Source organism: Lichenostomus cassidix, chromosome 1Ab (genome assembly GCF_008360975.1).
Source record: "Lichenostomus cassidix isolate B80296 chromosome 1Ab, HeHo_3.0, whole genome shotgun sequence".
NCBI classification, from domain to species: domain Eukaryota; kingdom Metazoa; phylum Chordata; class Aves; order Passeriformes; family Meliphagidae; genus Lichenostomus; species Lichenostomus cassidix.
In genome coordinates, this window is record NC_139481.1 from 4,056,134 (window position 1) to 4,117,081 (window position 60,948).

The 60,948-nt window shown below is 38.1% G+C and overlaps 1 long non-coding RNA gene across 2 annotated transcripts; it reads right to left on the bottom strand.

Moving 5' to 3' along the window:
- Positions 1-48,072: 48,072 nt before the first annotated feature.
- On the bottom strand, positions 48,073-49,373 carry LOC146442790 (uncharacterized). Of its 2 annotated transcripts, none has more exons than XR_014849410.1 (3): positions 49,271-49,373; positions 48,293-48,374; positions 48,073-48,199 (listed from the first exon to the last, which is right to left on the bottom strand). It is a non-coding gene; the product is annotated as an uncharacterized LOC146442790 (long non-coding RNA). The 2 variants fall into 2 exon arrangements; XR_014849409.1 differs by having other exon boundaries at positions 49,158-49,373.
- Between the last annotated feature and the right edge of the window lie 11,575 nt (positions 49,374-60,948).

The following is a 60,948-nucleotide window of genomic DNA, read 5'->3' on the forward strand; positions in this document are numbered from 1 at the left end:
GTGGCTCTCTAAAGCCTCATCCTTTTTATTCCAAACCATAGGATCCATAGTGACATCACCATTTAAATCTGTGGAATTAATTAGCACTGGTGCTCCCAACTTCTGTTACCTGAAGCCTTTTCTCCCTTTAATAAAGCTAATTTCAGCTGCTGTCCCTGTGACCAATATCACAACCTATTAATTTCAGCCATTAACTGCAGCCTGCAGAAACCTCTCTGATTTGTCCACCTCAGCTGTAGTCCAGGAAGGATGGAGCTGGGTGAATGACAGCACTCTGAAGGGTTTTGTAAAAATGGTGCAAGCAATTTGTCAAAGTATCTGTTATTTCTGTGGAATTGCCTGTCCTGCCTCACTCCAGCCCCAAAGTTACTCTGAAGACACTCAGCTTTTTTTATCTTTGGATTTTTCATGGAAAAGCTGTGGCTAGCACAGGTTTTTCCCACGAGAAGTTTTCTTGTAAAAAAAAAAAAACACCCAAACCACACCCCAACACCAACCACACCACACAAACCAAAAAAACAAAACAAAAACACCCCCACAAACACACAACCCACCAAACACACAGAAAAACCTCATTTTTTTGTTCTGTTGCTGTTTGGCCAAGGAAGAGTAGAGATGGAAATTTTACCATGTGAGCTCAATGACAAATGGCAGAAAATACAATATTTTAAAATTTAAAAAAACCTCAGGCTGAGGACAGTCTGTGGAGCATGAATTTGCATTCCAGCAGGGTTTGGAGCTGTGATTCTGAGTGATTAGTGCCATGTCAGGATCACAACAAAAACACTGCCCTTGGTCTCAGAGGGGAAAAGGGAAGCAAAACTGAGATCCAAGGCAGCAGCAGTGGGGAAAGGAGCTTTGCCAGATTTAGAATTGTCCACCTTGGAGCTCCAGAGGGAATGGGAACTCGAGGTGTCCTTCAGAGCAGGGCTTAGTGAGAAATATTCAGAAATATTTCAATATTTCCTGCTTGCACAGGAGAAAGGGAAAGTGCAGAGATCGTGTGGATCTGAGAGCAACCCTCAGGGGACAGATATTTGTGATGGATGATGCTGAAATTAGAGTTATTAACTTGACCAGGGCATGAGTTCTTAATCCCTAAATCAGCTGTTGCAACATCCTGCAGAATATTTAATATGAAATCCAACTTGTGAGGTACAAAACTGTCACTGAACGATGGCAAATCCCAAATCTTTAATGAGGTTTCCTCGTGTTTTATGGGATGCAGAGCTGTAACCTACTTTCTCCTCTGATTAAGGACAGAAAGTGACTAATTTCCAGCGTTGCATCATTTATTAAAAATAATAAAAAAATATGAAAAAACCCTTAGAAGCCTAATGTGGAAAATTAAAGAAGTCTGGATGAATAAACTTATCTCCAATTAGCTTAAGCTGTGCAAATCCTTCAGATGAAACATTGAAATGTTTTGGAGACACTATTTGATGAAGTCTAGGTGCAGCATCAAGTTTTCCAGAACAACCTGATTTTCACATTACAGATGTGTCAGCATAAGTATGGCTGCACTAATCATCCTGGTGTAATTAACTGCCTGGTGAAATGTCTCATTAGCGTGGGGAGATCCTGATGAATAATTTGTCATATTCTAATTATTCCTTTCTCACCCCCCCTTTTATTAAAAAAAAAAAATATACATAATTACAAGCATTTAGGAAATAACTTGCCTGGGGTTGAAAATTCTCCCTCATCATTTTGATCCTTCCAACTTTTCTGAAGTGCTTCGTTTATGCAAAGTGCAGAGAATTCAGGTGGAAATCACTGCTCTGTGATCACAGGGTGAGGTGAACACCAGGGCTCCATTCCAGGTGGATTATTTAGCATTCAGTTGCCCCTGTGCTTTGAATTCCTCTTCTGTTTTTATTCTGATTTGGTCTGAAGAATGTGTGGAGGTGAGGAAAGGGGAAGGCAAAAATTGCTATATTTTTTGTGGTTTTTATCAACACCTCCCACAGTGAGGCATTTGCACTCTCGTGCAAATATAACCTCAAAACAGCCTCACTAGAATAGCACTATTAAATAATTCTAATAATTAAATTAAATAATTAAATCATTAAAATTAAATAACTTCACCTAATTTCCCACCTTTCTGGGCTCTCCTACACTATGTGAAATGCTAGACTCAAGGGCTTTGAGCTGAGGATTTGCTTCTTGCAGTTACACTGAGGATGAAGCTCAAACTGTTTTCTTTCTCTTTCTCCTCCTTTTTGAAACAGAGAAGGAATGGATAACTCTAATGGTTCAAAACAGAACTAATAACCCTCTTATTTACTGCCCAGGAGGCAAAGAGAGGAAAGGAAAGGAAAGGAAAGGAAAGGAAAGGAAAGGAAAGGAAAGGAAAGGAAAGGAAAGGAAAGGAAAGGAAAGGAAAGGAAAGGAAAGGAAAGGAAAGGAAAGGAAAGGAAAGGAAAGGAAAGGAAAGGAAAGGAAAGGAAAGGAAAGGAAAGGAAAGGAAAGGAAAGGAAAGGAAAGAAAAGAAAAGAAAAGAAAAGAAAAGAAAAGAAGAAAAAAGAAAAGAAAAGAAGAAAAAGGGGAGTTGGGGATTTTTCATAATCTTGCCTCAGGAGCAGTGGGAATGATTTCAGAGTATTCATCAGATCCCTCTCTTCTTTCCCTAAACTGACATTGATTTCAGTGACAATTTTCAGTCTCAAAGCTGTTCAACATGCTCTGCCAGTGTGAAATGTTTCCCCTGAATTCTCCCAAGTCCAGTTCTCATTATTCCCACCACAGCCTTACCCTTTAATTAGCCAGAAGAGGAAGCATTTGATTCCTGAATATCCTCTTTGCAAACCTGCTGAGCACAAAATCCTAAGAAATACATGGAGGATTGCTTTCTAGCTATGCTTTTTATAAGGAAGAGTCTAAATTTTGTATTCTGGCATTGGCTGAGGGCTCTGAGGTGATGATAATTCAAATCAGACTTATGAAGCAAAGAGAGTGCTTTCTGTGAACTCTGCCAGTCTCTCAATTGTTTGCTATTTTTTCATCCTTCCATAGTTCTGGGAGGTTTTCTGATCCATCCCACATCTCCATATTCATTCTGAAAAGGCACTGAGTGAAAATTCAGTGGCATGGAAGAGCAGCAGAGTTAAAAGCCTCACTCACCTGTGTTTGTGCACATATTCCATCTCTGGGAGGCAATTCAGCACTGGGAAATGCCTCCCAGCAGATATCCCTCAATCCCTGCTATCCCTGAGCTCTGAATTACATGGGTGTGAAATCAGTTCCCTGCAATCATCCCTGTTTGCATTCAGCCTGGCGTGGCAGCTCTCAGTGACAGGAAAAAGGCAATTTCACTCATATATTCCTGGCTTTTTGGAGAGGCAGCATGGTCAGGCTATTTAAAGAACAGCAGGACCTAGGTGGGCTTTGTTCTGATGCTGAGACACACAGCTTTAGTGGGACTGCAGTCTCTGTATTTAACTTTAACCCACTGTGACTCATTTTCCTGTTATAAATTTGGAATAACTGTGCTGCCCTTCTTCACAAGGAGCTTTGGAGGCTTATTTTTTTAAGTTTGTTGAGGTTTATTGAGCTGGGAAATGTCACAATGAGACACCATTATCCCCCCCAGCCCTCTTCACATCTTCTGGATCTCACAAATCACTGGCTGGAATGCTAAATGCTCTTCTTGGTTGGTTATTTTTTACATTTCTCAGTGTTTTTAATGAAGGTATACAGAATTATTTAAGTGAAATACCCAAAATAAATAATCAGGGGTTAATGCAAGGACTTTTATCCACCTCTCTCTCCTGTACTGTCATTTATTTGAAATCAAAGCACTCTTGTTTCAAATCACAATTAATCAAAGCACAATTAATATTATTATTACTCATTTAATAATATTATTATTACTGTCATTTATTTGAAATCAAAGCACTCTTGTTTCTGGCAGGAACTGGCTGCTTGCACAGCATCTAACCACAGTGAGTTTGTCATGTGAACAGTGAACTTCTAGGGAAGTTTGCATTGAATATTTTTCATCACATGAAATATTTAAAGCTCCCAGCCAAGAAAATTTCCCCCTCCAAGATGGAATTTATATGAATGCTGTTCCCAGAAAGGAGAAATTTAAATGTAGACCTGAGTATTTTCTCAAATGGGAAGCTTAGATGCTCTTTGGATCTTTTTTTTTTACCTTCTCCAAGAAATTTTGAAATTCAGAAGTGCACAGACCTGTCTGTGTCAGGAGATGTAATACAAATTGTGTTATGTGGAAGGAAGGCAGTTATGATGATCTTTACATGCAACTTCTGGCCTTCAATAATCAAATAATTGATTATTTTCCCATCTTTGGGGATGCTTAGGTTGTTGCTGTCATAAATAAATAGGCAATAAGTAATTTCTTGAAGCATCCTTGTGAGTGAAGTGTGAGACTTTGCCAATATACTTGAGAATAAATGACACCTTGGTTATCATTGCTGCAATAATGTTTGCCCTGAGAATTTCAGGATGGCTTTATTTATAGTTTCAACATAAAAGTACATCCTCAGGTGATGGGATAAAATTTAATAGTATAACAGCTGGGAAATATACAGCTGAAACCTACTGGAGACTTTGGATTCTGCCTTGTATCTGACTATTCAGTGCATGAATGAAATTCATTTTTCACTCTTTTTTGTGTTCTGATTTGCAGGCTGGAATTGTCTGTCCCAGCAATCCTGCCTGTGGAGTTTACATCACCTGTAGTTATTCACCAGCTGGTTTCTGTGGGAACAAATATCACCTCAAAACCAAAGCTCAGAATTCCAGGTCCAGCAAATGTCACCTCAACACCAAAGCTCTGAATTCCAGATCTAGCAGATGTCACCTCAAAAAAAAGCTCTGAATTCCAGATCTTTAAAATGTCACCTCAAAACCAAAGCTCTGAATTCCAGATCCAGCAAATGTCACCTCAAAACCAAAGCTCTGAATTCCAAATCCAATAAATATCACCTCAAAACCAAAGCTCTGAATTCCAGATCCAGGAAATTTCACCTCAAAACCAAAGCCCTGAATTCCAGATCCAACAAATGTCACCTCAAAACCAAAGCTTAGAATTCCAGATCCAATAAATATCACCTCAAAACCAAATCTCTAAATTCTAGATCCAACAAATGTCACCTCAAAAAAAGCTCTGAATTCCAGATCCAACAAATATCACCTCAAAACCAAAGCTCTGAATTCCAGATCTTTAAAATGTCACCTCAAAAAAAACTCTGAATTCCAGATCCAACAAATGTCACCTCAAAAAAAGCTCTGAATTCCAGATCCCACAGATCAACACAGAGGGATTTGTCTGGCAGCTGATTGATGTTTAGTTTGCCCCAGCACAGCACTAATGACAGACAACAAAAATTAATTTAAACCACTTTTATATGATTTTTTTCCTTTCCTCCTGTGGACAGGTATTGTTAAAGTGTCCTTCAGCTCTCTGCTGTCATTTGTTGCCCCTTGGGAGCAGATCTGACAAACTCAGAGCTGGTTTTGGCATTCCCTCAGCCCCAGAGAGCTTCATCTGCACAGAAAGGATGATCAAGGAGTCCCTTTGATTCTTCATTGTGCTGCAGGAGTTTCAGAGAAAACACAGGCAGAGCTGGCTTTTGTTTTTCTGAGCTGAAAACCTGTTTGGTTCTGCTGGGTGACACGTGGCAATTGTTAACCTCACAGAAATGGGTTAACAATTTGACACACAAGTTTATAAAATGGCTTTAGGTAGAAAGAGTGAAGCATTAGAAGGAAGGCTGTTCTTTCCTTCTGTTAAAAGCTGAGAGTGAAATGTACTGAATTGGCTTTTCAAGCTAATGGTTCTTTCAAAGTATAGGTAAAAAAATGAGAAAAGGACATTCAAGCAGATAAAAAAAAATCCTAAAAAGCCTAACACTCACCCCAACTCAAAAACTCTAAGAAATGTTTTGCTTGAGATTGGTAGATAGAATTGAGGTGACTTGAAATAATCTAATTTGACAGGTTTGTTTTGCCAATAAACTGAAAAAAAAGCCCAAATCCTAGAGAAGAGCTCTAGTTATCCTGCTTCTTTCTTGGTTTTACTCAGTCCTGTGACAGAGATGTGTTTTAAACATCTTTGACAATGTTTTGTGATAAAATCCTCCAAGCAGCAATATTTCTTTTTATTGCCTCCACACATTGCACTGAACCTCTTTTCCTGCCTTTTCAGTCCTCCATCCTGTAACTGTCAGGCCCTATACTTTTATTTATATATCCTATCCCTTGCTGATATTTTTTTCTTTTTTCTTTATTAATTTTTTTCTTTTCTCTTTTAATTTTTCTTTTGTTTCTTTTTTCCCCCTTTTTTTCCTTTTTTTCCCTTTTTTTTTTCTTTTTCTTTTCTTCCTTTTTTTTAATTTTTTTTTGTGGCAGGGTTTCCCTGGAACCTGAAATGCTCCCTGGCAGATGCCAGCCAGTCGTGATCCCCTTTAGTATTGCTCAGCATGTTGATCTTTTTTTTTTTCTTGCACAGCCTTAGCAATTAAGCTTGATTAATTTTTTCCAGACACCAGAAATGAAATGGTTATAAATAATTATGCAAATGCTGTAACCGCATTTTGCTTAGAGTATAAATTCACCGAAATAAAGACATCCTCATTTGTACAATGGAGTTGGTACTCTGAGGTGTTAATCAGTCATTAGGGCTTTAAATGGAACATTTAAAGGAAGGATGGCAAAGAAGAAATATTTCTATTTCCCGCAGAACAAATGAACACCAATTACAAACTGCACTCATATAATGGCATTTCAGAATTCTCCATTCTGGTTCTCTCTATTTTAACTAAAAAAAAAAGAAGGAAAAAAGGACTTTTTATGACTAATGACATTTACATGACCACTGCTGTCCTCACCAAGGAGGTCTGAAGACTGGAGAAGAATCTCAGGAGTGAAAATAGAAAACACAAACCTCTTGTCCCACCAGCCTTTATAGACAGCAGAAAGATTTAACATTTAACAGTTTAGTTTTCAAACTCTGGGATGGGAAATTCCCAGCAGCTTGTCTGGCTTTGCTCTGTGCATTTCCCTCACACCAAATATTCAAATTCTGTCCCTCTGGATGAATGCAGAAAAACCATGAACAGTTTATTTCCTGCACACCAAAAACTCTGAAACACAAACTTTCAATCTGCCTTCACGTGTGAGCTGTTTCTCATCATATTTCACAACCCCACAGGAAGATTAATAATGAGAAAATCAGAGAATGGCACAGCTCTGGTGTTTGCCTGATTGCTCCTTCAAACCTGCGTTTGCTAATCCTAAACATTTCTGTTCCTAATGGCTTTGTTTGCTCTTCCAGACTGATGTTGCATCAAATGATGAGCTTGTTTGTTTGTTTTCTGCAGGAGTTCTCCTGGAAATTAGCAGCAGTTAATGGGGAGTTAAACCATTCTCAAACTTGACTGTCAAATTCACCCAGTAGGGACAAAAAATTTTAAAAAAAAAGACTTTTAGAGGCAATTGGCTGTTATATAAACACACCCCAGGGATAACCCAGAGTGACAGGTAAGGAGTGGTGACCATGGGGGAGAGAAGTTATTAAAAGAATTTCCTAGCTGGCAAAGTACAAATCAGAGCCTTTTCTCACCCTTTCAGAAGTAATTGCTTCCCTTCAGTGCACTGGGGCATGCTGGCTGATTTGTTACTGGCGTTTTGAAGTAAATAAATCAACTTTTCTGGTCCAGAATCTCCCTGTGGTGCTCCCAGCAGAGCCACTGCTGCTGGAAGGGAGGAAGAAAGGTGAAGTTATACACAACAATTCTGCAGCAATTTGTGTTTTATGTTTTCTCCCTCGGATTGTTGTGAATTTCCAGAACGAGCTGGAAATGAAGGAGCTGCAGAGTTGACTGAATTATTGTCCAAAGACGTGGCTGATCTTCATTCTCAAATTTACACAAATTGCCTGTCTTCTAATTCCTCATTTTCTCCTGCATTTTCAGTCAGACCTAACCTCAGATGTTCTCTAATCAAGAAATCTAGATATGCCATCAGTTCAACATATAAAATATACATTGGCTGTCGTGGGAGATGTGCACTGATAGTGGCATTTAACATCTCAGCCTCGAAGGTGAAGTTATACACAACAATTCTGCAGCAATTTGTGTTTTACATCTTCTCCCTCAATTGCTGTGAACTTCCAGAACCAGCTGGGAATGAAGGAGCTGCAGAGTTGACTGAATTATTGGCCAAAGATGTGGCTGATGATCTTCATTCTCAAATTTACACAAATTGCCTGTCTTCTAATTCCTCATTTTCTCTTACATTTTTAGTCAGACCTAACCTCAGATGTTCTCTAATCAGGAAATCTAGATATGCCATCAGTTCAACATATAAAATATACATTGGCTGTCGTGGGAGATGTGCACTGATAGTGGCATTTAGCATCTCAGCCTCAAAGGTGAAGTTATACAAAACAACTCTGCAGCAATTTGTGTCTTACATCTTCTCCCTCAATTGCTGTGAACTTCCAGAACCAGCTGGGAATGAAGGAGCTGCAGAGTTGACTGAATTATTGGCCAAAGATGTGGTTGATGATCTTCATTATTGGATTTACACAAATTGCCTGTCTTGTAATTCCTCATTTTCTCCTGCATTTTTAGTCAGACCTAACCTCAGATGTTCTCTAATCAGGAAATCTAGATATGCCATCAGTTCAACATATAAAATATACGTTGGCTGTCGTGGGAGATGTGCACTGATAGTGGCATTTAGCATCTCAGCCTCATCTTGCAAATGAATTTGAGAGTTTGCATAATTATGTCAACTGCTCAGCCTGACAATCCAGATCCATTTGAAGGTGTAGCTATTGCTGAATTAAATTCCTACCTCATCTTCAGGAAGAAAACACCCCAAGGGTTTTTATTATTAATTAATGGTTTTTTAGCATGCCTGCCTGCTTCCCCCAAATGTCTTTCTCAGCTGCTGTCAGCAACCTCAGGTTGTGAAAACTTTCCTTTTACTTTCCAGTTATGAGTAAACTGTGACATTTAGATTTTCTGCAGTGCTGCTTCAGCTTGCCCATGCAAATTTACAGCAGTTTAAGATACTCACTATGTTAAATGAACATCTAACATGTCTGTAAGGTTTAATGCTGGAAAACAATGTTCTGAGTCTTGGTTTTAAATTTCTCAACAGGAGTTTGGTAAGAAACTCTTCCCTATATTGAGTTTAAAAGAAAAATTACTGAATAGAGTCACAAAATGTAGAATAGGTTACATCTTAATTTGGCAGTTTGTGCATCACTGAGAAGATTCTTTTTAAGTTAATGAATCACAGATAAAATAAAGTTAACATCTTCTACTCTAGTCTCTTCTGCTGCTCATTGAAAAAGATTAAGTGTAAGAGATGTTTTATTCAAGCCCAGATCATATGAGCCTTATAATTGAACTTTTATTAAAGGAGAAGTTTGCAAACAGTGGCATAAAAACATGATCAACCTCAAGATCATTAACTTAGCAGTCCAGCAATTTTGTTTTGGGAAAAAACCCTGTCATTGATCAAAATGGGGAAAAAACCCTGCTATTGATCAAAATTAAGAGGTTTGTAATTGTGATAGACCCCCAAAATATTACAAAAAAACCACTGTGAACCAAATAAAGAAGGAAACCCAAAGTTAAATAATTCAGCTTAATGTATTTTGGATTTTTATATTAGTGGGAAACAAACAAGTATATTTCAGACTGAAAGAATCAGGCAAGTGGTTGTCATTCTTTTCCTCCCTCTCTCTCTCTCTCCCTCCCTTTCCCTTTCCTTTTCTTTCACAGAGGCACAGAATCACAGAAATGTTGAGTTTAGAGAGAATATCTCAAGTTCATCTTCTCCAGTCCTCCTTCTAATACATCCTGGAAGGTTAACCTTCTTTGCTGCAAGAGAATATTGTTGGCTTGTTTAAATGGAGGCTTTCCCCTTTTTCTTTATTTTTTTTTCTCACTCCAAACCATGAAACAAACAAACAATCAGCTAAGCAAAAAACCAAAATGCCAACTTTCAGAGAGATGTCAATTACTCCTCTAAAAGCACCCTGGCCTGATAATTATTATCTGAGTGGATGGTTTTAGCTGTAAGGATGCTCACCAATTTCAAATACTGAATCAGCACTATCCTAACAGGCAAGTATAGAGATAACTTCATAAGTACAAGTTACAAGTATTATTGACTATTTAATGGTGTCTGGAAAATAATTGAGTTTATTTCAGTCTAGTTTTGAGAGCTTATATCTCATAAATATGTACACTGGAGAAAGTTGCAGCTGTGTTCTCTTCACCCTAGGTGGCTGGAGAACAATTAAATCTAACTTTGATTAATTGTTGGAGAACAATTAAATCTAACTTTGATGGTTTTAGCTGTAAGGATGCTCACAAATTTCAAATATTGAATCAGCACTCTTCTAACAGGCAAGTATAGAGAGAACTTCATAAATACAAGTATTAGTATCTGGAAAATAATTGAGTTTATTTCAGTCTAGTTTTGAGAGATTATATCTCATAAATATGTACACTGGAGAAAGTTGCAGCTGTGTTCTCTTCACCCTTGTTATCTGGAGAACGATTAAATCTAACTTTGATTAATTAAAAGAAAAAAAAAAAAGACAATCAGCCAGAAGTCTTGGAGCATTAAATTTTTTTATTAAGGCCTTTATCCAAATTCTTGTCAAGGGACCTTTTTGCTCTTGTTTCTGTGATTAGTCAGAAGATAAATGATTTCACTTCTGTGTACATCTGGGGTGACATGTTATAATGTACAGAAATGCCAGTGCAGTGAAACAACCCAAACTCTGCCAACTCCTCTGTAATTACTGCAGAGCTGTCACTTCTCTGGTTGTGCTCAGAGCATCAGTGCAGAACAAATGGGAAACAGCCCAGAGATCAATATTCCTCATCAAGTACAACTGTATTGCCAGGGAATTATTAACATGTGTTTCCTTCAGATTTTTCCTTTTTATTAATTTAATTCAGGGCATTTCATTGCCATCCTTAACATATAACACTGCACTTTTGGCTGGATCTTCAGCAAATTCTGGGCAGAGTGATTCCTTTCTTTTGCAACCTGTATTTTTCCTGATTTTTTCAACAATACTATTTTTCCAAAATAACGCTCTCTGCCTCTTCAGGCGTTTTTTTTCTCAAGTGCAAGGGATAGTGAAAAAATAATAACAAAGTGGCAAAGATGCCATATTTGACATATTATGATAACTGAAGCAAAGTGTTTAATCTGAAAAGGGAAAACCTACCCATTTCCAGGTGTTTATGTTGTGAATTGCACAAAACCTTCCCAAAAGACAGGGAAAAGATGAAATATGGTTTCATCATATGGGAAACCAATGATCACTGCACACTTGTCAAGATATATTTTCAGGCTACATTTTGACCATATTTCTGGGTTTTGCTTTGCTTTGCCAGGATTTTGTACTTTACTTTCAATAAAAATTTAGAAAAGTACTAGGGGAAGAGGATAATTTATTTATTATTATTTAATTTCTTTATTATTATTTATTTGCCATATATACCTAAATAAAATAATTCTAATGACTTTTGTCACAGACCAAGCTGGATGCAGCCATGACCTGATCCAGAATAGAAAGTTCTGTGTGCAAATTAAAAAGCACTTAATTATTCTGGGAACAATTTTCAGTGCTGCTGTTCCATCACACAAAAACCACCTTCCTACCTTGGTAGAGCTTGAAGAGTTTCTGATTCTCCTTTCTGCTGGTTATGTAAATATTTGTTGTCGTTATGTTAAAAAGGGATTTTTTTCCCAACACACTTCTTAATAGTTTTCTTAATCCCCACCAGTGCTAGTGCCAAACAAAACATGTATTTCATATATTTAGGGATTTAATGATGGAGTCTGGAGGGATTTCAGGTGTCTCTATTTCTGGGGTAGATTGAATTTGCTTTAAAAATAATTTGCAGTTTTGCAGAAAGGGTTGACAATCATCATTGCTTAAAGTTTCTAATTCTAATCATCCAGAATTTTGTTTACTTTTTCCTGAAGGCAGTTGTGACACTAGTGCATTTTACTTGATATTTAGTGTATTTTACTTTATATTTAGTGCATTTTACTTTATATTTTATATCATGAACAAAATTTTGGTTATGATTTCCCTCCACCTTCCTTCTCAACACCTACAGGCTTCAAACTCTGTTTAAACTTCTCTTTCATCCCACAGTTGGATTTCAGGGGAAATTTCAAGGCAAAAACGTAGAATTTCTAGTCCATTCCACTGGAATATCTCAGACTGATAATAATAGCAAGCTCAAAATATTAGTTATTAAGAATTGCTGAATGTCAGAGAGAAATTAATGCCCAGAATAATATTTGTAATAAAAATAAAAATTTCTGGGCTACAGAGAATAACAAACATAACCAATTAACTCTATAGAAAGTTGTAGTCATGTGATTTTTGTGCTATTTTCTAAAGCTATGAAATAATGATTGTATTCACATTTTTGCAAATTTCACTGCAGTCAGAATTCCTGATCACAGTATTGATAATTGAAGAAATTATTTTAAATAGGAAGGAAGAAATAATAAGACTTTTGATCACCCAGAATCATTTATTTTCTGCTTTTTTGTTTACCTAGCTGTTGAAAGATTTGCTCCAGGCACATCTGCAGCGAGCCTACTTAATACAATTGCTGCTTATGCTCTAAATGAGCAAATAATTTCTTTCCTCAAAGCAAGATGAAGCAAAGAATAAAAGATGCACCTCCAAAAGATAATGAGAATTTAGACAACAGCTAATGGAACTTGTGCAGGGAGTGATGAATCACAGAACTCAGGTCACCGAGGAGAGCTGTGGAAATCATTGGTTTGTTCAGTTTACTGTCAAATCTGAAAAATGAGGGGAAGAGAAGAATTGTATGAAGTTAACCTCAAATGTGTTGTTTATCTGTGGTCTGAAAAGAAAAGGAAAAAAAAGAAAAAATGGTTTTGCACTTAGAAATATGAACACAAAAGCCTTGCTTTTCATCCTGAACCTAAAAGATTCGTTTTGGATTTGAATACCATTGCTGTGTACCTTTTCATTTTTTACAAAGAGAAAGAAATCTTAGAAACAAACCCTTATTTATAACTGAATTTGCACTTCACATGCCAATATCTATGTATTCCTTCTCAGCTGGTACTCAGTATATCTGCTGAGGGATGAGGATTAAATGCCTCCTGTATTTCTCCAGCCCATATATCAGTGTAAAGGTCAATTGCCTTTTATAAACACTGCTGAGTTTATTCTGACAATTCCTGGGTCAGTGGCTCTGTACCTCAGCCCCAACTATATAAAAAGTGGTTTTATTGATCACCTTCAGCTTGGCTATTGCTTCATTGAGCTCCTTTTCATTCCTCTTGATCTATGGGGACAGAAGGTGTTGGATATCTGTTTGGCATCCTCTGTATCTTCTCTAGAAACTTCTGCTGCTTCCTGAAATTCCCACTGCCAGTCATGTTTTCACCAAACAGAACAGACTCAGCCTTTCCAACCTCTCCTTCTGTGGAAATCACTGATTTCATTATGTATTATACATAATAATATTTTGTCAATCCTCTCTCCACCCTTCACCTTCAGCAGTGTCTTTTCTGAGAGGTGATGGAACTGAACGGAAAATGTCAAGTGAAATCTCACAAGCAATTTGCACTGTGATGTTGTGAACTTGCCAGTATTCATTTCCTGTTCACTCCTTATGCATCCTAACAATTTCATTTCCATTGGATTCATCCTAGCAATTTTATTTACTGCTTCTGCTGTGCACTGAGTGGCAAGTTCACTGGGATATCAGATGTGGTACTACATTCATTTGCTGGTTTTTAGGTTTTTCTCCCAAAGAATCCAAGAATGTGTGAGTAGTTCAGGTTAATTCCATGGGCATTATAAAGCATTAGTCAACAATAAATATCATAGCTATTTCCTGGGAATATTTAAAATTATTTCCTAGGAATAATTTATTTGATTCTGTCAGTTCTTTCTATGAATTCCTGTTTTCTATTTGGATAAAGAATTTGTCATTGGTAATAATTCAGCCAATAACTTATGTAAACATGTTTATGTAAACACATTTCTACCTTCAGTTTTTCATCTATTTTATTTTGACTAGTGATTATTCCTTGCTTATTACTTGCACTTCCTGGTTGGCTATTCAAGTCAAAATTGCTGCTATTTCCAGCCACATTAATAACATTTAAATTCAGGAACTTTCTCTAAAGAAAGTCTAGAACTGTATATCCCTAAATAGAAGAGTCAATATGGTTTTTTGGGCTTTTTTTTTTTGTGATTGGAAGCATTTATATAACGAGAGAAGATATGGAAGTTGTTGAGGAGTGTTGTCAGGTGTGTCAGAAGCTGTTTGATGCAATTCCAGAGAAATCTGATATTGGAGAAGGACAAGGTGGCACCAGTAAATTAACAGTGAATTTCAGAATGTCTGTGGGAATATTTTAGATTGACAAAGCTCAGAGCTGACAGCAGATAAAGAACTGCACAACCAGTCAGTGAAAAAATGTGAGGATTGAGCTGAAGAACTGAATTCAGTGGAAGATTTCCTGATGAAAATGGTTTTTGCACTAGGATTTAAAGAGAGGACATAACCTGTGGATTGTTATTCAGTCAGAATAAGGCAGGGAGAAAGCAATATGGAAAATTTAGAAGCGATTGAACCAGTAGGAACAGGAATGCTTTGATGAGTTTAAGTTTTAGTGACCGTTTTAAATACAATTTTGAAATTACTTGCCATGTAGTCAAGCAGCTTGTGAATGAAATAACTTACAGAGAAAAGAGGAATTGTTGTTTAATGGAAAAGTCAGGAAAGAAACTGATGGAAGCAAACATAGGCAAAAGAATTCCTTGGAAACTTACGTCAGTTCTCTGAATGTGAGCTTAAAAATTTGAACTGCAGACAGAAAAAAACCTGGTGGAAAAATCCTGCCATGAATAAATTCTTGACAATTCCTTGCAGAAAAGAAACGTCATTTTCTACAGGTCCATATAATACAGCACTTCCCTATTGCAAATTTAAATTACTTTTCTAAGGTGCTTCTTTCTATAGCTATTATTGGCAAAGTTTTCCAGCAGGATGAGGTTATATTGCAATACTTGTCTGACTTCCACTGGGCAGACAGAGAAACCAAACTTTCTGGCACAGGACACTGAAGTTATGACAAATTTCAGGTTTTCAGAAGAGGGTTGCATCCTACTCAAGTTTAGGTACTCAAAGCCACAGATATTTTCCATTTAGAGAATTTAAAAAAACTCTTTTTAAATTTCAGATGAGTAGTCACAATCAGAAATCCCTCAGACAAGGAAACCAGCTCCAGAGTGAGTAAAAAAACTCTGAATTAGATTGGTTTCCTTTCCATTATCAGCAACAGCAATATCAAAAAACTTGGGGAGATATTCGAATCACCTTAACAAAATATTTTCTTTCATGCTCCAGCACTGACAAACCTCCCAACTCACATTTATGGAGTGCCCATTAGCAGATGATAAGTGAGGATTCAAGGGCTTCAAAAAAGTGATTTTTCTCATTACCAGGAAAGCACAGCAGCAGTGGGAAGAGCAATAGGAACTGCTGCTTGTTTATCTCAGCACTCAGGTTTGCACAGGAGCAACAATTCCACCAGAAACTCTCAATTCAGGTCCTTAACTGACAGATCAAAAACTGGGGGGCAAAGAAGGAGGGAAAGGAAGCATGAAAAATCAGGAAATGAAAATCAAAGTTATGATTTAAAGAGGTAGTAGGGGAAAAATTAGAAAAGAGAAACCAGGAGTGGCTTAAAAGCAGGAGCTGAAAGGATTTTGTGATAAAATGAAGTCTAAGATAATTACGTGAAATATTCCTGTAATTTGATAAAAACACCTAGAATGGGGAAGGAAATGCCAGTTTCACCTTTATTCAGTGCCCCTTTCTCTCTCAATGTCTCCAGAATGTGTTAGAATTGCATTTCCACAGAGTTCTAGAAGTGAGAAGAAAATTGGTAAGTCTCTATTTGATGTAGGTGTGAGGAGGCAGTGAATAAATGCAAGAAATTATTTAAACAGTGAATAAACACAAGAAATTATTTAAACGTTTATTCTAATAGCATTGGATGGTTTAATTTTATTTTTTAAATGAGGAATTGAGGTGACTTTTTAACACTAAACGTATATTCTTGGAATATTTCTTTCTGATAACATAGGGATGGAGATATCAAATTGCATGGCAGGGTGGGCTGGAAAAAAAAGAGAAAAAATGTGAAGTAAATCATGAGGAAATCTGTGAAAACAGCAATGACAATAACCAGACACAAAAGAAATCCACATTTAATGGCAGAAACACTGCAGCTAATGACTTCACAGGCTTTTAAACCATTTTCTCCTTGTTTGCACGTTTGCTCTTGGAGGCTGAGGAATGTTGGAAAGGCAGCATTGCAGATGTGCTTTCAGGGAGATGTGGTTTTGCCAAGCAATATGAACATTATGAAACTTCCTATTATCCACTTCAATGGCCCAGCCTGAAAACACGAGTGAAATTAAAATTACATGGTAACAAAATAACTCCAGCTTGTAAAGATGCTATTCTTTTAAAAGCCATACAATTCTGTGGATCTTAGAGTGTTTTAATCTTTTTTTTTTCCAGAAACTAACCTTGCTTTCTAAATAATAATAATTTACATGCTGTTATTCACAGCTCTTTGCAGTAAGTTCTTGCTTTCACTAACTTTGAAGAACTTTTTATTCTGATTATAACTGAGGTGATGCTCAAGCTCATCATTCCCATATATCTTGAAAAATACTCAGCGAGAAAAATAAGTGATGAAATGTCCGTTTTCATTTTGAGTGGCAGTTCCTACAACTGCTAGCTGTAATTTAGAATTTGCCAAAATTAGAATGAGCAATGCAGGATCAATTTTCTTCTCATCTCCCAAAATGACAGAACCCACACAGAAAATATCCACAGAAAGATTACAGAAATAAACCTTTTTTTTTCCTCTTTTTTTTTCAGATTTTGAGGCAAGCCTATTGCAAATGAAGATGACTTATTTCTCAGGGAAGGATGTCTTTAAAAATAAGTTTTAAGGAATAACTTTGTCATGGTGAAATCAAACATCTGAGCAAATGCAAAGCGGAAACATCATCGTGACAAACTTTTTATTCCAATTTATTTCCAACTGAATTTGGAAATATTGAATTTACAATCTGTTTAAATAAATATGTTAATCCAAAATTAATCAATGATTCCATGCAGGTAATTTCCCCCTATCAGCACCTCAGAAGATGTGTTCCACGTGGATCTGAGGAGAAGGTGAGTCTCTAAAAAAACCAAAATTTTTGGTTTAGGCCCAGCAGGCTGCTGGCAGGCAGGGAGATAAAGCAGCTCTCTTGCAATTATATTGATTTCTGATAATAAAATCAGATTTCTCCTCCCTGGAGTTGAGATACACGAGAGAGATCTGAATTTGGAGCTGCAGCAGAGGAATGATGTGAGATTGAGTGGAGAGCTGCTCATTTCCACTACTTTTAAAAGGAGGAATTCAGTGTGAAAATGGGAATAATGAGGTAAATTGTACCTCTCAGTCCAACACTCCCTCTTCAGACTGCAGCCCTGAAACACAACCAGTCCAAGATCAATAATGTTTATTGATCTAGCAGCAAACTGCTAAGAAATCAAAGATCAAAAAGCCAATAAGCTGTTCAAATAATGGACACGCTGCTGTTCATTTACAATTGCCTCATTCTGCACTTTATTATACACAACTATTAACTGTTATTTATGACTCTTGAAGCTCTTCAATGGCACACTGCTGCTAATAAAATACATTTCCACCACCCTCAGTCTTAATGTTGGAATGCAATTCTGTCCATCTTTGCTCCGTTTTCCAAACCTTCCAGGCACAGAAATTGTTGGGGTTCTGGAGTTTTTCCATTGGGGTTCCTCCTGCCATCCCATTAGGTCCCCAGAACTGCTGGCTGGATGTGTTTGCACCTCTGTCATCAGAAAATTCACTGTATTTTGTTGTCTGTTGGATTTTACACCTCGTTGCCCATTTTCTGCCATATCTACACACACTTCACTGCTCCTCTTCCCTTTTTCTGCAGGGTCTCCTCAGAAATGCAATAGATTTGCAAAGAACGATATGATTCTAGTCAGGTTTTTCCCTACTGATTCTGATTTTGTTGCATATGTAACTGAATTGGGAATATTTGTTACCCTTAACTGTACAATCTACACCTTATGTGGCTAATTGACTTTCCAACTCCCCTTCAACTACCCATTTTGTACCAATTCCAGGAGGTTTAGATTAAATATTTGACTGTAGCCTTAATCCCTCTCCATAATTCCGGTTAAGTTTGAACACTTTCTCATCTTTATGCACACAGTCCACACACCAGAGCAATGCTTCTCTCATTCTGTGTTTTTACACAATTTCCCACTCTCGTGTAGCTGCTTAGAAATCATTGTTCTTGATATATCCACTGAAAAATCTTCTCTGTTTTTCCAGATCATTGTGTTTATGGAATTCAATACTTACAGCAATAAACCAAAAAAATCACATTCTCTCAGCAATTCATATCTCTCATACATGTTTTGTTTAGTTTCAAACTCCACTATGGCTACACTGCATTTCCATAGAGCTCCTCTCCTTTCCTTTAGCTGATTTTTTTTTTTAATTATTTATATGTTTTTACAAATATTGGTTTCAGGATCTCCTCACTCAGCCAGTGACATGAATCAGACCCTAATAGCTGAAATATCTTCCTGACACCTCTGACATCCCCACTGAGACTTCTCCACTGCTGACAGCTGCATGAGAATGTGTGAGCTTCTCTCACTGATGTAAATTCGGTTTTAGCACCTGCCATTAAATTTAAATTAAAAACAATTCTTAGCAGTGGCCGCAGTCCAAAGGAGGAATCTTGGCAGAGTGAAGCCATTTGGAGACAGAAAGGTGGTGATTCTCCAAGGGATAGAAGAAATTTCCCCTAATTTCTGAAGTCATATTTTAGTGTTTTATGCCTCTTTTATCAGGCAAGGCATTGAGCTAGAGAATAGTTTCATCTTACACTAACATCCAGAAGATAACAGAAAGGGAAACACCTCATTAGAAGAAATCTCTCTGCAGCTAATTGAGCACACAGCTGCTCTGGTGTGGCTAACAGGGTGATGTGTTGCCATGTCTGATTGCTTAACTGTGGTGGACAAGAAAGGAGAGCAGAAGCCATGAAATTTCTGGGCAATTTGGCATTGAGCATTGATTTTCCTCAACATTTCCCAGAATATTGGTAATCCCATATAGCTAACCCAGTGTAAAAAATCTGTCTTGGATCTGTTTCATTTCCTTTTTCATTATTCATCAACGTGTCTCAGGCTGGAATATTTCTGTGTTCTTTAATCAAGTTTCTGTTGCTGTAAGGAGCTGATTCCTTGCCCTCTGCACTGATAAACACAGACATGCTTCATGTAAAATCTGAATCAAAGCAGCTCAATTCTTGGTCTCCTGAGAGCTTCTGAATGTTCCTAATTATGAAGAGTCTCCACAGAAAACATCAAGGAAGGTCAAAAGGGGAAAGATTGTTCAATGCTTAGCCAAGAATCTCTTCCTCTTCTTTCTCTTCTCTTCTCTTCTCTTCTCTTCTCTTCTCTTCTCTTCTCTTCTCTTCTCTTCTCTTCTCTTCTCTTCTCTTCTCTTCTCTTCTCTTTCTCTCTTCTCTCTTTCTTCTCTCTTCTCTCTTCTCTCTTCTCTCTTCTCTCTTTCTTCTCTCTTCTCTCTTCTCTCTTCTCTCTTCTCTATTCTCTCTTCTCTCTTCTCTCTTCTCTCTTCTCTCTTCTCTCTTCTCTCTTCTCTCTTCTCTCTTCTCTCTTCTCTCTTCTCTCTTCTCTCTTCTCTCTTCTTCTCTCTTCTCTCTTCTCCTCCTCTTATTTCTCTTTTTCCTTCTCCTCCTCCTTTTTGCAAGGATTACAAAGAAGAAAAGTTAAGGCATTATTTGAGAGTTTTGTTACACTGTGTGACATCAGAAACCTCAATTTCATTCTGTTACAACTTGCTAATATCTGACTTTCAAGGATATTTGAGCAACTTCTGAGCTATGTGCTTTTCTCTTTTCCTGGTGAAACTCTAAATGAAAATTAAACGTTCATGGAATTTTTTTTCTAACAAAACCTCATGTCTCTGTGTTAGTCATTCAGTAGTTTTCGAAGGATATAATGATTCCTGAGAATCCAGGCTTGAACTTGGTCATAATCCTACTAGTGCAGCTGATTAAATGCAGATATTAAAATTTTGGGATCTCAAATCAGTTTGCAGTGCTGAGCAGTGACTCCCCGTGCCATAACACCTATGAAAATACAATATATATGCATATTTTGATTCCCATCTCTTTTGACACCCATTATAGTGTGGACAAGCCAGCTGATGTCTTTTCTCCTCCTCCCTCAAAAGTTTATTTCACGCACACCACACAGCTCCAGCTCAAGCACAGCCCTCAGGCACAAATGGATAAAGTGTACATGACAGAATCCTTATGTAAGGCAAGGGAAACGTGACTGGTTAGAAATATTCCAGTAGAGAAACATTCCCAGTGTTCTGCAGATGTGGACACTTCTCAGGAGTATTCATTTTCTTATTTCTAACAAAAGAGCTGTGGCATATAAACACATTATAACACTATTATCCAGCAATACCATGAGGAAGTTTTAGTACATTAATAAAGACTTAATTATTTCTTCGTGAATACGCAAAATGTGCAATAAAAATAAAATATGCCCAGGATACTGGGAAGAATATTTTTTTTTATCTGCTTGCACTTGCATTATGTTTTCTAAAGCTGTTTTCCTTGGAGGCACTGCTTACCAGCCAGCTCACTGAGGGATAATCAGAGCTAGCCAGGCTGCTTTATGATTTGCCACACAAAACTCCTCTTTCCATTTAGCACCAGTGAAGAGTTTTGTGCTGCTGTGATGTCTGGTGGATGTTTAAGTCACCATGACAGAGGAAACACAAACATCTCTAGCAGAGAGTAGGTAATATAATAATATAAATGTAACATATAAAAATATAAATAAGAATATTATGTAAATAAATATAAATATATATAAATATATAAAAAAATTCAAACCATTTATTTATTATAAATGTTATATATTATTGTATAATTCAAATATATTTAAACATATAAGTATATCTAAATATAAAAAATAATATAATAGAAATAGAAATAGAAATAGAAATAGAAATAGAACCTAGATCAAACTACCGAACTAATCTCTGTGTGACAGCTATTTAGAAAATAATCCAGATTTTTTTCATCCCTGGAAGAATTAATTTTTAAATTGGATGATACAAAATAATGAAGAAAATCCAATACATAACTTGAAGCAAGTCATTACTTTCTATGTCCAGAATCAACTTCTGCTCATATTTAGCTTTGCAAAAGAAAAAGTTTATTTTGTGTATATGTGGTATAAAATCTTTTCCACAATATTTGAGTTTCACTTCCCTTTGGTAGAAATAAATAAAAAAATTATATAATAGAATAAACTTTTTTTTTTACGTGACACCCAGTTTTGAGCTGTTTTTGAAACAGAACAAAAACCTAGTCTAGGGCATTTTATGACATGAGTATATATTGTGACAGTTAAATTCAGTAAACAACTTATGGAAGTGACTTTAAACAAGCAAAACCATGAGAAAGGCTGTTTTTTAAAAGTCATATTCTGATAAAGTCCAGTTGAAAATGAATAGACTCATTGTGCCTTTAGCAGGCTTTGGCTCAGTCTGTCAGGCTGCTCATCAATACTAAACTCTCTAAACAGGACATAAAATGAAATGGAATAAAGCAAAATATTTCAATTTTAAGGGACCTACAACCATCATCCAACTGCCTGAGCACTTCAGAGCATACCAAAAATTACAGAATATTTTTAAAGGCATTGTCCAAAAGCCTGTTAAGCCCTGAGAGCCATGATGTGCTCTGACAGCCCAGGGTGAGCTCTGCCCTCCTGGCTCACTGCTGACTCAAATTCAACTTGCCATCCACCAGCATCCCCAGATTATTCCTGCAGGGTTGTTCTCCAGGCACTCCTCTCCTGATTTATACTGATGCCTGCTGTTGTTCTATCCCAGGTGCAGAATTTGGAATTTGCTAAATTTCGTGTAGCCTGATCAGGTTTCATCTTTGGAAATTGGTGGGAGATGCAGAGCTGAGAAACTTAAGAATTAAAACTGATATCAGGAAAAAAAAATCCTTATTTGATTTTTCACCTGCATCAAGGAAAAGATAAGCACAGCAACAAAATATAAGTTTTCAGCTTCAAAACAGATTTACATCTCCTAGTCAGTGAGAAATTCCGTTAAATATCAGGGATTGATTTTCCTGTTGTTCTCCTGTTGATCAGATCAGATCAGGTCATTCCTAAAGCCACCATAAACAACCCTAAATCTGCTGCCTTGGGCAGACAAACCCAAATAATTCAGTCTGATCAAACAGAATATATTTTAGTATTCTATTTCTATACTATATTCTAATATTCTATTTATTCTATTTATTCTATTTATTCTATTTTTTAATAGAATAAATCCCATGCTAAGTTCTGCAATGGACACTTCAGAAAATATCAAAGGGATCCAAGGGTAGATTGCCTGGTTACAGAGCATTACTCTTACAAAATGTCTTAGAATTCAAATAACAGAAGAAATTATTCTGCTTTAATTACTCATTTCTCTCATTTGATGTTCAAGATATGAAATATAACAGCACAGTTTAAATTAATATGACATTAATCAGAATAAAGCACCCAAATAATTACCAATAGCAATAACTACAATAAAGCTGCCCTGGGAGAATTCTAATCTTCTGCCCTGGAGTTTCTCCTTCAGGTTCATTGACTTCTAGATAAGATTTGAAAAAGAAATATGACCAAAGCATAAGAAGATCCAGTGGTTGGGTTCACATCTCCTGTAAGAAAATCCCAATTTGTGGGAGAAAATAATAGCAATTGCTATCTATATGAGGAGAAGCAGCCAGACTTTAAGTACAAATGGATGTCCTTTTTCATCCACTGCAAAAAGAAAGAAATTGATTCTCAATTAGAGAAGCTTTTGCAATATAATGTGCTGCAACTGCTACAGCCAGGAAATATCAGATGGTAAACCAGAATGTTTTGCTGTTTAATCCTTCTCTTGTCCCTGGGCAGGAGGTGGAAGGAGCCAAAAGCTGCTCTGGCATTTTGCAAGGATGTCCGTCCTGGTGGGGAGCCCAAGGCAGTGCAGTCAGACCAGAAACAGGAATTTAAGGAGTGAATTTCATTCTCCACCTGCCTCTGAGTGGGTAAATATCACTGATATTTCTGATGTGAATTCGGTAGAAATCTCAATTAATTGGGATTCTGTGGCTGAAAACCAAAAAATCAACCAGCCAAAGAAGCCAGACGTATATAGTTTATCATATACAATAGCTTTATAATAAAATCAAAACCCCCTTGAAATAAGGATAATACACCTGTAAATATATATTTAAAAGTTAATTTTCCTGTTTATCATCAGTCCCTCATGCCTACATATGCAATGAGTAGGTAACAACCTACAGATTATTCAGACTTCCCTTGTCCTTATCACATCCCTAAACCAAGAGCTGAATTAGATCAATGCCAACCTTGAAATGCAGAGTATAAGCTATTGAATTAAAAACTAAAATCCTGCAGCTGTTTTGAACAGAAAATACCATCTCACCAAGGGGAATGGTGCCACACCACTCCAGGCCTGCAAAGCAGAAAATAAAATAGGCCAAACCAATGCTCCAGCTGCTTTTTTATAATTATGTTGCCTATTTCTTCCCAGTTATTTAACAAAAAAACGACACACTCAGGCATATTTCTTTTGATGCACTTTTCATTCCTAATTGTACTCTCTGGACCTGGTTATTAATTTGAAGAAAATTACAATTATCTGGCAACGCAGGGATCCTGCAGTTTCTTTAAGACTCAATTTTATTAGGGAACAATAAAATCAGATGGTCCTAAGGGGGAAGAAAAGAAAAAAAACCCAAAAAAACCAACCCCAAACCAAACCCAAGCTGAGATAATTATTGCCAGCAGTGATGTGTCTTTACCATTTCAATGGTTTGGATGAGCTGAGAGAAAAGAGATGGAGCAGAGCAAAAATTCAGGTCACTCATGGGACACCACAGAGCCTCCTGGCAAAGCAAATGTTGGCCTTGCTAAATGAACAATTTCCATGCTGCTGGCACACCTGCTGGGGTGGTGCTTTCCATTCAGGCAGAGGGAAAGGCAACAGCTCTGAAATGTAATTTTTTGGTTTGAGTTGTGGTTTCCCTTCAGTGGTTCATTCATATCTGCTCCTTATCTCTGCATCCCAGTGGCTTGGAGGGGTTGGAGAGCAGTGAGAACAAGGATGCTCAGTCTGGTGCTGCCTCCTCCTTTTGCAAACTGTTATCCCCTGGAGCATGGCCAGACCCAATCCTTGGGAATTTGGATATTCAGCTGTCTCCAAAGGAAATCAAACTGTGCATGGGAGTCAGAATTTACACCTCACTCCAATACATTCCTTTGAAAATGTTCTCCCTGTCTAAATGGACATAAATAAAATTCCATGTGCTTTCTGGAAACTCCCTTTCACTGTCCATCACTGAGGAATCTCCTCTGTTATTATTCAGGCTAGACTGCAGGTGTACCCACAAGCCTGATCCTCTCTCTGGGATTTCTTCACAGAAAAAAATCAAAGGCAGCAGCCATAATTTCCTTTTATTCCTCAGATTTGTAATTCACACTGTTCCAGTAGGAGGAGAAGAAAACAATACTCTTCCAGGTTGCCCTGACACTCTTGCTGAGCAAAGGTAAATTTGTTGATTCCCTCAGTCTGTCTGGCACGAGGGTCAAAGGAAGGACAAAGACAGGAGCAGAAACCATCCCTGGTTTCCTGATCACATGGCAGATAACTCACCCAAGGCTGGATGGTTTTTATGTTTTTTCTGTGGACAAACAGCCCAAGCCACGGGCTGTTCTTTATTTGGTTTGACTTGATATTGCTATAAAAAATAATAAAAGGGTAGCACTGGTATGATTTTAAACTATATTTATTGACACAGCATAGGAACAAATGAGGAGCTGCATCTCTTCTCATGCCCACAGCCATGGTTAGAGATAAATATGAGCAGCAATAACTGTCTATTCTGCCTCAAACCCCCACAAGAATGGAAGAGATGTTCTACTTGCTCTGAAAGTTGACAATTCTGGCTATTTTCACATTTGACAAGAATTAAAAAAAAAAAAAGCCCTAGAGAGAATAGGTTTAGCAAAATAAAGTTCAGCAAGGTGCAAGGTGAAATTTAACTTTGGCTTTTAAAGCAAACAGTGCTGATGCTCTTGGGCTTTCTCCCTGTCACTGTGTGTGCATAGAGCACCAGCTAATTCCTTGCAGCCCCTGAGTTGTCAAATATCTGCTAATTGTTTGATTTTTACAGAGGATCTGTGTACAGAACTCAGGTGGGCATTCATCACCTGTGCAAATCCAGGCAGATGTTCCAAAGGGTCAGAGCATTCCCAAAAAACCTTCTGGTGTTATGCATCACCCCAACCATTGAACTGAAGCTCTCTGAAATCAGGGGGAAAAAAGTGACTAAAAGTGAACATTATGTATTGCAAAATAAAGAATAAACATGGCTTAGGTGCTGAAATACTTCAGCAGAGAGTTTGTGTTAATATTTTGCAGCTCTGGCTTTGGGAACCTGTAGGAAAACTGTCATCCAGTCTGAAGTGAATCAGCCTCTGTATTTCTTTACACTTAACACAAAATTAAATTTAAATAATGTTTGAATGCTGACTGAAACAATTCCAGTGCCAAATTTCCTGAAGCTGAGGGACATTGTTTTAATTTACACCCAGATCATTTTCCATCACTCTGGCAGTGTCAGTGGGTGTGAATTATGTACTTTTAAAGCTGACAGGACAGGGTAGAGCTCTGCAGAGTGGATACAGAAGAGGCATCAGAGGGTCAGAGAAAATAATCTTTCATAGATAAAGTCACTTTGAATATTCAGTAGAAAGTGGTTTCAGATTTGGGTGATTTTGGGTGATTTACAACATTCTAACAGCTCAGCTCATCTGCAGTGATGTGAGCTGTTTTCCCCTTCCCAGTGAAGGGTATTAAAAGTTTATTTACACATTTTCCAAATGACCCAGAAAAAAACCTCCAATAACACATCCAATCTGGGGCAGAGAAGGGAAACATCTATGAAGGAATAAACTCTACCTTGTTATCCAGCCCTACCTTGTTATCCAACCCTACCTTGTTATCCAGCTCTTTGAAGTCATGAAGAGGTTTCAAACGCTGGAGAGCAAAGATGGAGCACAGGGCAAGGTGGAGAGAAGGGGATCAAAGGGGGAAATTAAAACACTTCATCATGTAATTCTGTCATTTATTATATTAATAATATCAGCACATTGCAGCTCCCAGCTGCAACCTGAAGCTGGCAAAGAGCAACAGTGGATATCTTGTGTCATCCTAGAGCAGAGAGCAGAGGCAGGAATTCAGGCAAGGAAAACAGGTGAGTTTTATTGCAGAAAAATTCAGATATTAATCAGAGAGACCAAATGGACCTTGCTTAGTGCAGGCTTGTCTGAGAGGATCTGATCTGTGAGGAAAGGTAGCTCAAACAAGACTGACAAAGTTTCAAACCATGATGAAAAATCCTGATTTGGCAAACCTGCATCTCTACTTCCAGCCTGTGTTCTTTTGTTGATCAGCTTGATTTCAGCCTAGCATGAAGAATTATTTCATAACCTCTGCCAAGCTGCTGCTGAGAGACTTGGACTCCTTGGTCTTCAGCTGGTGAATTTTTGGAGCTGTTGAGAATGAGCTGGCAAAGAAAGTCAGGCTGGACCAGGCAAGGAGCGGAAGTGGAGAGGAACTCGGTGTCTCAACTGCCTGAGAAGTGTTTTAATTTTCATCCACATCGTTAATCTAGAGAGCCACTAGATCATTTTTCACTGAGCTTTTCCCCTTTTACACACATTTTCCTTGTTCTTCCATGGGAGATTGAACTTGCCCAGCTGTTGTGCACCATCCAGATGTTCCAAGGTCTTGAAGAGAACATCTCCTCACCTGCAAGGTGTAAACCACAGCAGAAACACCATCATTTGTGCTACTGATCAAGGGGTTTGCTTTTGTTCTTCACTTTGGGTAGTAGTGACAAATGTAAAAGCAATACAAAAGATTTTCTTTCTTTTCCTCTTGGCAAGAAATCACATGATGAAGACTTTTTTTTTTTTTACTCATAATAAACATTGCTGGAGTTAAGTAGCACTAAATTTATACACAGAGCAGATTCAAAGATGAAATCTAATTCTGGTTTTAAGATCCATGGGATCATGAGGACAGGTAGTTTTGCTAAACTAGAAATTTATTCTCTTTAGTTTCCTATTAATATGGAAATTAGCAGGGATTTTTCTAATTCATTCAAAATGCAAGCAAACAACATATTTTAATTATTAAGGATGTTACATAATTTTCAGTTTTCAATGTCAGTAACATTTAACTGAGGTTATAAATTCTCAATTTTTTAACTCTGTGGCTTGGGGGATACTCTAGCAAAAGAAGACAATCCAGATTTAATTTAAAAACAAAGAAAGCATTATTTGAAGATTCAAATAAACTTCAAGAAGAAAATTTTATTCTATTCTTTAGAAGTTCTTCAGGATGTTTTGGAGTCTTAGCCTGGTTTACACTGACAGTGAGAAACATGCAAAATTAATGACATGAAAATAAGAAGCAACCATTTCAGGCAATAAGTTTAGAAAGCCTTAAAAATTGAAAACAGCAATAACATTTATCTGTGTTCTGCATGACACTCACCTTAGGGAAGTTATTAATACATTTAGTGTAGGTGGTGTGTTGAAAATTACTTCCAGAGTTACAGGGTAATATATTATATCCTTTGCCATAACTCCTCTTAAAATAAAGGGGAAATATTTTTAATGCATTTTGTTTCTATAGCACTTTGAAACACACACTGGCTTTCTCCCTTTTTTAAAATATTACTCCTAACAAGTCCCATTAATCAATGACTGCATTATCATCTCCCAACAAAGAAATAAAATATATCAGAAGCTGAGCGTGCGCTGCACAGCACAACTGCCTGCAATAGTTTTATTTTTTTACTAAGTGGATCTTAGATGTGAAATGAAGTGGAGAACAGAAACAAACCCTTATTTTGTTCCATCCAAAAAATCAGTGGTGATTGGTGTTTGTGAGGTTTTTCATGGTCACCTCTGCAGAAGTTGTTTCTTTGCTGTTGTTGTTGTTGTTTTCTATAGGTTTGCATTAGAATCCAATCTTTCTCTCCTCCTTCTCCATGACTCCTGGAACTAAATCTGCAGGAGTCAGATTCAAAACAACCTTTTTTGTCTGGAGAATTGCTGGTTTCTAGTGAAATCTTCTCCATCTCTGTCCCTGCACACTGTCCTGCTGGATCTCTTAAGCAATAAATTGGGTTTTGTTGGTTGCAAAAGGCTTCATTTCATCAAGCCTGAAGAAAATAAATGCTGCAGGCTCCAAGTGCATTCCTTCTGGACAAGTCAAAGGTTTGAAGGCTGGGGCTCTAAAGCTTGGTGACAGCTGATTTACATGGAACAATATTTGAATTTGCCTCGTCCTTCTTTCTTTTCTTTTCTCAACCTCAGGCTTCTTTTCTTAAAAAAAATAAAAATAAAAAATAAATAAATAAAAAGGCATAAGAATACTTTTTATTTTTCTCCCAAGGGAAAAAAAAAAGGCATAAGAATACATTTCTTTTTTTCTCCCATGGTCTATGAAAACTGGAACATTTTAATGACACATTTCAAAAGACCAACCATTCCATAACCAGTTTTTAGCATCAGCTGAAAGTGAAGCTTACTCAGGGAGACAATTGGAAGTCCCCAGATATATCTTATTAATTACCAGGAGAACATCATTGTCAGCATAGCTGAATAATTTATCTACCCTATTAACTATTTTGATCCTGAAATTTTTCTGGCTGTTCATCCTCCATGAGTGATTGCAGAAATATTGATGCTTTAGCAGCGACATCGATCACTTTTACAGCATTTGGCAGAGATTTTTAGCACCAACTCATAAAGCTGGTGGGGCAGAGTGATGAATAAGGATTTGCAAATTTGAAGAGCTGCACAGATATGAACTAATCACTGCAACATCACTGAGCCAATCAGTTCTCCTGCTGATGGCAATATTAACATAGAGTGACTTGCCGTATCTTGAAAATCAGAGCTCACAACTTCCCACTTTTTTCCTCTTGATTTTCACTGTTTAATGATGACAACCCAGATCTGCCGAGCACATGCTGTAATTGATGGATGTCCACTGTCTCTGAATCTCCTGACACCCAGAAATCAGAGTAAAAAAGCCATTAAGATAATATTCTCGATCATGATGCTGCCTCGCTCATCACTGCTCATATTTTTATATTTTTCCTCCATATTTTTACATTTTACCTCCATTTTATGAGTTTTTCTCTTTCATGTGCCACTAATTATCAGCCATGAAGGATATCCTCCTTTTGCTGATCCATCCCAGTTAGGACTGGATGTAGCAAAACTGAATTTTTCATGAATCTCACTGCCCTCTGAGGCAAACACAGCTGCCCTGGAAGGAGTTGGTATGTCTAGCAGAGCTGGGAGAAAATTTTAAATTTGGAAGGAACTGACCTGCCTAACAGGTCTGGGAAAAAATACTGAAGAGGAGCTGCAGGTTTTCTCAGAAAGGGACAAATCAAGGCACACAGTGTGTGCAGTGCTTTGCCTTTGAAATGCTCCCAGCCAAGGAAAAGATGGATACACAAATTAAAGGCTGAGCCATTGCCTGCTGGGGCTGTAGGGATAAATTTGCATTGATCTGGGATGTGACAGCTCTGCATTCCACAATCTTTCTTTGAAGGACACTCAATGACTGGAGGTGTTAGTCTGATGTTAAAAGCTGGTGAGTGCAATATCTAATTAAACCAAACAAATAATCATTGCTCAGGTGAGACCATAGGTGTGAAACCACAAAGTGACCCCATGGAAAGATCCCATTTACATCTCCTGATGGCAAATCCCATGAAAACTTTCAACTTGGATGGGGAAACAGTTTGTATGATGTCACTGTTGAGCCGCTAGCAGAGAAAGAAGATCCAGGTTCAAAGTGTGGCATCAAGAGGAAGGTTTTATTATTTAATTCCAACTTATATAGACTTTTCAAAGGTCACCCAGATTGGTCAGTTCAAAGCCTCCCCCCGGGCCTGACTGGCCAGGCCTGAACTGTCCATATCTTGAGAAACTGTTTCAACAACATCCAAACTTTATCTTTGTTTATAAAACACAGGAAGAAGAGAGAAAGAATTCTCACGGGAAAGGTCTGTGCTAACCACAGTATGGAGCCAGGAATCATTACTTGTGATGTTGCTTTGGTTTGGTTTGGTTTCCTAAAATATGCTGGGGGCTAGTTGAAGCCAGGGGATGTGGCTAGAACAGGTCTTTCTTGTGAGAACATTCCGTTGTGTTTTATAAACAAACATAAAGTTTGGATGTTTTTCAAACAGTGTCTCGAGATTTGGGCAGTTCAGGCCTGGCCAATCAGGCCTAGGGGGAGGTTTCTGACTGACCAATCTGGGTGACCTCTGAAAAGTCTATATAAAATGAAATCAAAATAATAAATTTCCTTTTTCTTGCCACACTGAGAACTCGGGTCTTTTCCCTGCTAGTGGCTCAACAGTGACAAGGGGATCATTTTAACACAAGGGAACACTGCTGAAAATTGGGAGTGAAATGAAATTAAATGAATTTAAATGAAGTGAGAGGTTTTCTCAACGTTCTGCTGTGTTATACCTCATTTTTACTCTGGAGCTGAAGCTCTTTTTTGAGAGCCCAGGTGAGGTAAAGATGGGAGAAGAAGAACTTCAGCTCGACAGTGAGTCATGGAAACTCTGCAGACACAATATTTGTGCACAAAACACACAGCCCTGTGGTGCACAACACACCTTTGGATAGTGTGAGCTTTTAAAATCATCAAAAATTGGTTAGGGAAGTCACCTAATCCATCCCTTGCCTCACATTCAAGCTGGTTGATTATTGATAAGTGGAATTGTTCTGCATGAATATCTCAGATCACAGGATCTTTGTGCCACTCCTGCATTTTATTTGTGCTTCTCCTATTTTTTCAGCCGTGGTGGTTTCACTTTGGGAACTATAAAACCAAAGTTAAGAGCTCTAGACTCTTCAAATAAAGATAGGAAGCATTTATCTCCAATGATTTAACATTTCATTTATTGTAGCTATAAAATAAGATAAAAATTCCAATCTGCCCATCCTGCATGTTGGATCCTTGTTTTATCAGTGGGTGGAAATGAAGGTTTTATAGCTCTCATACCTCCCAGTGCTCTCAGCCACAACAAAATGAGGCTCTGCTGTTATTCCTAATAATTTCCTTTTGCATTTCAGGCAATGCTGTTCTTTGCAGTGGATGTAAAATGAACCTGATGGGTGAAGCACAGAAAATGGGATGTGTTCAGTGTTCCTCTAGTGGTGCTCATCACCAAGATATTACCTTGGCAGCTGTCAGCTTGCTGAGAGGGAGTGTCAGGGAGCCAAAAAAAGAAAAAAAAAATTTAAAAAAATCCAAAGCCAGCCAAAAAAAACCAATCCAAAACAAGTGAAAAAAAAAAATCCAAACCCCCCTAAACAAAAAAAGAAAAACCCCACCAAAACCAAAAAGGGAGGGGGAAAAAAAAAAAGAGATGCCTAGAAAAGAGACAAAAATGACTAAAAAATCAAGCATCACTAGCTAGTGATGTCCTTTGCTGTGAGATGGTGTGGCAGTTGCTGCTCTCATGGTCCATCAAATGCTGCTACTCTAATACTCTGTCAGCTCTAATCAGGGGCAGCCAGCCAGATTACCCAAATATTTTGTACAGTATTGTCATGACCAATCAGGCACTGCTGGCTCTGTCACCCTGTGATGTATGTTTGAAATAAAACATTATAAACTCTGTGCCTAAGGAATGTCTGAAAGATTCATTTTTATTATTGTTTGTAATAATTTGGGTTTGCTAATCAAAAGTTCTGCTTTGCTTCATTAACCTGAGCAGCTTTAGTGAGATAAAAAAGCAAATGAGGACGAAAGGGATGATGAAGTGGCTTTTTAAAGAGTTTGGGGTTTTGTTTAGTTTTGTTTTTTTTCCCCTGAGTCAAAACTCATTTGCATGGTTAGGGTGATGCAACTCATTTCCACAGATCTCTTCCCTTCCACCTTTTAGAAACTCACCACATAGCAAGTATAAATCAAATGTAATTTTGTTTAAAATGTGGTCCAGAGTTTGAAAACTTCACATAAGGCTATGAAAAAAATATCCTGATTTATGCTGAAGATAAACTTGAAGTAGTGGCTATTTCATTTAAAAAAAAAAGAAAGAAATATAAGAATAAAACCTGATTTTCTGGCCAGGATGATCATATGAAAATGAAATGAAAAAGCATCTTAGGATTTCTAAGAGGGCAGACTGAAGGACATTGGATGCAATTCTTGTATCACCACAACCCCACTCAGCTTTGGAACTTCCTGTCTCAGAAAAAATTATCCAAAAGTTCAACCTCTGGACATCCCAGCTATCCAAAGAACTGGAAATGTTAATAACTACAATAACAAACTGACAAAAAGCAGAACTTAAAATAATGACTCAATAAAAAAGGGCACAAAACAGGGGCAGGGAAAAGCATAAGAAACACAAAACTGAATTTTACTGCATTCTTTGCAGACTTATCTAGCTCTCCTGAAGAATACTTTCCAATATATTACAAGCTGTAATATATTTTTTTTTCTTTTTTACTCTTGTTTCCACTTTAGCTGATTGTCTCCTAAGGTTTCTCCATCTCTTCATTCTAACCTTGAGCCACACTATGAACATTTTGCCTAAAAACCACTAAAGGAGATTCAGCCCATTGGGAGGAAAAAAAAGATTAATTTATAACAGTTAATGATATTAGTTTCTTCCAACTTTTCCTTCCACCTATAGATTGCAAAGTAATCAAACTCATAATTGGTTTTATTTTTCACAAGCTTTGGGGGAAAAAAAATTCTAGTGAAAACTTCATTTAGGAATAGCTGAGTTTAAGTATCTGAGCAGAAAAATAAATCCTACCCCCTCCAGATCAGTTATTTAGCCCCAGAAATGTCATGGCATTATTCCCCTTCCTGAGCTTCAACCTTTTCTCTCTTAAAAACACTCCAGCACAGTAGCTGTCCTCCTCTAAGCACTCCACCAAGATTTTAAGCATATTAAGCTGATAACAGACTGATGAATATTTATACTCAGATTTTTTTTTTCTTTCCTTTTTTCTCTTTTTTCTCCAACAAGTCTGTGGAAGGTTCAGGAGCAATGTCCAGGATAAAAGTTAGTCTGGAAAAAAATATTAAATCAATATTTAATATTTGATAAAATACCATTTTCTGTTGATGAAATATCATTTTCTGAAGCTTTTCCTGAAGTCACTAGAAGATCTCCCAAGTTGATCTGTGTGAATATTTAGGCTCCAGGACTTTGTTCTCAGGCTGACCCCTGAGCCACCATCCTGGCACTGGCTGTGGTCTGACTTAGAGTGGTTTTATCTTATTTTATCAGTATTTATTTTTATTTATCAGTAAACTCCTGTGCCCTGGAGGACCAAAGCACTCCTTGAGTAGATAATGAAATTTCTTTCTGTAAAAGGTGTCTGATGAACTGATTATCAACGGAGAGCAAGGCAGAGAAGCAGATTTTCCCCTAAATATAGTGTAAGATTTTAGCTGAGTGCCTCAGATATTGTTTTGCCACCTTGCTGAACCAACCAGAGAGAAAATCATTGCAAATCATTGCAGTATTGCTTCCATTTTCCTTGGAGAATTGTTTAAAATTATTATTATTAATAATTGTTATAAATTATTATTATTATTATTATTATTATTATAGGTATTATTATTTTTATTATTATTATTATTATTACCTTTATTATTATCCCTTCATTCTCACCAACCATGAAGGCATTTCAGACATTTCTCCATTCTTTGCCTTTCCAAATGGTCTCTGTTCCTCCTGCTGTGCTGTCAGGCAGCAGCTGTTGGTATCACAGTTTGGAAAGAACTCCTTTCTGCAGAGCTCTGCCTCTGCCCCAGCAGTGACCTGAGCCACCCTGAATTCAGCACAAGTGCTAGTTTTTGTCCCCACATGTCCCTCAGCTCCGTCCCACTTCAGAGAACTCTCGTTCAGCTGCATCATGGAAGTGGAACATGGAATAAATTCCAATTGAATTCCAATAAATTCCAATTAAATTTCCAATAAATATGGGAAATTTTTGCAGAAATAAATCTTCTCATCTTGCATGCAATATCCCACCTCCTGCTTGAAAAGTGTGCATTCCATTTGACTCTGACTGCACAGGAAATATCTCTTGGTGTTTTATCTGAGGGACCCTTTAACCTCTTCTTTTTAAATCCATATTACAGATATTTCTGTTTATCAGCTTGCTGTCTCTGTGCAGGGCAAAGATCCCTTAACTGCTTTTTGGGGGAGATCAGATTTTATCTCTCTAATCTTACACGGAATTTTTTATTTTATATTTATCATATACCTCTAGCATCTCTCTTTAAATAAACACAAAAAAAACTTTGTCAGCCTGAAGGCTACAGAGCTAAAATTCCCAATCTGCCCCCAAGGATCTTATGAATTTTGGATTGCAGAATTCCCTCTCACAGGACAGAAGACAGGGACAGTTAGATGTCCTCAAAATCACATTTGCTCTGGTTTTTTTGACAATCTGGCAAACAGAAAACATCATTCACAAAGAACAAAAATATTAAATTAACATTTAGCACTGCACAGCTTTTCCATTCAGTAAATACTGATATGCTAGAAAACCATAGGCTTACTTCTATCTGATAAATTTTTAGAATTCCTCTGTAGCCTAAGAGCTTAACCCTCAATGGCCTCATTTTCTTTGCAGCTGAGATCCCTCTGGAAATATTTTTGGGTTTGGAAGAATATGAAAAATATCTCTTCTTTTTTTGCCTGTGAATGAACTCTGACAAAGCAAGATGAAAAATTGGTTTTTTTCCCTTAAATTCAGGCAGAGCATGTAAGATTTTAAAGCTAAAATTATTCTCAAAGGTGAATCCTCGTCTCACATCATTTCAAAAGATACTGATCTGTCTTGAAACCTGATATTAGCACCATGAGGTGTGAGCACAGAGATTTTCTCTCCTTCCTGAGTCCTTTCCTCTTAAACATGTCCTAATTGCATTGGAGAGGCTCAGAAAATGTCATTATGAAGGCTTATTAGGGATTGTGTTTCATGAGATTGAACCCTGAGCTCCTCATGGCTTCAATGCTGCTTCAAGCACAGGGAAAATGTCCTAAAATTTTCCATATTGTCCATGGAAGTGCTTGAAAAAGAGTTATTAAACCTTAAGAATTATTATGAAGACTTTTTAAGGATTTTGTTTCATGAGATTGAACCCTGAGCTCCTCATGGCTTCAATGCTGCTGCAACAGCCAGAGTGTTGGCACAGGGAAAATGTTCTAAAATCCTCTAGATTTTTCCATGGAAGTGATTGAAAAAGGTTATTAAACCTTAATAATTATTATGTGTGGCTAGCACAGGTCTGTCTCGTGAGAACATTTTGCTGTGTTTTGTAAACAAAGATAAAGTTTGGATGGTTTTGCAAACAAGGTCTCGAGACTTGGGCAGTTCAGGCCTGGCCAATTAGGCCTTAGGGGAGGTTTTTGACTGACCAATCTGGGTGACCTGTGAGAAGTCTGTATATATGGAAATCAAAATAATAAAGGGCTTCCTTTCTTGCCTGAGAACCTGGGTTTCTATCTCTCTGCTAGCTGCTCAACAGCGGCATCTATGAAGACTTTTTAAGGGTTTTGTTTCATGAGATTGAACCCTGAGCTCCTCATGGCTTCAATGTTGCTGCAACAGCCAGAGTGTTGGCACAGGGAAAATGTTCTAAAATTTTCCATCTTGTCCATGCAAGTGCTTGAAAAAGAGTTATTAAACCTTAAGAATTATTATGAAGAATTTTTAAGGATTTTATTCCATGAGATTGAACCCTGAGCTCCTCATGGCTTCAATGCTGCTGCAACAACCAGAGTGTTGGCACAGGGAAAATGTCCTAAAATTTTCCATATTGTCCATGGAAGTGATTGAAAAAAGTTATTAAACCTTAAGAATTATTATGAAGAATTTTTAAGGATTTCATTCCATGAGGTTGAACCCTGAGCTCCTCATGGCTTCAACGCTGCTGCAACAACCAGAGTGTTGGCACAGGGAAAATGTCCTAAAATTTTCTAGATTTTTCCATGGAAGTGCTTGAAAAAGAGTTATTAAACTTTTTTAAAAATTTATTTTTAAAATTCCAGGTCAGGAGAATGGAGGGAAACCAGTGAGAAATTTCCATCCCTGCCTGCTGCTGAGTGGTTGGGTTTTCTTAAGTCAGACTCACATCTGCTGTTGGAAGATTTCAGCTCCTGGTGCTCCTGCCTGTCAGCTCCTGCAGTTAACTTGTCATCTCTGAGAGCCCCAAAGTGGGGATTCCTGCAGTAATTACACCAAGGGAATTATCTGAGGGCTGAATCACTGCAGATGGTGCTGGGCTGGTGCAGCACAGGCTCTTCTCTCCAGCAGCTCATTTCGCTGAGAGGAGTCAGGAGAGCAGAGATCTCATTACTCACACTAACTCTATTCTGGGATATGCTTTAGTCACAGAAATTATATATATTTTTTGGTTTTGTTTCTGGTTTTGGGGGTTTTTTTTTGGTTGGTTTTTTTGTGTGTTTGTTCGTTTGTTTTCCAGAGGGGTTAATACAAACAACAAAGTCATCACATATGGTTTAGTCACAGAGATTATATATTTGTTTTGTTTTGTTTTGTTTCTGGTTTTGGTGGGGTTTTTTTGTTGGGTTTTTTTTTTTTTGTGTTTGTTTGTTTTCCAGAAGGGTTAACATGAACAACAAAGTCATCACAGAAATAAATGTGGTTTAAATCAGGTCCACAATGTCTGAAGAAAAGCCTTGGAATGACCTCCAAGTTTTAGGAAAAGGATTCACGTCCTTAAAGCATCACTCCCAACAAGGAAAGCTCCCAGCTGATAATGTCAGATTTGCTAAAGCTCAAAGCAGCAGTGGAGAGATTATTTTCTCCTTGCTGAATAGTTATCCATGTCCTGCAGTATTCCAGCATTTCTCCATCCCTTTGCAGTGATCCAGATTCACCTCATTCTCTCCCACTTTGCATTTCCAGACACAGGAAAACAAGAAACAAAACAAAAATGGGAGAGAAGGACTCAGATAACTTGGTGACCATGATTTCCCATCTTCTGATGTCCCAACCTACTAATGTAAGAAGGATGATATATCCTTTTTGTGCTGCTAGAAGGATGTCAATTTAAATTGTGTTTGCCTCATTCAGAAAGGAAGGTTCTTATGGATTTTTCACCGTTTCAGATTGCTTGACAGGGTAATTGGAACAGAATAATATTAATTAATCTGCAAAGAGACCTGTGTGATTTTTCAGGTTCCTCACCCAAGGCTACAAGAACCTTCCCTTGAGCTAGAGATTACTTATTAAAGTTATATGATTTCAGTTCCGTTTGATGGGACAAAGACAGTCTGTCCAGCTTTTAATGTATTTTATTATGAGTGCAAAAATATAGACATAATTCACCATATGACTGAGATAACATCAGCATTTGTTGAGGCAATTTAGAGGTGAATCATATAATAACCACATTTATAACACAAATAGAATAAAGTAATAAACCAACAGTGGTAAGGAGTGAATTAGCTTTTCTTGCACAGAAACCTCAGGATGAGCTGTTTGGAAGGATAATGGAAGCCTGAATGAGGCAACAAAGCATGGAATGTGAAGGAGAAAATAAAGGGATTAGAGACAGAAAAAGTTCTGTAGAAAACCACCAAAGAGGGGAAGAGAAAATAGAAAGAACAGAGAAATTGTAGCAGTAAACAGAAAGGAAAAGAATCCAAGGGAATAGAGGTCCTGGAATTAAGACCCTACAGAAGATCTTTTTCTCTTAATTAAAACAAAAAATGAAAGCAAAAAAAGGATAAAATGCTGCTGGGAAAGCCAAACTCTACCATTGCCTCACCAAAAGAAAGGAAAAAAGCTACAAAACAGAAATGAAGAGAAAACATCAGAGAATGATAAAAGAGCTGTAAGAAGGCAGTAAAGAGCTGTCTGCACTTTTTAAATTTTTTTTTTTTGAAAGCCATTTGTATCATGATTTAGGCACTGCCAGCTGAGGTTGTTCACCTCCAAAACCATTAAACTCAAAGAAGCCTGAACACTTCATGCAAGTTCTTGTAGTCAGCAGAAGTTCCAACCACACGTTCTTCATCTTTTCATCTGCTAAGTGACAGCTGAGCTTTGGTGACATGTGACACCAGGAGCAGAAATTGCAAAATTGCCTAAGGGAGGGAGATATTCCCACTGCTGTGCTTTCTCACCCACCAGTCCAGAGGGGATCCAGCAAACCCAGCTCTGTTCAGAAGCTAAATTCAGCTGTGGAGCTGTGGAAGAGCAATTCTGGTGCAATTCTGTCTCTCTGGCTCATTAATGCTCTGCAAGGGACACTCAATTAATGTCACCAAATGAATTTTACAAGTGCTGGTGCTTCATTAAGGGTTCCCACTCGGAGTAGTCATTCCTCATTTATGTCCATTCGCTGCTCCCTTCACAGGCAGATGGGCAGCAAGATGTTTTGGCATGAAAAGGCAAAAAGGAATTCAGAAAAAAGCCACTTTTTCTGCTGGTTTGTGTATCAGGTGAGCTGCACCTCAGTTTGTTGTGCAGTTCCCTTGATGAAAACACATTGAAAGGGTGAAGGGAGCAGCTGACTTGTGGCAGAAGGCAGAAAAAATTTTTTTTTTTTTTTTTTTTTTTTTTTCTGCATTGAGAAAATTTTGAAAAAAAATTGCAAGGAAACCTTTAGGTTCAGTGCCATAAATCAGACCCGGAATTCAGATCCACAGCATCCTACTGAGTGCCCCATTAGCTCAGGTAGAAAACCAATCTGTCTACAAACCAAGGAATGCTAAATTATTTGTTAAAATATAACTGCTTCCCCAAAAGTGACTGAAAGGGGCTCTGTGCAGTATTTTTTTGTCAGTCACTGGGAGGTGGGAGAATTGCAGCTCTTGAAAATGAATCCCCAAAATTTGAGAGCAGTCTAAATAGGCTGTTGGCAGTTCTATCTCACATCTCTCACTCTTTGATTTTGTACTACAAACATTATCATCAAACAGAGCAATCCTTTCCTGAGGACACTTCCATGGAAATTGTCACATTTCCAACACAGGATTTTAATTGAATTGAATCAAATCAGCATTTTCTGACAACAAGCAGTCTGGCAGGAAATGCTGACCCATTTTTACTGAGACTATTTATCTCAGGTTTGATATTAAATCCTTTTCTGTCAAGAGGAAGCTGCTAGGAAATAAACTTCCAGAGGCAATCAGGTGAATCAAGAATACTGCTAGTATTAAAGAAACCTATAAATCTATTTTCCAAAAGCCTCTCCTTGTTTCCATTATACTGCACTAAAACCATTTGCTACATAAGACTAAGTAAAAAAATAATTACGAATTTACTTTGAAACTTTACTAGATTTGTCTGCAAGATTTCTAATGACAGCTGTTGCTTGCAAGTGCACTCATTTTTATATATTTATATATATATATTTTTTTTAATATGTATATTTCTTGGGACTCTGCTGGTTCATCCCCTCACACCTGAGGAGCCACAGAGCTCTGATGTTTATGAAATTCAGAAATCTTTCAAGGGAGCTGCTGTGAAATCAATGTCTTTTCAGACCTGAGTTTGGTCCTGACAGGATAAATAGCTCAGGATAAATAAACAGGATAAACAAATAATTTAAAATTATTATTATTGTTATGAATTATATCATTATAAATAAATAAATAAAATAACAGGATAAATAGGCTCTTCATTCCAGCATGGTATTTCTGTGCTATGTAGAAGTCACATTCCAGAATTTACTGCACAAGAGAAATGACAGTTTTTCATAAAACCTTTGAAAACACATCGTGGTTCTCTCAGCGTTGGTGATTCTGTGCCAATAATCAGTGAATATGTTGTTTGAGGTGTCTTTGCTCTCAATCACACTGCAGCTATGACTTCAAATGAACACTGGAAAAGGGAAAATTTCTGCCCATCATTCATCCCCCTCTGTGCAGATACTTGTGCAGCCCTGAGACTTATAGCAGATATTTTACAATTCTGCCTAGTGAATTACTCAATGGAAAAAGTAAAAAATCTCCATATATAACCCCAATTCTCCCACTATTTCACTGTGGACGTTTCAGCAGAACACTAATTTCATGTTTTCACTGTGCTGCCTGCTAAACAGAGCTGACAGTATTTGCCTGTTTTAAAGACTTGCTGAGGTTAATTAGCTGGTGTTTGTGCAGCGTTTGGACAAAATAAAAATGCTTTTTGCCCTTTAAATGTTATTATGAGGGCATGCTGAAAGTTCTGCATAAAAACCATTTTCACTGGAAAATACAGTTTTGTTGAAAGAAACATTAGGGCTGGGAGATTATTCTCTTTCTTCTAGAGGATGTAACAAAACTGAGGAATGTTCTTTCCCCATAAAAGTCAAAAAAGGGGAGAAATTCAGTGGTGTGGACTACAAAATGGGTTTTCTCCCTGCAGCACTAACACAACATCAGGGCAGCCCAGGGTGGAGAATGTGCCCAAAAATTAAAGTTTGCCTTCCTCAGCTCTGTGTGTATGTCTTAAAATACTTGAAGAATTAGCTGGAAAAAATTGTTTTCTATTTATGCCATGAGTGTATTTGAAAGTCTGAGAAGCCCAAGTGAGGAAAACAACGTATCTTCAAACGTGTGGCAATTTGTTACAGGAATTCCCATAAATGTTTGGGTTTATGATGTAGCTACAGCTTATCATTTCCTTGTCCTAGTGTGGAAGTGGAACAGAAATCAAAGCGAGTTATAAATGGATTTTCCACTGATACAAAGTCTGCTAAAATTTTGCCTTTGGGTGGCTAATAATAGCAATGAGCTACTTCTCTCATTTATTTTTCAAAACCTGGGGGCAAAAGTTGGATTCCCTCCTGCTCCTCCTACCCTCACACTTTCTATTTTTATCTGTTTCAATGAGACTGGAGGGAAATTATAGCTTTGAGTGTGACAGGGCAACATTGTAAAGTCTTTTGACCAAAGAAATCTTTGACTTCTGGTTAATGTTTTTAGATTTATTCTGATTTCACAAAGTTCTAATATGGATAATAGATGAATAAGGGGTTAATTTTTAATTTCATGATTTGAGTTCTGTGAAAATTCTTATTGAAATATAAGGAAGGATAAGAAGAATATAAATTAAAATCTTTAAAAAGGTTTCTCTGCCTCCCAAACAGCTCCATCTCAGCTCTTCTGGCATATAAACTTCCAAATGAAAGCAGAATCTGCTTTCAGCAAGGGTTTGCTTCCAGGTTTTCTTCTCTATAACCAAACACTTTCAAGTGGATAAAGGCAACAAATCAATCACAGACATCTTTAAAGCAACTTTTATGGATTTAAAGGAATTCTTTCCCCCCAGCCTCAGAATTCTGCTATTTCCTGAGTCAAACACAGAATCCTTCCTGGTTTTTCTCTCAGGCTATGGCTGCTGAATTCTTTTTCAGATCTGTCCATCTCCCCATCAGCCCCTCCCTGACTGGGTCAGAGCCCACCTGCCCCAGCAGGTAATTTTATCTTACAATCTGTTTAGTTGCGAGAGCAAAACTCTGAGTAATTTCTGCTAATTGCTTTGCCTAAAAGCAGCAAAGAACTCTACCTTTCTCAGTTCTAATTGCAGTGGGGATCACCTGGTTTACTGCCTCTAGCTGAATCTCCTAATTACCCAAATGTTTTAATTATTATGTACTTTTGAAGTGAACAGAATGTTATGACAGCTGTTTCCAATACAATGAGCAGCAGCTGAACTGCATAACCACTGTCTGAGTGGAGAAAATCCTTCAATTTTGGGTCTTTCATCATTCAGCTCCATCCTTCATGTCATGAGGAGCTCAGGGGATTTTTTTTGGGGCAACTTTTTGGGGGGATTTTTTGGGGGGGATTTTTTGGGGATTTTTTTAAAATTTTTTTTTCCTCTGCCAACTGCTGTTCTTCAGTTCCAGGAGGCAATTTCTGAGTTTGCAGACAGGTTTGGTCACCTTCACACAATTGACTATACTTGGGGAGTGCAGGGATGGGAAGGAGGCTGAGATTTGGGATGCTGAAGGGAAAAATGCTGCTGTTGGTACCCAGTGGGGGTTTTGGTTATCTTGTGCTAGAACTCACAGGTAAATAAGGGAAAGGTGTCTCTCTCATGGCTGCAGTTGTGAGAACTGCTTTAAATACTGATTTTTGTGTTCAGAGGAAGAACTGTGGACACATCAGGTGGTTTATAGCTCAAAACAGTTACAAAGGAGTGATCTATGTCCCCTTGTGCCAAAATCTACTCCATGAAGCAACTGCTTTTCCAGCTCCACTCCTGCCATTGCTGGCTATCCATCCCTGGGTGCTTTCAGCCAAGGGTAGCTGACAATTTTCTCATGAGCAGAAAGGCAGGAAAATCTGGGAGATGCTGTTGTAGAACTGTTCTTGGTGTGCAAACCATGTGGATGAGGCAAAGACCTTCTGATTCTCCCCTTAAATATAAAATAGAAAATTGGTTTGATGGGCAAAACTGTGTTTTTGGAAGAAATCCAGTCATTGAATAGGTGGTGAGAAAGGTACAGCAAAGGGATCTTCCACGTGGAAATTGAGCTACTGAAACCAACCCTGACATGTGGTATCTACCTAGGAGATACTCAGGGATTTGTTTCATTTCTCAGAAATTATTATAAAAGGGATTAGTGGAAACTGCCTGGTCACTTACCTTATATCTATGAGTTAAATCTCCATGTGCAGCTCCTTTTCAAGCCCTTCCAGAGTGCCTGGTGTGGAATTTCTCCTTTTGTCTCTCTGTAACCTGAGAGCAGCGGGTGCAGAGCACAGAATCACACATTAACCATCACTGCCACTGTCTGAAAGGTATTTTATTCTTGTACTTGAACTACAAGCCCAGAGTCACAGCAGCTAATCTGGAGGATTGTTCCCCAAGAGATTTTTCCCAGTGTTGTACAAAGATGTCACTGAAAGGTCAGATAGCACATAGTTCTTCTCTAAACCTGTTATTGCATCTTTTTCTGCTTTTACCAAGTACTTGCTCTGACCTAAGGGCTGTAAAGTTGTAATGGTTTGGTTGTCAGTGGAGTAAAAAAACATGTTAAGCATCATCTTTGAAGTGAAAAACATGTTAAACATGGTGTTTGTATTTTTGCTGTGGGAGTGCACTGTCTCCAAGCAGATGAAAGGGAAAGAGGAATATTGAGTCTCTGCTTTCACCCTTTCCCCAGCACCTGGAACAGGAAAATTGCCTGGTCATTTCCATGGCAAAGGGAAGAAGGTTTTCCCAAATTCCTCTGCAAATAGGAGCTCTTGTACCTCTGTCTTTTACATGATTAAAACCAAAATCATGCTTGGAGCTTCATCTTAACCAGCACACTGGGGTAAGCAGTGAAGAAATGCAGCAATTTTTGAAAAAGGAGATAACTCTACTTGTAGATTATAAATTGGATTACTTCATCTTTGCCCCAGGCTGTGTGGAAATCAGGATCTGTGCTTTGGCTGACACATGGCAATTTATTAACCTCTGTAATTCAGCAGGGGAAGGAAAGGGAAGGGAAGGGAAGGGAAGGGAAGGGAAGGGAAGGGAAGGGAAGGGAAGGGAAGGGAAGGGAAGGGAAGGGAAGGGAAGGGAAGGGGAAAAGGGAAGGGGAAAAGGGAAGGGGAAAAGGGAAGGGGAAAAGGGAAGGGGAAAAGGGAAGGGAAGGGGAAAAGGGAAGGGAAGGGGAAAAGGAAAAGGAAATGAACAGCATCCCAGGAGCATGGGGAAGTCAGAGGAACCTGGGCTGAGCTGAAATTCAGTGCTACTGAGAATAACAACTCCAGTGACCTACCTGCAACCTCCTGGATATATTCAAAATCAAAAACCTGTGAGCTGAGATGGACTTGATGCTCGAGTTCACACTTCCACAGTGTTTATCCCACGAGGAGGTGACACTGGATGTGTTGGCACTGACCAGCATCACCTGCAGACTGCAAGACCTGCCTTTCACTGTCTGAGCATCTCCAAATTTGACTGATATTCTCTAAGCCCCACAAAGCACCTCTGAGAGCATTAAGGCTATGGATTTTCCCTTCAGGAGCTGGATAAGGTGAGAAACATAAATGTCCTGAGCCAGGCAGAAAATAACTTGGCAGAGCCTGGGGTAGAAATCAGGGCTGGGAAGTCTTGCTGCTCCCCTTGCTTGATCTCACTCCTTTTTTACAGGCTGAAAAAATTCCTTTCAAAGCCATCAGTGGAATTTCTTCAATTGCACTGCATTCATCAGCCAGAAATTTAAACAAGAAAGCTCTTGCACAGAGCTTTACTAGGCTATTAGGGAATGGGTCGGAGAGTAAATTTTGTTGAGGAATATGTTTGGAGACTTTTTTATTATTACTATTTCTGCAGCAGATTCTTGACATTCCCAGTCTGTTTTCCTCTGCAGCTTGTGACCCACATGAAGCACTGCAGACCCCAAAAGAAGACATAGAAAAGTGTCTCTGAAAAAGCCCATTTTTCAGCTGCCTGACAAATAACTATCTAAGCAAATCAGTGATGTGATCTGCTGCTGACTGAATAAAGCACAAATGTAGATTTGAGCCTCTTGAAATGTCAGCTCAGAATCTCACGGAGAAGATGTAGTGGTTTTCCAGCTGATCCATCTCTGTGTTTGCACAGAACTGCCCAGATGGAGCCTTTTTTGGGGAAAATTACTTTCTCAAAGCCAATCCTAAGGAGGGCAGTCCTGGCTGCCATTTTTGAAATAGCATTTAGTGCTGAAGCTCTGAAATAAAATTATGCACATTTGCTAAATTCTGACTGCTCTTTGCAAAAGCACAATGCTTATCTTCTGCTAAGGGATTTCTTACTACAGTAAAACCTATTCTTACTGTTTAGTTCATTCATTCTAGAGCACGTTGCACAGAATTGTGTCCAGGTGGTTGGTTGTTCTCAGTGACTCCACAACCTTGCTGGGGAATTTTTTCTGTTTTCTGTTTCTGTCTTAGAATAAACCATTAGATTTGAATGAAGGACACAGAAAATGCCTAATCAGACAACCTGTGCACCCCAGAAAGGCAGAAAACAGTGAGGATATTATTTACAGGCAGAAATAAATGTAGGGAACTGAAGACCTGATTTTCCCCCAGGTTTTCACCCTCAAACAGGGCTGAGGTGCTCAGAGCTGCAGAATTCCATCCTCCCAAAGCCCAGGCAGGGATTGCAGCTCAGCTCAGCCCAGAATAGCTCTCAGGAGCTCTGACTCATGGGCTCTTGCTCTAATTGCCAGACTTTGCAGGGAAATTACTATTATTCCTCAGGAAGGGTGTATTTAGCTGTGTGTATAGATCCATATGCTTGGCTGGTGTGAATTGCAGTGATGCCATTGAGTTCCAGCAGCTGAGAATCTTATCTTTACATTTTAGAGACAATTCACATGGAATTCTGACTGTTTGAATGAAACTGGGCTTGCTGGTTATTGATTTATGATTCCCTCTGCCATCATTTCTCACTATCCAACCACTGCAAATATGTATAAATCGACTTTCAAATAAATAATGCTTTCTAATTAATGGCTGCCTTTTGGAATTCATTCACAGGTATGGTCACAATCCTTTCTTGATGCTAATAATTATCCCCAGGAAGCAATGAGTACATGAGGAAGGGTGATTAGAAAGGGCATTTAATTGCTTTTTTTTTAAAATATGCTCTGTATGTAGATTCACTGTTTAAAATATAAGAATGTCCAATGAGGAGAGCATTCAAGGAGCACACATGTGTTCCTAGCAGTATTTCTCTATGAATAGCTGCTTGCTGTAAATGCCATTCCACTAGAAGAACACATCCAGCTATTAATTACTTATCATAAAATATGATTTTTTTCTCCATTTTCTTGAACTTTTTTTGGTGTGGTTCTTATTTCAAAGTAACAATCCAATTGTAGACTATCTTCTAAGAGGAAAAAAGGTTATTTTGTGCAACATGAAAGCAAATGCTTGCTAAGGACATGGTGAGGTTCACTGCTGCATGCAGAACTTGGTTTTTGCTCAAGTTAATCCTGGAAACTTGGAGTAAAAGGCAAGTTTTTAACAGCTCTCTGTAGCAAGTGCAAGCACAAGGATCTGCTCTGCAAGCAAATTCTGATGAACAAATCACTGCCACTTCTTCCCTCTTCCTCCCATGGGCAGATAAAGCAGCTGGGGAAGAAAAAAATCCCAAAGAGGCCAAATGTTGGAGTTCACTCTTTCATCCTGAGTGGAAATCTGGCTCAGCTAGAAAGCCACCAGCAGTGCTCCTGCAGGGTATGGTTTTACTGCTGTTGACTTTTCCTTTTTCATGTCAAATTCGGTGTACAAGTGTATCCACCCTGCTTTTCTTTATCCTCCTCTATTATACAACAAAAGGGAAGATGTGCTTTGTGCTGACAGCAGCTCTGAGAATTGCACTTACAGATTGTTGTGGTTACAGGAAATTCAGGGCTGGAGTGCAATGGCTGCTTTTTGCTGCAGATGGAAGGACTGGCTTGGAATAAAAAATGAAGATAGAGGTTGAATTCTGTGTCATAACAAACCCAATCTGAATCTGATTTTGAGGAAAGTTAAAATACATGAGATCTGAATCTTGCCTGACCAAAAATAAATTCCTCACAATTACTTTTTGACTAGCATAAAACATTTGTGTTTGTCTGTGTTAGGACTAATTCCTCTTTGAACTTTTGTTACTGCTTGTTTTTCTTCATGTTCCTGATTCCTGATGAAGGAATGCAAGTAATTGAAATTCCTCTGGAAAGACAATAAATCAAAAAGTTAGTTTAAGCAAAAATTCATAACCACCTTGTATTCTGCAAACCTTTTTCCAAGTTTGGCTTATTCACACAGTTTGGGCATCAGTTGGTTCACTACATTCATTTTCAGGTACAGGACATGGAAAAATAAATCTGGGAATGCTCAGGGTGTGAATAGAATTGCTATTCTAATTGATTGAAGTGTCAAAGTGGAGTGGATCAATTCTTAAAGAATTTCAGTTTTATCTCCTGGTAGCTAATTTTCAACAATTAGAATGGCTTGGAAGAAGGATTGGGAATCTGCTGAGTCTGCCCACTCTGCAGAATAGGCCCTTTGGACTTTTCCAAAATATATAATTGACAAAGCTGGGGAAAAGGGAAAATTCCGTTTAAGGAACACTCAGAATCTTGTTTCAGCAGAGGCACAATTGCCCTCCAAGAGGGAAAGGGGGAGCAATAATTTAATTTTTCAACATTTTCTTCCGATATGTATATTACTTTTCACATCTAGAGTTAATTGGTTTAAAGTGTGATTGATTCTGGTCTCTGGCACCACAGGGGCTCTGTGTTGATTGTCTCTCTTCAGTTCTGAGAGCAAGTTTGAAAGGGAATGAACAAATAAATAAACAAATAAATCTACCTGTCACTCACACCAATTCATCTTCAGTTGAGATTGGCTCTTTTATTTCTTTCTGACACATTATTACTGTCACCACTACAAATGTCAGTCCTCATCCTGCTCCTTATTTTACTTCTCAATTACCCTCAAAGGTACTGAGTATTTTTCAAGAAATCCTTTTTTTTGCCATATCTCATCGTGTGCAGCTAATCTTGACCTCTGGGTGATGCATGCCAAATGCAGTTGGGATTTAACCTCAGGAAAACTTTATGATAAAATCACAAAAGCCATGCAGAGCTGGGAGATATCCAGCAGAAATGGAAGAGTCACCTTCTGTGACCAAAAAACACCCCAAAAGCAAGATGGCAAAGTGGAGAGAAATCTATGAGAAAAGGTAACAAAAGCATTTGTTTTACCTCTGCTGTTAGCAGGAAACTCATATTTTCATTGATGACCAAACTCCCTAAATGCCACAGAGTCCTTGTGTGACTTTTGTGTCCAAAAAACAACAATTTGAGTGAGGCAGAGAAGCAGTGAGCACTGGTAAGACCCCTGATAAAAAACAATAGGAAAATACTGGTAAATCTGGGTCTTTTTGCAGCAATATGGGAGTAAAAATTTAAGGTTATTTAGGTGCTTAATTACCTCTGAGAAATTGCTCCAAATTCCTCTTGTTCTGGGACAAAGCTCTGGAAAGTGGGAAACTTTGCCATTTCTCCCAGATCTCCTGAACCATGTATTTAAGGAGCTTACTCTGGACTTGTTCAAAGTGGAATATGACACAACATCTTGATTCTCTGAAAAAGCATGCAGGATTGTAGTATAAATGCATTTTTAGCTCTCCTGGTCAAACCAGAGCCCCTTTCTTTCCCATTGCTGGGATTATAAATTACTTCTTTTATGCCGTAAATTCAGATAAAGCTGAATACATATGATTAAAAGCATTAGTAAGGCTGTGATAAAACTGATAGGGGAATTGCTAGATGAAAGGTGAATCAGGAGTTTGTAATGAATATTGAGGAAGGGCTTAAGACCATTAGCTCCCAAGCAGTGGTTACAAAGCTCTTCTGAGCTGCCAGCACCAACAATTCGAGAACAAAAGGTTCTAATCTCCAATTCCTTTTGAACTGGAAACTCACAGAGAGCAAGAAGTGCTGTTGGTGCAACCAGAGATGAAAGCAGAGCAGCAGCAGGTCAGGACAGGGTGATTTGTGGTGTTCCCACTTCATCCCTTGGATGAGACTGAGATGGAAACTCCTGGTGCTGACAGAGCAGGGAGGGTTGGGGTGCCAGGGGTAGCTCCTGTGTAGGACACATTAAATTAAGGATCTGTTTGGAAATTAAAGATCCCCAGACACGTTTTCAAAGGAGGAGAAGATAAACCGAACAATGATTTGCCTTCAGAGCCACTGGCCCATTCAAGCATCAAACTCATTACTTTACAAAGCTGCTGGGAGGATTTGCACTGTGAAGTTCACTAATCCATTGGGTTTTTTTCTTTTTTTATCACCTGGAACAGTGTAGGTTGCACAGCCTCTCATCTCCAGCACTTTGCTCAGCTGAATTTCTTCCCAGCAGACTGAAACCCAATTCAAACCCAATTCAAACCCAATTCAAAGCCACCTCAGAGTCTGTCTGGAGCACAGAGGAGTTTCCAGGCTGAACCAACACTTTTCACCCATCCTGGTCTCATTTCTCCCTCTGTGTTTGTGGTTTGAGGGCAGAGATATCCTCCACCAGCACAGCTAAACAGCTGAAGTTTGGCAGATTTTGGAGAGTCACTCACAACTTTTTTCACCTGCAGGAGTTGGGTACAACCCAGGTGGTTCAATTTAATATTGATTTTATTTCAGAGCACCTATCCAAAAAGCTTTATGGTCTCAAAACTGCAATAAGATGATTCTGAGCCTCCTTTATGAGAAAATAAGTTCTTTATTTTGGTGTTTGGGACAGAATACTTGCATTCTTGGCCTGTGGATCAAAGCATAAAGGGGAGTGTGAATTATCTCAGGACAGGTTTGTTTGGGGAAGCAAATGGAAGAGGAGATTTTGAAGTATCCTGAACTCTGATCCTCCTAAAATCCATTGGTTTTATGGGTTACTTTTAAGCAGGAATCTACTGTGTGTTTGGAATGTCAAAGGTTTTATTGTCTGTCTCCTAAATAGTGGAGAAAGCTTTTGAACAACCTTGAGACAGTTTTTAATTTTACCATGAACTCCTTGGATTTTGACCTGCAGAGCAATATGTGGCCATTCTAAATTACAGAACATTAAAGCACTTGGTGCTTTTCCTAATAGAAAAGCATAGACATTGAAAGAAAATATCCATAAAAGTTAATTAAATCAAGAAAGGCTTTAAAATGAGGACACTTAATGAATAAAATCATCAATATCAGGGAAGTAGGATACTCACTATGTGGAAATAAAACTCTTTAAGAGACATAAAATACATGAGATATGAGAAGAGTTTTCTCCTTGGATTGGAGATATAACTATTGTACTTTTCTGCAGGTCAGATCTTTTTGGACATAAATCAGAAAACCTTCTTTGTCTGTAAATGGACTGTAATTATTTACTGCAACAGACAATCTGTTCCTGATACTTTTCGAAGTGAGCTGAGTATATCTTATGAAGCAAAAATGAAATGATGGATTGCTTCTAGGTGTAGTTTTATGAGTTTGACATTTGGTGGAAGTTTCTTGTTTGAAAGATGCAGCCAAAGGCTCCCTGGAAATAACTGTTTGTCCTCAGGATTGTCTAAATTGTTCCCACCACATGAGGAATTACATGGAACTGTTTAAAATATTGGGTTGGCCCAGAAATAAAAAATTTGGCTATCTTAGGGGTAAAAGCAGTAATCCTAACCATTGACTTCATTAGAATTATATGAGATTTGCACTGCTGGATGGGAAATTAGAATTACTGGAGCATTCAAGGAAATAAAGAGCAGAACAAAGCAATAGACTACCCCAAACCCAAAATATATTGCAAAAAAAATAAAGCCATTGGTAATGCTGCAGCTCCATGTGCATCCTTACTGAAATAACCTGCAGATTTGTAAGCTAAGAGAATAAATTTGAGGGAAATTTCTCTCCCTCAAATACCTTCTGGGCCCAAAGAAGTTTGCCAAAACTTGGTTCTCACTGCTCTCTGGGTGAGCAGAACACCTGCAGAGGGATTGCAGGGAAGCATTTGCTGTTGTACTCATTAGAATTGCTCGTGTTGGGGCACAATCACAGAAATAATAAGATTTCTTGATGTGTGTTTATTTCCCACTGGCACACCGTGCTGCATTACGATAGCTTTGCAGTCACTGTGTGCCTGTTCTGCTTGAAGGAGCACATTCATTATCAGCTCTTCTTTTCAGGTGTTTATAAATTTCTGGAAAAGGCTAATTCTTTGGCCTGATGTTTGCTTTGTTCCTGTAAAACAAAAGGTGTCGATTGATTTCACTCTTTTTTGTTCTGCATTTATTAAAGTGTGTTTGTTGCTTTGGGGTGAACAAATAGATAAAACCCATCCAGATGGTTATCATCTATTGAAATCATATTTTTAACCAATAGGTAACTCAAAATATACTGGTTTTTCACGTATTTTTATGTATTTTTAACATATTCTGTTTTAAGATTTATTTGGTTTACCATATCAATTCAAGGCTTATCTGCCAATTTCTATGGACTGAGCAATGTTTATTAAAGCTGGTGGAATTGAGGAGATTGGAGCAGAGAATGGCAGATTGACCAAAATCTGCACCCAGTTTGAAAGGTTCCTGTGTTTTCAGCCCAGAGAAGCCACGGTTTGTATAGCTCAGGTTACTCCATCCATGAAATTTTAAACAGCAAATTGAAATGCCTTGTACTTTGTGTTTGCTCATGAGATCCTAGGGGGAAGATTGATATTCAAATGTATACAGTCATGCCTTTTTAAAGGCTTTAGACATTTCTCTTTTCGCATGGCTTTCTGAATTGCACCTCCATATAAATGTACTAACTCTCTCATTTCCTGAAATGTGTTGAAGTATTGAGTATTAAATTCCCTTCATGAATTCAGGGATACTTCCAGAGCTGCTCTGAATTGCCATAGATTTTCTGAAGTGAGAGAGGCTATGATAATTTACAGCTGCTGTTCCATAAATGTGAGTAGCACCTTTCCAAACTGTGTTCTCTGCTCCAGATTTACAGCTGCCTCGGGAAAAATCACTCTGTGTTGTATATTTAGGTTCTCATTGTCACATATTTTCTGTGCTGAATCCCAGCAGTCACTCCCAGGGTATAATCCATGGTGCAGCCTTGTCCCAGAGCACAGCAAAAATAGAAAATATTTTTATATTTTATAATATTAAATATTATATTTAAATATGAAAAATAATTTGGAAAAGGCAGGGAGGTCTGGTGTGTAAGGAGAGAATCTGCACATTTAGAATAAGCAGATGTTCTGCTATTGCCTTCAGTGGAATATATTCCTTGTTGTGGAAGATCTGAGGGTTTAATGATGTGATCAATGCATGATGTGGTTGACACCTGAGTTTGGAGGTTTTCCATCCCTGTTTGAAATGCAGTGGAAATCAGAGGTGACTGATCTGCCACCAGCTTGGTGCACTTTAGATGGATCAGGTCTGTGATCCTTGTCTCATTTCAACACAGATTTTCTGAGGAAATCTGGATATTATCCCTAAATTCACAGCATCAGAGTTTCTTGCAGGTAGTGCAGAAATGATTGTAGCTCTTTGCCAACTTCTGATGAGGGTGAGTTATTCTTGTAAAGCTCTTTACAGATCAAATGAGCTTCACAAGGGCTAAGGTAATGTTCCTTGACTGTGGATCCCCTCAGGAACTGGAAATAATAAAACCCTTTCCTATTGCCACAGCAGTAACTTTTGGTGCTGAAGCAGACGTGGAAGAAATGGACTTTGTCCTCTCTCCAGATCCCATTTGACCCTAGAGGTCTGGGATTATAAATCCAATCTAAAATTAGTATTTGAGGGGGAAAAAAATAATGTCTCATGGACTGTGTGATTCTTTTTTTTTTTTAATAGATCATTGTCACACAATTCCCATCCCTGCTTCCCCCTCAGGACAGTGACAGATGTGTGGCTGAAAGGAAAATGCTGTGAGTTCCACTGCTGAGGAAAACAACCCATAACTTGCCCAACCTCCCTGGTTTTGAAGGGATACTGAGCTGATCACCACATCTGTGATGATCACAGCAGCAGGAGGAAGGACTGGCAGCACCAGGCAGTGCTTTTCTCTAATGGAACTAAGCTGGATGCTTACAGCCCCAAAATGATTTTATTATACATCCTTTCTGCACCAACCTCATCTCCATAACTGAATCACGGAGCAGCTTTGTGCTAAAGAAAGCAATTCTAAAAGACCACCAGAGCTGAGTTTTTGCCTAGCCAGCTTGCTGTTTGTTCCTCTCTCTGCTCTGAACATCTGGAACCAGCTGTGGACAAGATGACACTTCCCAAAGTGCTCTTCAGAGGAGCAGCACTGGGAATATCACTTCTTGTTCCCTTGCTTTCCCTTTTTTTGCCTGTCAGGGATTTTTTCCTCTTCATGAGCTCCTTTTCCACCCCTCCTTTCTCAAAACAAAAAAATCCTTCCCATCCTTCTTGAACAAAAAAATCCTTCCCATCCTTCCCCTTGCTTCACAAGCGAAAGTCTTGCTTGGTTAATCATTTCTCTGCAGACTTCCTGTCACAACACCTTTTTGGTTATTTATCCCCCTCCTAGCACTTTTATGAGGTTTTATGTGTCTTTCCAAGCATGAAATAAGTACATGCAATTCCAGGAAATATATTTAACAGACCAGTGGGGTAGATATTCTCGCTGGGGTTAACAGCTCTATTCCATGTTTGACTCACTGTTTGGGTGGCACTGGAGACAGCTGGTTTTCCAAGCCACATTTTCATCTTCCTTTCTGACTGTTTACTTTTTAAAAGAAATAATATATGAATTTTTAAATTTACTGAAAATATTCTGATAATAATAATTTTAACTTAAAATCCTAATCCCCTTGAATATATGGTTGCACACCTTTGTGTTAAAAGTATTTGAAGAAGTCAGTGAGGCTAAGAACTTTCTAGAGGTGCTTTTGTGATAAATGTGTCAAAAAATTTCCTCTTTACTATGTAAGAAGATACATCTGGGAATTTTCCTTCAAAATGCATTCAAAACTTGTAGAGATGTTTTAAAAGAAACTCCATGTTAGGACGTTTCAAATCAATTGCCCAGCCAAACAAACAAGCAAATAAAAAACCCCAAATATGACAGAATCCATCATGGATGTCTCCTCCAGTACAAGAAAAGCAATGATGGAGCTTTCAAATTACTGTACTAATTGGTATTTTGTCTGCTGCAAATTTCAGATTATCCTTCTGGAAAATAAAGATCTATTCATCAAATACCAAAAACAATAGAAAAGAAGTTTTCCATCAGAGAAGAATTTGAAACTCAGTCTGAGACAAATATAAAGAGATTTATATTCGTGCCCTGAGTGCCAAAAGAAATGACTAAATTACTGAAGAACAGATATTTGACACATCCATATCTCAATCCCAAGGGTGAATTTTTTTAATTCTGCCTGTGTTGTTTGTAGTTTTTAGAGACTGACAGTCAAATACTGATTGAAATTGTAACTTCCTTCTGTTGCTCACCAGCAGAAATCTGTGGCTTGATAATTTTATTTTCTTTTCCCTTGGGAGAGTGAGATTCAACTCACCTCCCGCTTGAATTTTGGTGTTTTGCTGTTAAAACCAGTTAAATTTCCATGGCAGAAAGAGATGAATGTAAGACTTTTCTATCAGCTGGGCCAAGAGAGCTCTTGTCCTTATGTTTCTTAAACAATCATCCAACTAATCATCAAAGACCATAATCCTGGAATGTATATTTTTTTCAATATTTAAACAAATACTTCATTTTCAACATTAGCTTAAGCCCTACTGTTGTCAATAAGACAAGAGCCAGAAATCCATGTGGTTTTGCCATTTCACACTCCTTGCTCACCCAGCTCATGGCAAAAAAATTCTCCTTTTAAAATCGATGGGTTTAAATAGATGACTTCTTTATTTTCCCATTCACAAGTCTCCCTTTGACCACTGCCAGGCCAGGGTGTGATCTCCTTCCAGTTCCTGCAGCAAAACACCCATTTTGCTCAGGACACCACACAGTCCAGCAGGAAAATACATAAAAAACACTCCAAAATCACACATTTTGCTCCCTAATGGTTTAAATCTTCCCCAGGGCTGCTGATGGGTAGAATGCATGCTGAAGCAGGGCTGGGCTAATGAGGCTGCTGTTAATTACTGTGCAGGAGGTTATGGATTCCCTGTGCTGCTGGCTCCATGCAAGGCATGTCCCAATATAGAGAAATTGATTTCAGCCTTAAACCAACAGATAGAGGTTGCTGGGAACTTTGCACAAAAAAGCACCAAAATGTTCTTTCTTTTACTTATCTTTCTTCCTTAATTCTGCTAAGTTTCCCCTTCATTTCAGTGTTCTTAACACATTGCTCCTTTTAATTCACTTCTGGGGCCTTCTGGTTATTAATTTTGAGTTTATTTAATACAATAGTTTGGATTTGATTATCTGAGAGGCTATTACCCATGAATGTCTCCATGGTGAAGAGCAGAAAAGTTCAAGTTGCAAATGGATTTGAATTGGGACTGAATTTCTTCGGATAAACTTGGACTCTTTCCTAAAACTTTTATGCACTGCTAGTGCAACATATAACAGACCTTTAAAAAAAAATCCTGGTTTTAGGTATGCATAAATAAATAGGTATACTCATTTATGTATATACACTCACAGATAGTGCTGTGGGAAATTATTCCTTCATAATTCCTGCTGTCAAAAAGCTCTTTGCAGCTCTTTGGCCCAGCTGAGTTCTGTCTCTTCTCCTGTCACAACTGCTGTTTCAGATTTCCTTCTGACACACCTACATTTTGTGGCTTTCCTTCCTGCTGATTTTATTTATCCAATTGGTTCATTTTGCAAGTGAAAGTTGTTCTGGTAAATGCCAAACTGCAGCTGCTTCCTTAATATCTGTGCACAGTAGTTGGGTGTTCATCATCTCCCCATGAAATGTCTTTCACTTTTATCAAGATTGGATTTTATTTTTTTATGCAGCTGCCCATCTCATTGAGGCTCAGAGCTCTGATTTCAATGGGACTTTACCTGGACTTAGTGGGCATAATGCCACTTATATCTTCTGAAAATGACTTTAATCTGGGGACTGGAAAAGTCTTTTTTAAAGCTCAATACTTTTCTTTTTTTTTTTTTTTCCCCAACTACTATGAATAAAACTTTGCAGGATGGACACTCCTTTGTGACAATGGCAATGATAAAATGATTCTGTTAAATAAAATTCCACAAAAAGTTATTTCAGAATGAGAGGTTATGTGACACATCCCAAAGAGGCTACAAAGCACAAACAAAACCTGTCTAAACACTGACAACCCCACAAGATTGAAATAACTCTGTCTGACTTTGCTTTTCTCCTCTACAACACTGAATGTCTAAATGGCACATTGTTAGCAAAGCTCCTGGAGCCCAAATCCTCCACCAGAGATAATGAATCCCACCAGGGAATCAGAAGTAAGACCTGTAAAATCCATGGCATTCACTGTCCTAATAAAAGAGGATATTTCTGTGTGTCTGTGTGTTGTGATTCAGTTTGGTTTTTAACATTTTGAGATACCCAGCAAAGCTCTGAGCTCATGTACAACCCAATGGTTGATTTCTTTTTCCTGTTTATATGTATATACATATATTTTTGTCTGCAATTTTTACCCTCTGGAACTGTCTCTATTCGCTGTTTATTCAGTGGACATAAATGGCAAATACTGTGCATGAAAAAGCTACTAAAATTGAGAGCCCACAGTCAGTGTCATTCCTCTAATAACTTTTCTCCCAAAAAGTATGAGGCAATCCCACAGCATATGCACAGTGGTAGATTTGGAGTCATTATCTCCCAAATGTGTTTGCTAACAGCTAAATCCTGGCCAAGAAACCCAATAGGCTTCAGTATATTCTGGCTGAAAGAACCACCAATGAATGTCATAAAAATGTTATCCTATTTCATCTAAGAGAGCTTTCACTTTGGTTTTTCTTTTCTTTTTTTTTTTTTTTTTCAATTTCATTTTCCATAATACCTTAAAGCCACCATTTTCACTGACTGGCTTATTTGGGAGCTTGCAAAGATTTGGAAGCAGAATGCAGAGTGTGGGTGAGATCAATATGTTGTTTTTCTATAACATCCTTGTGAATATCACACTGCAGCTTAATAAACATCTCACACTACACACTGCTGTAAACTCTGCCAGGGAGTTAATTCCACAAGCAATCCACTGATGCCTGAAAAAAGCAGGTATGATCATATAAATACATATACCAAGGCTTACTGAAATAGGATTAATTCTATGCAGGCTGTGAGATTAATTCCAAAGATAACAGCTTTTTTTTGATAAAGAGGAGGGAGCTGCTTTGAGGGTTTTTTTTGCAACAACTACATAAAAGCTGAAGGTATTACTTTAGGTTTAAGCTTGTGGGAAAAAATTCAGAATCTGTGAATTTCATGTCAGCTTTGTCTGAGACTCAGATAATAAGATATGTTTAAGGAAATTCAGATTAATGTTGTCTTAACGTGAAAGTATTTCATACCCATAAATAAGGAATATGGTGTGCCTGTCTGACTTTCCTTTGCAGCAATTAGTGAGGCTTGAAGAAGTAACTCAGTTTTAAGAATTTTTAGCAGTAAAATTTTTATTAGCAAGAATTATCATCCATCTTTCTTTTCAAATCCCAGTGTTTTTTGTATCACTGCCTGATACTGCAAGATTGTATTGGATTTAGTATTTAGACACAGCTCTCCCTCCATTAGATGGGAAAACTCTTTTAAAGGATCCTTAACTATTCTTTTATAAGAATCATAACTGTTCAGGAACTATAATTTCATTTCAAAAAGGAGCTCTAATTTCATGCACAAAGCTCTGATATATGTCCTTACCTATGCAATGTATATTTATATATTCACACACTCAATACTCATGAATCACCAGGAATGGTATTCAAGTGCTTTATGGCAGCTAAACCCTTTAGGAATGGGCTCATTTCTGCAGGAAAAATTGAAAATACTTCCTTTTGTTTTATTAGCATGCATCTCAAAAAGTCAGTGAGAATTAATAACAATAACAGCATGAATTGTGAGGCATGTTGTTATTTTTTTTTTTATTAATTTATTTTTATTTTGTGGTAAAATAGCACAGAGAATTCCAGTTTTGCAGCAAAAGTGAGAGCCAAATATTAGGTCACTGTAATAACTGACAGCTTGCCTGTCTAAAATTATAGAATAATAACCTGCAGACTATTTCTTGTAAATGATTCTTATGATATTTTAATTTATAGTAAACTCTAGAATTGAGACTCCTTGGAATTCATTCCTCTGCAGCTCAAAATGGCATCTTTTTTCACGAAAACAACAAGCAGGTAGATTTGGGATAGAAAAACTAAATTCTCTGTCTTTTATTGCAGAGGTGGAGAGTTCAGAGCCCGAGGGGTTTTAGTTTATTAGGAATGCCTCATATCTATTATTCCTGCAATTTCCAGCAGATAGCTGTATTTTCAACACGTAATTAATTTTGGCATCCAAGGGTACAAACCACATTCAACAAACATTTTTAATCTTCCTTTAATTTAAGCACTTACTCATTACAGTTATAAGTTCATGGAATTTGAAGAAAAAGAACAAATTTCTGCTTTGTATCAGGCACATCTGTATGAACAACAATCACAGAGGTCAGCAAAAGAAAATTCTCTGTGCTTTTTGCCACAACATAGCAATAATAATAAGAAGAAGTGCAACAAGCCTCACAATTCATGCTGTTATTGTTACTAATCCTTGCTCTCTTTTTGAGAAGCATGCTAGCAAAACAAATGGAAGTATTTTCAATTTTTCCTGCAGAAATTAGCCTCTTCCTAAAGGGTTTATCCATCATGAAGCCCAAAGACTTGGCTGAGCACACACACAAACAAGCAACTAACAGATATCTTGTGTGGCCAAGGAGGAAAGAAGAACTTTCTCAATCTGAGGGGGAAAAACCCAACTCTTTTCCTGAAAAACCCTGCACATATCTCACATTTTAGAGGGCTAATACAAACCCCCAGTGACATCAATGGAAAACTTCAAATGGCATTTAAAAGGCCTTTAAATGAGGCTTTAAATCTGTTCAGTGTTGGCTACTAGAATCTCCCATAAATCAGGTTGTGACTGAGCTTGTTTATCCATTCCTGGTGTGTTTCTGGGTGAACAACCAGCATGAAAGCTGCTGAGAAAATGAATTAAACAATTCTTCTAATTCCAGCAGGACTGGAAACTGAGAGTGAACAGGAGGAGGTGAACAGAGGAGATGAGCAGAGTTTGCTTGGTGTTGATGTCTCCTGCAGATATAAGGTGTTGTGGGGATTTTTCCTCACTCTTTGCTGCGATCCATCTGTTGCAAGAGAGAGGGGCAGAGGGAAAATAACTTCAGTTCAGCAAATCTTGAGCAAATGAGCTCTACACCAAATGAGAAGGAAAGTGAATGTGGAGTCAGACCAGGCCCAAAGCCCACTTGGCTGTGGTGGCCAAGGCAATATTTCACTGGTTTTGTCTCTGTTTAACCACATCAGCCATTCTCCTGGAGGAGTGAGAGAAGATCTCTTAGTTCTTCACCACTGGCTGCAGCTTTCAGGTCCCTCTGTGCTGTGCAAAAGGTGTCCATCATCCTTAAGAACCCATCAGGAGCCATAAAATATTCAGATCTGTTCTCACTGATGCCTTATTTCCAGTTTCCAAGTTCCCAGAGTGACAAGCAGTGAGTTTGCACAGCCCTAATGCCCTAAGGCCCATTAATAATCTGACACACCTCACAGAGATGAGAGATGCAGAATGTCACTTTGCCTATATCCAATACTGCTAGGGATGCCAGACCCACTTAGCAAGCTATTCCTGGTTTGAAACTTATTGATTCCATCCCTCCTTCAAAGGCACAGCAGAGAGATCAGAAACCCAAAGGTTCTGTGACTTTTCAGATCTCCTGCAGGGGAAATCCACAGAGGAACTCTCCAGAAAAGAGAGCTTCACCCCATAGAGCATTGTGTCCCCAAAATGGGGAGCTGAAGGTGTTTGTTCCTGGATTTAGGCATGGCAGAGACAATGGATAAATAAGAGAGGATATGGGCTTTACAAATGTCATGTAATTTTCAATCACTTTAATTCTGCTATGTGGCCAGCAAAGACCATTCTCATGAAAATTCTTTCTCTCTTCTTCTTGTGTTTTTATAAACAAAAATAAAGTTTGGATGTTATTAAAACAGTTTTTCGAGATGTGGACAGCTCAGGCCTGGCCAATGGGCCTAGGGGGAGGTTTCGAACTCACCAATCTGGGTGACTTTTGAAAGTCTGTATAAGTTGGAATTAATTAATAAAATCTCTTTTTATGCCACGCTGAGAACCTGGACTTCTCTCTGCTAGGGGTTCAACAGTGACACTACTTCAATCCAAGAGCTCCTCCAAATCTGCCTTTTGAAAGGCACATTCACAGCTTCTAGCAAGTTCACAAGCAAGGAAATTCATTTTTACAGGAAAATTCAGAATATCACAGTGCACAGCCTGGCAGGTGGGGACTCCACTTCTGTGTTGGCTTTTCCTCTCTCCACATATGGATAGGAGTGCCAAACTCAGTCCTTTTTCGTGTTGCTTGGAGATCTCCTGGTGACAAATGGTTTAAAATCAGGATTTGCCCAGGATGTCAGCAGTCACCCCTCTGTGACACAGTGCTGCTCTCTGCCATTCCCTGGGCCAGGGATGTCTCTTGTCACCAATGTCCCTTAGGTGTTTGGACTAACAGAAATGCAATTCTCTTTAACCTCTGAGTGAAGCCTGTCATGACAAAGGCTGGCTTGAGAGCAGAGTTAGGGAATTCGTGATAGTTTGCTGTGAAACCTTAGTCCTTGAAAGTCCATTCAAGAAAAAAAACCCTCTATGTTTTACCTAAAATGTGAGATTTTTTTGGTCCAGTAGGCTTCAGGTGATATGAAGTGAAACACAGGAAAAAAAAAACTGTGGTTGCATTATAATTCTTTTTGTTCCTTTCCATGAGGTTTGAGTATATTGACAAGTTTCAAAACAAATTTAGCAAGAAAGCAAAGACCTCACAGATATTCAGTTTCTGTAGGATTTGTGAATGAAAAAAAACCATTACTGGAGACTTAGCTCAAATTAGGCATTAATGAATCTACATCATGACATGGATCCACCAG